The sequence below is a fragment of the Sinohyriopsis cumingii genome, chromosome 10, assembly GCF_028554795.1.
Source record: "Sinohyriopsis cumingii isolate HCF-2022 chromosome 10, ASM2855479v2, whole genome shotgun sequence".
Lineage (NCBI taxonomy): Eukaryota > Metazoa > Mollusca > Bivalvia > Unionida > Unionidae > Sinohyriopsis > Sinohyriopsis cumingii.
Genome location: NC_142970.1, coordinates 24,889,677 through 24,961,765, shown reverse-complemented (window position 1 = coordinate 24,961,765; position 72,089 = coordinate 24,889,677). Strand labels below are relative to the sequence as shown.

Genomic DNA, 72,089 nt, shown 5'->3' with positions numbered 1-72,089 from the left:
AACACCTTGTACCATTTGCCGTGTGGCCCCGAGTGGCCGAGTGGTCTAAAGCGCTCTCCGTTACGGATCACTACCATCTCACCTCTGTCGGAGTGGATTCGAGTCTCTGATTCGGGCAAATGTGGGTATGTGAGAAAGCATGCCAGTTAGCTTCTCGTGGGTCGGTGGTTCTTATCGGGGTTTTCCCGGTTTCTTCATCCACCATTAATACTGGCCACCATGTATGGCCTATCGTGTGCTGAAAAGTGGCGTTAAACTCCACAAAAACGATTCCGATCAAGATCGGTGCAGCTGTATCGAAAATGGACTCTTCCATAACTAGTACGGTGTATTACTGGTCTATTATAAATTGACTAGTCATGTCCGTAAAATATAAAGTTAAATGGGCACATGGATTATATTCTAGTGAAAAGTGTTTGATCTTCGCTGAACACTACAGCAGCACAGAATCCTAGATACTACAGAAAAAAAACTGTTCATGGCCTAAGTGTGAAGTTTGTGATAAATCATTTAATTGGAGAGGAAGTTTAAAGCGGCAGGTGAAGAAGAATGGAAGAAAAACCATATAAGCAAGAACTGTTTGATGGAATGTTTAATCAGAATGGAGATTTGAAACTGAGGATACAGCCAGGAGAACACTATTTAAGTTTGTAATGTGTGACTTGGAACAGAAGTGAGATTTGAAGCTGCAGATGAAAACACATGATGGTGAAAGACAGTTTAAGTTTGGTGTCGTATGTGATGAAAGGTTTAGTCAGAGTGGAGATTTAAAGGTGGTGCATATTGGAGGAAAGCCATATAAATGTGAAATAGAATGTTTGATCAGAGTGGAGATTTGAAACTGCAACTGAAGATGCATATTGAATAAAAACCATATAAATGCTAAATGTGTGATAAAATGTATAGTTATAATGGAGTTTTAGAACAGTACATGAGGAGCCAAACTGGAGAAAAACCATTCAAGTGTAAAGTGTGCGATAAAATGTTTAAGCGGAGTGGACATTTAAAGCAGCACATGAGGATACATACTGGAGAAAAACCATTCAAGTGTGAAATGTGTGATCAAATGTTTAATCAGAGTGGACCTTTAAAATAGCACATGATGATCCATACCGGAGAAAAACCATTCAAGTGTGAAGTGTGTGATAAAAACTTTAATCGGAATGGACATCTAAAGCTGCACATGAGGATTCACACTGGTGAAAAACCATATAAGTGTGAAACGTGTGATAAAATGTTTATTCAGAGTCGAGATTTAAAACTTCACATGAGAATTCATACTGGAGAAAAACCATTTAAGTGTGAAGTATGTGATAAAATGTTTAATCAGAGTGGACATTTAAACCTGCACATGAGGATTCATACTGGAGAGAAACCATTCAAGTGTGAAGTATGTGATAAAATGTTTAGTTAGAGTGGAGATTTAAAACTTCACATGAGGATTCATACTGGAGAAAAACCATTTAAGTGTGAAATGTGTGATAAAATGTTCAGTCGGTTTGGTCATTTAAAACTGCACATGAGGATTCATACTGGAGGAAAACCATTGAAGTGTGAAGTGTGTGATAAAATGTTTAATCAGAGTGGACCTTTAAAACAGCACATGAGGATTCATACTGGTGACAAACCATTTAAGTGTGAAATGTGTGATAAAATGTTTATTCATAGTGAAGATTTAAAACTTCACATGAGGATTCATACTGGAGAAAAACCATTTAAGTAAAATGGTTGTCACAATATGCTTGGTAACTCAATGAGAAAAACATAAATATGGTATTTTATACATGTTTTAATCAACTTAATTTAAAATAAAAGTGATCATTTCAAACTGATTTGGTCTGACTTTTATTCATCAGTATCATTACAATGTAAATACATTGTAGTCTTTTCTCTGTTGACTTCACATGGCTCTGTCAGACTTTGTGTGACTTCATCAGACTTTGTGTGGCTTTGTAAGGCCTAGTAGTGTGTATTGGAACTTTAGATAAAGCACATGGAGAACCAATGCCTTTTGTGAAATTGCCTAATGGAGAACTTACCTCAACACATCTTGAGTAGTTGTCCCAGGGTGGATGAATAATTATGTATATATATATATATATATATATATATATATATATATATATATATATATATATATATATCATCATCATCAGTCCTGTAGTCTGGAAGGCTCTTGGGGCACCGCGCAATACCTAACAACCAGCTTCCTCCATTCCTCTCGATTTTCCATCTTTCTCATTGAGTTGCTCAGTGTCAAGTCAAGTCGGTCCACTCTCGAATGTTATCTTCCCACCTCTTTCGTTGCTTGCCTCTGTTTCTTCTTCCTTGTACAGTGCATTTTAGGATTGTCTTGGCAAGTCCTGACGATCATGAAACATGCCCATGCCACTGCAGTTTTCCTTTTTTCACTGTGATCAGGAGGTCATCGTGTGGCCCAATGGCTTATCTTATCCGTTGCCATATTTCTTCATTGGAAATATGGTCTGTTTGTGATGCAGAGGATCTTTTTGAAAAATCTCATCTCTGTTGCCTGTATCCTTTTCTCCAAGTCCGCTGTTTAGGTCCATGATTTGCAGGCATAGAGGAATATGGAGATCACCAGTGAGTGCATCAGTCTGACTTTTAAGCTGAGTGCAAGGTTCTTGTCCTTCCAGATGGGCTTTATTTTTGTCTGTGCAATCCTCGAGAATATTTCAGGCTTCGATCCTTCATCTGTTATGGTTCTCCCCAAACGCTTGAAGCTGTGGACTGTTTCTAGCTTTGTACCTTGGACCCTGATGTCAGTGCTGATGCCCTTGATGTTGTTGGTCATCATTTTGGTCTTCTCTGCACTAATTTCCATGTCATAGGCTGGAGAGGTTTTGTCTAGGCTCTCTTCTAAGCTAGCTAATTCTTGCTCATTTCCTGCTAGTCCATCAATGTCATCAGCAAAATGTAACCTGGTTATTATTCCGCCTACAATGCTGACTGTCCCTTATCAAGCACATCTGCCATGATTCTCTCCAGAAGGATGTTGAATAGTGAGGGAGAGAGCAGGTAGCTTTGTCTGACTCTGACTGTCAATCTTAACCAGTCCTCCAGTCGTTGCTGTATTGAAAGTGGTGATCAACGTGTCCATGTCAGTATTGTCAGCATTGACGATAGTGAGCAGTGCAAATTTCCCAACAATCATTGCCTGGAAGGCTTTTTCTACTTCTGTATCCTTCAGCTTTTCGAGATCAAATTTGATTCTGGTGGGGCTATCTTTTTTGACCTTCTTTAGATATAGCTTGAAGGTCATCATCACCAGATCATGATCACTTTATGTCCGCCCTGGGAAAGTTTGTAGTCTTGGCCATGTTTATACTTGACTGTAGGCGCCTCTTCACCATGATGTAGTCAATCTGGCTGTGATGGTCTCCACTTGGTCTGTGCCATGTCCATCTTCTGGATACTTTGGCCGAAGGTGTTTGCCAGCATAAGGTCGTTGTAACTAGCGAATTCCAGGAGCCCCAGTCCTCTCTCGTTTGTCTATGCATTGCAGCAGAGCCCACATATTCCTTTCCAGTTCATGCAAGCGTCCTTACCTATCTTGGCATTCCAATCATCTTGCACAACCAGAATGTCCTTTTTAGATGTTTTATTCACAATTTCTTGTAGCTGGTCATAGAAGTCTTCCACATCCGCGTCATCATAGTCAGATGTTGGGGCATATGCCTGTATTATGCAAAATTCAATGGCTTGCCAGTCGTGCTTGAGCCACATGATGTGTAGGAAAGTGTTGATCAGTTAGCTGTGCTGATATTTACAATGACATAATTTAGTGGCTGAAAGCTCTCCCCCCCCCCCCCCCCGTCCATGTCGACATTACAACAGTACGTCAAAAGAACATGTTGCACTAGCTGGATGGCATGATCAAAGGCTTTGACTGACAGCTGGGTGGGAAAATATACTGATAGTTACAGTGCTTGAATTCAAAGGCATAAAGACCCGGAGATGTATATTTGGTCGTTGATAACGGTACATCAAATAAACAAATTCAGTTTTCATTATTGTGCTCATTTATGAGTGTAGCAGAAGAAGCAGTGCAAGTGACCTCGGAATCAAGACATGTTGAGACTTAGACTTGAATGAGTATTTTGGTGTTCAGTGGCAAACTCACAAAGATTGTAATGAAATTCAAGTTGTTGGTACTGATAGTTTGGATGGGGCAGTGGCCAAGTGTAAGAAGTGTTTGATGCCTAGCTTACTGCTTTGAATAAGGCCTTCCTTGGATTGACAAAATTCAGAAATACTCTGATGGACAAACAAGAGCCATGTCAGTGTTTTTTTCCAAAATTAGGAGTACTGGATTCCTAGTTTTAAAATCTTAGCAAGACCGCTGACTACAGATACATATAAACTCTTAATAATATTTAACTTTCAAAACAATATATATTTTATGATTAGTAGTAAACAGAAAGATTGCAAAAATGTTTCAGGTGCTTAGACATAGAGTTAAATTGTTTTTAAAACAAGTTACAATATTTTTTAAAAATTGCATTTTGTAAAACTTCATTGAAAATTCAGTCTTCACACATATATTAAATATATAAATTTGTATAAATAATGTATCCGTGATGCTTAACTTGCATATTACCAATCAAGATACAAGAGTGTGACTTTTTCCTTTATATAATACAGGTATTTCCTTTGAATTTGGCATTCCATTCCTTGGATTAATGCATATTATTCAATCACTTGGGTCCTTAAAGAGGCATGAATGACATAAGCAGTTAACTACCTTTTTGTTTCTTACACCTTACTTGTATTCTATATCTAGTATATCTTTTCTGTAGAGTTATATTTATTTGATAGAAAGTGTAACAATCCATTTGGTATTAAAACTACTGTGTATTTTTCTTCTTTTAATTATATATCAGAAACGAACTTACTTCTTTAACCATTAACATTGTTGATCATTAACATTGTTGATGTAAGCTTCAGTTAAAATCCTCATGATACATGTAGTAAGGTATGATTCTTTTGTTTGTAAAATCTGAATGGCTGACACAATGGTCTTCGTTGTATTTGACTGATCCTGTTTATATAGAAAAAAAACGGTCACTAGCTGTGTTGCATTATTATATCATCACAAAAATAAGCACAAAATTAAGCTGGGGTGGAATTGTCTTGGGCTTGAATTGTCTTTGTGGTTGAAATGTCTTGGGGGCAATATTGCATGGGGTTGAAATGTCAGAGAGCCTCGAGAAATGCGGTCCTACTAATTGCCGCAAAGTTAGACAAGGTCATGCGAAGTTATACAAAGTTAGACAAGTTAATGCAAATTCAAACAATGTCTTTATTTTTGCTTGATTTCTATATATTAGTGTGCATCGTACTATATTAAACTTTATTTTGACAAAATTCTTATTCAAATATGCTTGCTTTAATGCCTGAATGTAAAATTGGTACATATGCGCCCTTTTTTTGTGTCCCTTTATTACACACGTGCCAAAAGTTACTAATAAAAGTTCATTATAGTTATTTAACAAAATAACTACATTATTAAAATACATCAGTTCAGTTCAATTTTGCCTGTCACCCCTGTTGGGGTTTAGGCCGCCGACAAAAGATTGCCAGAGGCTTCTGTTCTGTGTCATCCCCTCGAGCTGACTCCAGGTGTGACCCATCATAGCGATGTCTGCCTCAAGGTCGCGTCACCAGGTGTTTCTCGGTCATCCCCTTCTCCTCTTGCCTTGAGGGTTCCACCTCAGTGTCTGTCTGATAATGTTGGTTGGCGGCTTACATAGGGTGTGTTCTATTCAACTCCACCTTCTTGATCTCGTCCTCTTCCGGAAGCTGGGAGGTTCTCTACCACAGGTTGGTGTTGCTGATGGTGTCTGACCAGCGGATCTGGAGATTTATTCGTAGGCAGATGTTTATGAAGGTCTTAACTCTATTTACGGTTGACTTGGTGGTTCTACAGGTCTCTGCTCCATACAGTAGGATTGACTGCACGTTGGAGTTGAACAGTCAGGAAGAGAAATGCCGACAGCAAGCAGACTTGCCTACGTTAATGATTATGCATGACATTCCGTTGTAAGTATTCTAGATCAGGTTCACCAGCTTGGTTGGGATGTCATGTAGCGAAGAAGTTTCCAGAGTGTCTTTCGGTCCACACTATCGAATTCCTTCTCATAATCGACAAAGTTGATGTAGAGCGAAGAATTCCTCTCTAACGATTGCTCGAGTATTATGCGAAGAGTAGCTATTTGGTCCGTAAAAGATCTGTTCTGCCAGAAGTCCGCTTGCTCATCTCGTAACTGGAGGTGGACGGCCTCCATCATCCTCTCCAAGAGGACCCCGTTGAAGACTTTCCCTGGTCTTATGCTACTTGTTTTGGATTGAATACACAGTAGGACAAGAAAGAGTGAAAACATCAAGCTTTGAAAAGTAAAATAATTTATTTCCTGTAAAAATTCTGTAAAAATGAAAATATATTAACTTACGGTTTTTACAGAATCAGATCCAAAAATAATCCAAGAATAATCCACGAATAACATCTTTGAAGTCCTAATAACAAAATGTTATACCGATTTCAAATCCAGACGAAGAATCCAAGATGGAAGACGGTGACGTATGGTGAAATCTATAGTGTTGAATTATAAAATTCCTTGTAGAAACAAGAATTATCACTCCGGTTTCTTATAGCTGAATATTTTATTTTTTTTAAAATAGCTCCCTGCTCGACGATTTTACATGAGCACACGTATTTTCCTGAAATATAACAGAATTAATCATTTTGAATCCAAGTAATTTGAAATAATTCTAATCCAAGTAGTTTGAAATAACTCCAAGCAACAAAACATACAACTTTCAGTATAATAATTCAGCTTCTACTGAGAATAATTTTCCAAAACATAGGTTATCTCGTCTTCTAAACGTAAACAAGGAGTCACGTCATTATGTTCCAGAGGCTTATTGAAATTACGTACTTGTTAAAGATCAAGTCCACCCAGTGTGGCCCTGACGAAACCCAATCATTTTACTCTAAGAAATAAAAATTCATAAAAATGGTTTACATTTTAATCATGTCCAATCATGACCTCGACAACAACCAATCTTTTTAAAATTAAACACCTGGTGTTTATAAAACGAACATTCAAGGTCAAATTATTTTCTGAAAAGGTATCTCTAGTGAATAAATGTACATTACAATATCATGTAATAAAAAATAATAAATAAATCTGATAAACAATTAAATTGAAATAAATATATATTAAATCAGATATAATCAAATACACATAACATTGGTACTGACGAGTAGTTGGATCAGTTGCTGAGGTCAGCAGTCAGTCGGTATTCCAGATCTTCTTAAAGAGGGGGTGTATCATTTCCACTGAAGTCACTTAGTCTGGCTGATGGCTTCTTCTGGAACGTCATCAGGTCCAGATGGCTTCCCGTTCTTCAGCTGGGTGACGGCTTTCTTGATCTCGTCTCTGGTAAGATTGTCACAGCTTATGGGAAGACTTGCCTTGGCTGGTTGGATTTCTGGGGGATTTCGTGATGCTGTCCTGTTCAACAGTTCTTAAAAATGTTCTGCCCATCTATTCATTTAGTGTTCAGAATTTTAAAACTCCACATGAGTATGCATACTGGAAAAAACGTCAAAGTGTGAAATTACGATAAAATAAAAATGTTCAGTAAACGGTAACAGGAGATCTCAACCCATAACGGAGTCGTTCCGTTACGATATATATATATATATATATATATATATATATATATATATATATATATATATATATATATATATATATATATATATACACGTTTTAGGTGCGTTGTGGGCAGTCATCCCGAAAGTGGGTTTACGGGAAGGACATGATATAGTTTACATTTCAAATCAAAATACATATACATAGGTTGTATTTCTTACATAGTAATTATGTATATGTTGAAAATAAGTATATACACTTATGTTATAGTCCTATTCATGTTTTCGGTTCGTGGGCAGATATATAAATTTCATGGGCAGTTTTGACCTTTAGGTTAAAGATGACAAAGTAACTGCCCAAAAATACGTTCACGAAGAACAAACATATAGCATTCTGCCCGTGAATACGGCCACGGGAACAATATATAGCGTACTGCCCACGAATACGTTCACAAGTAACAAATATATAGCATGACTTTCCGGTGTGCGCGCACAAAATGGTTGTCAAGACACGACGATAAACAATAATCTATTAAAGCATCCTTTGCAATGGCCAGCGTACATATAGCGGACGTGAGGTTCGTTTTTCACAGCTTGTTTGAAATAAATGGATGATTATATATCCAGTGTAACAACTTGTCTTGACAGCTTATGGATGCTAATGTTTGACATTTATTGTGAAGATAATTGTTCACTGCTTGTTGATGAATTCGTAGCTTCTGTTAATCGATGCTATAGCTCAATTTAACTGTCATACACTGATATGTTTAAGTCTGCTTGCACAGTTAACTATGCAGAGTTATGGAAATATAACAAATTGGTTTTAATAACTTTCAGAGTTTGTTTTACTATTACTCAATATTTGTTTCAAGTACTATAAAGGCTGTGATAGGTTGGGTGGCTTAGATTACAAATCAGGCCCTTCTCACTTGGGGGGTGGGGGGTGGGTACTGCCCATTATGAATATTACTGGTCCTAGATGTCCAACCTGATATTTATGACATATAGGTTCAACATCTTACTGCCAGCAGAAATGGTGTTCTGTAGTATTTTTCCCAGTCAATAGTTTACGGATACATTATGTCATGTACTATGCTTGTTTAATTCTCTCATCTCAGTTCTGACGTTACCATTGAATGCTATAATGTTCCCAGACATCCGGTATTCTTGGTTATTAAAATTATATATATACACAGATAACTGAAGGTGAGTTCTCATTATTCCCTAACAATTGTAATTAGTGGGGCTGTAGCAATTGATGGTCTAAGAATTCAAGTTAACTGGTTCAAAACTTGGGTAAACAACAAACTGTTTTCTTCCTTTGACAGGCATCATAAAGTTTTGCATCTTTGTCTCTCTGATGACTGTGGTACACAAGTTACAGACTTTGCCTTAGAATGAGCCTGATTTTTGATACTTGTTACTGAATGGGGTGGGGTAGGGAAGTAACAAAATTATTAAAGGTGGAATGTATGCAAACCATGCTGGAAATAGATATGTGCCAGCAACTGCAACATGTAAGCTTCAATCAATTTGGAAACTATAAGCTTTATCCTGTAAATATTAACAGTTCACACCCTGTATAAAAGATGATTTTGTGTTTGATTAACTGGAACTGTTAATTTATTATGTTAAGGAATTTATTGTTTTAACCCTAGTAAATGTAATATAATTATGTCAAAAGTTCCAGTTTGTTTATTGTTTCCAGAGTTGATTATTGTAACTGGAAGAACCTGTTTCTAAGTGTTAAATGAAACGAAAGAGATATTGTTTACTCAAGTGATATAAAATAAAAGTTTAAAATGAACTGAAAGAAATATTGTTTATTCAAGTGATACAAAATAAATGCAAAAGTGTATATTCATTAAGAAGTGTATTGTCAATTGCAAATAAATGAAGATTTATCTTATTTTGTTCTTTACTTGTGTACAAAATTATACCTGGATTGGGCAATAATTACTTGGACTCCATTTGGAAAAGAAAAATCTATATGTCCTAAATACCTAATGTTCATATCATAATGCTCTTTTAATGGATGATTATGCTTTTCAGCTGACATTACCATATTGCCAAGTGAACTAATAGTATGGCCTTCGGTGTGGCCCACTAATCACATTTGTAAATGAATTATGCATACAATAGAGAAATAGCTCTTAAAATATCTTATGAGTTGAACAATGTGTGTACACAAATAAACATGAAGCAAATCTTTGAACTTGTATGCCACACATGCAAGTGAATTGGTGGTTTTCATATGTAACTTGTGTACTCTTATGGCTTTTGTCTATATTACTTTTAGCCATTTCTATTCACACACCAGAACACAACCTTTTTTGTCTGATTCAGGTACTAATGCAAAACTTATTTCAGCTGTAACTGAAGTATACAGAATTTTTCCTGACGTTGAGGCCTACTGTGTAGACAGTATAGCTGTAAGTCATCAAATCAAATGGAAGACAACAGTGTACAGTTGAAGAAAATGATATATACCCAGTACCATTTAGAGTTATCTTAAAACCCAGTACCATTTAGAGTTATCTTAAAGAAAAGTCACAATGCACACTGATACAAGTAGTTTTAGAAAATGCATTTGTTCCACATACATTTTAACTTAACCCAAAAGTTCAGTCTCTTGCCTAAAATTCAATCAGATGTATGCATTTATTCCATAAAACACAAAGATATAATGAACCAAATCATTTTCATTATTGAGTTAGGTAGTAGGCTATGTTAAAGAGTGCAATCACTTTATCGATTTTTTTTTCCATTACATTTTTATTTATTATAAAATGACATTTCTTAGTGGAGTGCTAGCAACTGTAACTTGAGGAATATTTTGTACATGCTGGCCTAAGTGTCATGAATATACTGTGCTACATTTTGCTTTATTAGGTATAATACTATCATGAGACTTGCTTGATTAAATCCTGAATTTGTCAGTTACACTTACAAGTCCACTGGTAGAATTTAAAATCTGTGACAGTTTGGGAACTTTTTTTGCAGTAACTGCAAATCACTTTGCCTTCACAGTCAATGAATTCAAGCCATTGATAATTGTCAAACCATTGTGACTGAAAATGTGATTGTCTCTTAGTTGTGTCCTATTTGATAATTTTGCTGCCACAGAGTCTGGATTGTGTCTCTGAAGAAATAGTTCATCTAGACTCTGTTGCAGTATTACATTTTATATGTTCAATTTAATGAATTTTCTTTCTTTGAATCATTCTTATGTCATAACTTGCGAAAATAGTTTAGTTAACAATATTTATTCAAACAGAAAAGATAACCTCACTTGACAAATCATCCTACTAAAGTGATCATGGCATACACTTTTTTCTTTGAAATTCAAATATTGCCCACTCGTTAATTAACATAACTAATATTGCACATTGAAGGTGATCATATGTATCATCAGTTTAAAAAAAATAAAGACATAATACTATCATTTAATCACTGCATACAGGAAACAGACACTTGTGTCTGTAAAATGCCTTTCATTGGATTAATTTGGTTTATTAAAACCAAACAGCGATCCACTCAGGATTTTCTAGGGTAGATACAGAGAATATATTATGGTCATTCAGAACGCTTTCAATACATCAGACCAGATTGTTTTTATTATTATTTAGGCAAAATAACTTAGTAAGTCAGATGGCAAACATGAGGATGGTGATAGGTTATGTGGAATTTGCATTGAATCATCTGATCCCAGAAGATTTGATACAATGTCACTGGCTGTGGTAATCATCAAGTGCAGTTGCACGGCACCATAAGACTTATCAAGATACCATAAGCTAGAAAGATGAAGAAAAAGAAAAACGATGACCCAAAGACAAATCCTGCAAACTGTGTGCAAAAACGATTCCACAGATTATAGATGAAAACTTTACTATATTTAGCTTCAAGATATTAATAAATTCGGATTACTTCCTCCAGTCTGCTACAGTAATTCATGCCCCTTGCACTCATAAACTGATTATAGTCCTTGCAGTATTTTGTGTGGGCCACAATATTTTAATTGATGCAGCTGATGCTCCATTCTTCAGTTCAGTGTTGATTCAAACATAGCAATGTCCCTTTGGGATGTGTGCATAAATAAAGAATGCCTGTCCCTTCATTACCACACTTGTTGAATTTATCGTGTCTCTCTGAAAACTGTACCATGTGAGAAAGAATTTTATAAACAAACTGGACATAAGTATTGCTAGACATATACTCAGACCTGAGACTTCATAAAAGACTGCTTACTTGTGAGGCATTATTAGTGCTAGGGCTTGAGGTAATAACTTGCTATATGTTTGGTAAGGCAAAATAAGGGGCCTTATGACTTAAATTGAAACTGTGAAAAAACAAAAGGTTCAAATGCAATAAACATTTGTTTTTCCTCATTTGTTATATTACAGTGCCATGAAAGGTCATTTCTTTTATCTTTTTAATCCCTTGCCAATTTTAAGTCATCATCACTAACCAAGTCTCTAAATCAATTCTTGGCATATTTAGCTAAAATGGTGTCTACTGTTCCATTATATCATTGATTGTTTAGCTTGCTTGTATGGAGCTTAACACCATTTTTCAGGACATCATAGACTTTACATGGCAGCCAACATATTTATTGGAAGAAATCAACACACATAACGCTACTGGCAAGCTTTCTCATATACACACATTGGTTGGACTAGAGAGAGTTGATTAGTGATGTGTATGCCTAGACTATTCTATAATCCAGGGCCCCATGATTGAATACAGCTTAAAGAAATTAACCCTAATTCAATTTCCTTGTTGCATTTAAATCATAACACCCACCATGCAAAGTGACACATATCTCAAGATTTTCAAATTTGTATATGTTTTGCAACTTTTAGTTCTGAGTTGATGCATGTGGATGTGGAAATTCAGTTACTGAATACTTAGCTACTTATATAAGGAGCTCTCACACTGGTAAAAGCATGCAATTGGGATTGTATTTGCAAGAGGGCAATTAATTGTTCAAAATACTGTTTTAGCTAACTACATATGCGAAGGGTTGATGTATAAAAAAGAGGATCAAGAAATTCTAGCTGGTAAAGATAATTGTATCCAACTAAATAGAAAGTGAGAAGGCCTTTTAATTTTGTACAGCAGTTTCATTAAGGAACCAACTATAATACCATTAGAAGTTTATGAGCAGCAAAAACCACATTTAGGACCAACTAGACATCAAAACCATATGCATAGTTCCATTTACGGCCAACCAGACATCAAATAGGTCATCTAGTGAAAGCACAATGTCAAAATGACCAGCCATCTAGGAGAAGTAGCAAGGAAGGGGTTTTCCAGATGCCCATTAAAACAGCCATATTGGAGGTTAGATTGGCACTATTTTCATTTACGTCCAACTAGACATAAGAAGTCTTTCACTGATATGACGATTCATTCAGGAGAAGTAGTTATACCAAGATTTTCAGGATGGCCACATTGGTGGCCTTATAGGATGTCTGTACAGCACCATAATTCTCATTCAGGACCTGCTAGACATCAACATAAGTATTTTGTACACATGTTGACACGCTGACACAATTATCCATTCAGAAGTAGCGATAAAAAGTTTCTTAATATGGCTACTGTGGCAACCACATTGTATGTGTGAGTGGCACCATCTTGTTTTTTCTTCCAGATATTTTCACACAAATATCATATTTAAAGATAACATGAATTCATACAAGATCTTGTCGGTTTATTTCATAACAGATTTTTCCCTCATATTAATATAATTTTTTGAAAACATTTATACATTATAGTTCTGGAAATTTTTCATGCTCTCAGAAACTATTAAAATCACAGCAGAAAGTGTTATGTTATATCTTTATTCAGCACTGAAAAATATTTATGAACTCTTAAAGTTTTTTCCCCTATATTAACTTAATTTAATGAAGATTTTCAGACTATAACCTTTCCATTGGATTTATTTTTTCAAACATGGCGTAAAAAGTATGTTATAGTAACCAATTTTTACATTGCCTTCACCATTGCAGAAATCTCTATAATCAATTTCCTAGTAAAGAAAAGCCAAGAAAATAAATGGACAGTTAATATTCACTTCAGGATCACAGACCTGAGGCAAATATGTCATTGTTAAATCAAACATTTTTATTGTGTTTCCTTAGACCTAAATATATATATATACTTGCTGTTACTCTAAACGAAGGCTGGTGATCCAGTTGATAACCTTTTGGGGGTTTTAAGGATGTCTTTAAAATTAAGGCCTTAAAAATGTTGAGATCTTATATTAAAAATGACAATTTGAGCCTTGCAGATTCATGTCCACAGGTGCCCAAATAAAAAAAAAAGGGGGGGGGGGGTGCAAGGGGCAAGCTTGTTGGTGTGTTATAAGATAACTGACTTATCATCGGTGTGCTGACAGGTGATGTGTAATTAAATCACTGTTGTAATATTAATAATGAGTGAGTCTGCACAAAGGAATTTCATACAGCTAAACTAGCTCAACAACTAGAGGCAATTAAGAAATATATCCACATTCGTGATTCTGTCAAATGGCAGATACAACAGCATCAGGAAGCTCAAGTGGCATTTACAGAAGGTAAAGAGCCGCTATACTTGTTATCTTTTTAGGGATGTGCTTGGATTTTGCCCTCCAGCTGGAGCAGTCATAGGATATATAATAAATCGCCACGGTCGGAATTTATCCCCAAGCTGGGGTAATCGATGGGTAAAGTCTTATCCACAGTTGGGGTTTTATTCAAGCTTCAGGTGCAAGTTTTTGTGCATCTCCATGCCCTTGCATAAAACACAGTTACACGTTTTTTTATATAGATATTTTTCAGTTGTAGACAGGAATAATAAGTATTTGCGAGTGTTTGAAATGAATGGGTTCATTATGAATTGAGTGGCACTACATTTCAAAAGCAAAATTGGATTGAAATGCAAGAACTGTAGTACGGAATTAGTGTTGGTTCTGGATCGTAGAATGGAATTGTGTGTGTTTGATTGGATTTTTAACGTAGCTTGAATAATTTTTCAGTCATATTGCTACAATGTCTGCAGTGTGGCAGTTTATAGTGATGTATAGCACTGGGGCATCATGCTGCAAACATGTAGTATGATGTTGCACCCAGTCACATTATCCTGACACCAGGCCGATCAGTCCTAACACTAACCTCTTAATGCTGAGCGTCTAGCGAGGTAGCTATTAATACCATTTTTGTAAGTCTTTGGTATGACTTGGCTGGGGTTTGAACCCATGACCTCCCGCTTCTGAGGCGGACGCTCTAACCACTAGGACACCGGAGTGGTCAGAATGGAATTGTAACAATTACAATGGAAGCAATTTGTATTATGCTTGTTGGGGCATTCCTCACTGATGGCTGTCAGTGACATCATCATGGGAATGTGTAACAGCCACATTTTGTAAGAACAAGGTGTAGTTGGTGAATAATACAGACACTTTTCTGCCATTTCCACTGGCATCATCTCATATGATGTTATTTAAGAAAACTTCCTACAACATACTCACAACATATAAAACCTATATGCAAATCTGATGAAAGCTGCTTGTGTTTCTGAAACACATATTCCATACTGGTGGCAAGAATGTCCAAATCTACATTACAAAAATGAAAACATGACCATCCATCTAGGAGTTGCAAATGTATGAAATCCTCTTGTTGGGTAGTTTTACTAACAGGCTTTACAGCAGGGCCTTCCATTAGATTTAAATGTGGCAGGTAAGTTGATAAAGTAGGGTGGGGGGTTGGGGGGACCTACCCCAATGGGGATAATTCATTTTTTTTTTTAAAGTAGCATGGTGTAAAGTAAAAGTAGATGGGCTGATAAGGAATCCACTGAATTTAAAGACTAAAGGTTCAGACATTTGTTTTTAAGAGAAAAATGAAAGAAGGAAACAATACAACAGATATTTCAATATGACTTTAATGTTTATTTTCTAGATTTAATTAAGATTATGAATCAGAATCAGTCTCCAACTCCACTGTAAAGTTTATCTATTACTTCTTCTGCTCAGGCACCTGCAAATTAAAACAAAATTGTAATGCTTAAATAAAGTCATATCATCTCAGCACTAGTTACATATGCAGAAGTCATGTTAATCAGCATTATAAAAATGTATGAAATTTTCTTCACTGCACTTGTGCTTCCCTTACTATCGTTAAGCCATGATACAAGATAACTTTGCACTTACTTGTCATTTCTGGCAAGTGGATGGTGCAATCAATTTGCACAAAGATGAATTTATTTCATCCAAATATTTCATGTGAATAAAAATTCCAAATGGAGGCACTTGTCCGATCAGACAAGATATATGCATATTGTAGTTAGCTGGACTCTAGCTCTGATAGTCCTGGGCAATAGGATAAGCTGATTTTGTTATCAGTTTAGAAATGCATCCGCTTTGCAAATACTATGCTTTAAAAGACGAAACTGAATCCAATATTGATGAAATAAGAGTCATTTGGATTACCTTGTTTTTTATCATTCTGCGTTGGTTGGGTGCATATTTGAGGGTCTCTGATATGGTCTCTTCCATTCCATTTGCCTTTGCTTTGCCATTAGTTTTCAAGCAGGCTTCTGCAAGAGTAATACAATGTTTTAAAATAAGTTTCACAACAAAGGATGCATTGCATTTTTATAAATGCCAGCAATAATCAATGGAATATTTTTAAAACATGTACTTTGAAATGTGGTCTCAAGTTACTTTATCAATTCATTTAAAAATCTCTGGCAAGTCACATGAAAAACACAATTTAAATCAAGCCATACTTACTTATCAAAACCTGACATATCACAATCTCTTGAAATGCTTTTTTCCCTTTACGTCCCTTTGGTCTATACTCTGGCCAGTCTTTTTGTTTTAAGCTTTTTCATCATCCTGCAGACACTATCCCCAGTTGTAAACCTGCCAAGGGAGCTCAAGTAGCATATCTGAAAATAATAATAATAATATTATTATTTTTTGATTTTGATATTATTAAAAGTAATAGTATTTCATGATCGATGTGACAAAATATGCTTGTATATAGTTATTTTTTGCCATGGTTTTGCAAGCAAATTTAATTTCTCTAACTTGAAAAAAATTTGATAACATTAACTATGCAACACAATGTACTAATAGCAATTATAAACCAAATTAACCACCGTGAATCTATTAACTTCATAAATGACATTCACTCAAGGATTGAATTTAAAATAGCCACATAATATGTAATAGTGTATATGTAGTAAAATACCTGTTACATGTTCATCTCTAAACATGTTTTGGCCTACATCCGTAAGACAAAACAGCCGACCACTACATGTTCACCCCACCACCAAAAATAATTATACAGGCACTGCAGAACTTGCATAATGCATATTGAGGTTCACAACAGCAAATAAAGGTTATAACAGTTTTTTTAAATAGAAAATAAAGCCCCAATTTACCATCTTCTTGGAGAGTTTGGGATTCTGCTCCAACCTCTGGCAAAGGCCCTCTAGTTCCTCCACTGAATCACATGGCATTGCAAGAATTTCTTCTCTATATTCTGTGTCTGGGCCTTGTGTATGAACTTGGAGGGCCAGCTGCTCCAACAAATTCTCAATATTTGTGTCCAGTTTCATAAGTACATTGAACTGGAAATCTGTAACAGATTTGTGATGAAATTAGTTTTGAAAGATCAAGATCATTATTATAAACTCCTTAAAAAGATCTGTACAGTGAACATGGGTTTAACAATGAAATATATTTATGGAATGAAATACATGGTTTTTGTACAGTTTATATGAAAACTTTTCCCTATAATCCTTTATTTTTTTATTCCCTGGATATGTTGTTTCACTGCTGGTGTCTGTAAAGTCTGCATTCAATGTAGATGGTTTAGGCGTCTGACTTACACAAGACAATGGTATACATCAGAAAGAAAAATAAAAAAACCAATGGAATGATGAACAGTCGACACATCAATGAAAAACAATTCACTGTTTATTTGCACAAATAAGTCTTGAACAGTATGTTTTATGACCTATAATTTAATTAATTAACATCTCACAATGTTCTGAAATAACAGTATCTAAGCTACAAGAGCTTGTGCTTTCATGTCATAATCTTCCATTTTGCAAACAAATTTTGATGTTGAATCAATGTATATGACCTTAGCATTGAACACTAACATTCAAAATGTCTACAAGATGACAAGACTATTATCAACTGAAGTGACAACAAACCAATGAGTTTTACGTGCACTGAACATAAGCATTTTTAAATGCTACAAAATGTGTTTTTAGTGTATGGCCACAAATTACCCAACATTTTGTCAAACATAAAACAGTTCTACTACCTTAGATGAGAATGAAATTCATAAATACAGTGTATAATTGACCTACTCGTATTTAGAGAGCTGTAAATGAAATAAGAGATTATATAAAAGTCAACACCTGTAGTATTTGTTTCATTATTCTATAATGTACATTTTTTTTCCATCCTCAATACTTGCTACTTGCAGAGGAACTGGCAGAGAGAAATCTTTATATTCTCCACTCCAGAGTGGATGGGGATGGTGATGGTGTTGTCCTTCTGGATGCAGCTAAGAGTATAAAGATTATCACTACTCCTTAATTGCAGTAAAAAAGAAACAAAGAAATCAGACTGGATTTTTTGGCATGTAAACAAAATGCATACTGGTTGCAATGACCACTGTATATAAAACAGTGATACAATATATCACAAAATGCATTCTTTTTTAACAAAACATCTAATCTCATATATACAGCATCATGAGTAAGTAAGTACTCTTAAACACATCTTATTAAACAGCCAGAAAAATGATGAAATTTATACATACTTTTGATAAAGAATTTCCAATTGTGGCATGGTATAAAAGCAATTGATAAAAAATAAAAAGAGACCAGATAAACTAAATAGAACATACCAGCAGGATAAGAGGAAATCTTGGAGTCTGCAAAATACTCTCCATTTCAGGAGGTTTTGGATGAGATGGCTGACCAGAAAGGTTTCCACTTGAGATTTTCATCTTTAAATAATCATCCTAGAGTGCACCAAAGTCATGTGAACTTGATCCAATTCCAACATTACTGCTGCTTGAGTGCTTAGATCCAGTATTGCCTTCACTAACTGATGTTATTAATACCTCTCTCTCATCAGCATAATTTCCATCATTTTTCAAAACTCCCATTGTAAAACCTCTGCTGAAGAAACTAACACTACACCATAAGGATTTAAAGAACTACTGCCCGGTTTCTAATCTCCAATTCATATAAAAAATCTTACAAAAGGTTGTTCAATCCCAGCTTGCATCTTGTCTGAATTCAAACAGTCTTTTTAGCAATGTACAATCTGCATATCGCCCTTGCCACAGGACACAAATTGTGTCTGCAAATAGATTACACTCCAGCCCAGTTGATCTATGTTGTGGTGTTGCACAGGGGTCTGTTCTTGGACCTGTTCTCTACACTCTATACACTCAGCTGCTCTCAAGTGTCATAGATCATCATCCAGTGTCTCACCAATTGTACACTGATGACACCCAAATATACAAATCTAGCCACCCAACTGAAGTTGATGCTACCATCCAAGGTGTAGAGATGTGCATTTCTGATGTGAAATCATGGATGACTTGTAACAAGCTGCAGATGAATGATGATAAAACTGAGGCCATTCTGATTACAACACAAAGACTTTCTCATTCACATCCTTTACCTCACACAATAAATATCAGCAACACCAACATTAAATTCACACAATCAGTACAAAACCTAGGTGTTACTCTGGACAGTACTCTCGCATTGCACCAACATGTCATGAACATATGCAAGGCTGCATATCTTGAGCTGAGACGCATCAGCTCCATTCTCAGATATCTTTCAGTTGATGCCACTAAAACACTTGTGTGTTCATTACTACTTTCAAGACTGGACTATGGTAACTCAATTCTGTCTGGTTCATCTTAATATCTACTGCAGAGACTTCAAAAAGTTCAAAACATAGCTGCTTGGATCATACTTAGAGTACCACAATCAGTGCACACCTCCCCGCTGCTCTGTACCCAACACTGGCTATCCATTCGATCCAGAATCAAACACAACATTAGTTCTCTGTGCTACGTTTCATTGACAGACTCTAGTCCAACATACCTATCCGACCTCACCTATGTGTACACACAAGCAGGATACTTACACTCCTCTTCCGACAATCATATACTCATTATTCTCACTATGAAAACAAAGTCACATGGACAGCATTCTTTTGCATACCAGGGCCCAGCAACATGGAATGAATTGCCCACTGAACTTAGACACAAAGACGCAGTGATCCCATTCAAGAGTGCTCTCAAAACTACTTATTCTGACTACAAAAACAAACTTAATGACTTAATAATGTTAACTACCTTAAATATTCTCAGCATGTTTTTTATGTTTTCTAATTTCATGGTGTTTGTTTTTGTAATCATATCATTGTGTATGTTTTTATGTTGTCTAATGTTGCAAAGCGCTTAGAGCTTCTAAAGATTAGGCGCTATACAAAGTCCTCATTATTATTATTATTATATTTAGCTTGGATGAATATTTTTTAAATCAGTGGCCATAACTAAAAAATGGGATTTTGTTTTATGATCATAAAAGTATGTTGGACACCATCCATGATGTACAATGCTGTCTGACATTTCTATGCACCTAAGGTTTCCATCTCAAATATTAAAGCAAAATGCATACCGAATTTGACAGATTGACGAAAATAAAAAAAAGCAATGCTTACCATTTGAAAAGAGGCAATTGTCACTAGAATATTCTATTCAAAATGATATTAATTTTGGACACAGGGGATACCACCCCCATGTTTTCCTGACTCGTGATATGTCGACCTATTCTGTGCACAGCTTTAAAAGATGTAATGTTTATCCATCGAGCTATAGAAATGAAATACATTTACTGTAGACTGTTTCTGTCAGCAGTTAAGTTGAGTAATTAGGTCAGGTTTATAGCTAGTTTACAAAATTCAATGTAGAATGCCAATAAATGACAAGATATATTTTTGCAAACTAAAGTGATCTTGAAAAAAGATTAGTAAAGTTTAACATTTTATAAAAAATAAGCTATTATGTGGAAAAGAAACAACAATGAAATAGGATGCAATGTGTTTACGTCTAGTTTTGGAAGGTACCGTCTCTAAGGTACCGTCATAATTGTACCGTAGTTTAATGGGTGGAAAGGCCATTGAAAGGTAAGGGCAGTGCGGAGACCATCGAGTATGTTCCAGAATAGCTGAATCTTTGTAGATACATAGATCCATTCGTAACTTCAGTCCGCAAGCGAAACACTGTACTTCGTATCCCAATCCTGACTCAGGTCCGAAGTAGACAAATCCTGTTCTAGATAAAACATACGAAGAAGGTAATCCTTCCCTATCCGTAGGCCATTTTTGAAACGTGTCCAATCGACGGGCACAATCACAATAGTCAGGTAAGAAGACTGGAAAATGGTAGGGTTTGAACTTGGAGTTCTCACTGGATTTCTCACTCGATTCTTGCTGTGGCGAAGTCATCCTTCTGGTGGGTGGCTATCCTCTTACAACCAATGTTTTATACCGATATGTCCATACGGCAAAGTAAAGTGGGTGGGAAGCCGCACTCGCTTCTGCTACACGATTTGATAGACTTTTTCCAAGGGTCGACTGACGATGTGGTGTGTGGGTAAACGTACAATCTTGTTGGGTTGATAGGTGGTCACTTTCTCTAGACTGCAAGGCTTCTTTCAATACGCCAAAGTTGACCACTCGACTGGTATGATAATTCAGAGTAAGTCCTTTCACTTTACACTTCGTGTGCACTTCTCCTTGTTTGTCCCAGTATTCGTAGCCGTAATTTTTGGGACCGCCACTGACGAAACCTAGAATCTTGTCATCGGGGTGCTCGTCTGTCCAGGCTCCTAAACGGTCTCCTTCGATGTCAGGGTGCTGTTGACTCGGGTGATCGATATAAATGCAACTGTCCATGTCAAAGTACAAGACACGTTCCCCTAACAGTTCTAAAGCTTCGTACAATTTTAAGCGAGCATGAGCTGTCATGTAAGCTGCAATGATGACATTTCCAAAGGGGTCATCTTCTACAAAGTTCAGATCTTCTTCGTAATTCACCAAGATCAAATCCTCACGAACGACGTCCACGTGTTTCATGAATTTGGCTTTGTCGTGAATAATCTGAAAGTAGCGGGAAGGTTCGGTCAAATACTCCGTCTTGGGTAAACACGGTCATTGTGCCATTTTACCCCACAAGCAATTTAACATCACTTTGGCAAACGATCGCCTGCCTTCGTTTTTCTCAATGTGATCTAAAGTAATGCCTTCTTGTGCCCAGAATTTCTCTCTGAATGTCTTTTGGTCTTCGGGAGTGTGACACCAGGACAGATAGCCACTGGCTTCTTGCTCAGTTTCAAAAAGGCATCCACGTAGTCTGCGAAAATGCCTTTCTGTGTGGGGTCACCCTTGTGGAATTATTGTGTCTTGGGAAAGTGGCAAATTTCGTACACTTCTAACAGTTGGCATCCCATGTCCAGAGCTTTGAACAATTCTACGCTGACCCATGTCCCCGTCAAGTCCCGTTCTTCCTGGGCGTGATGATAAGGTTGATCTTGGTTGCACGTTTCAGCACAAGTACGGCACAAAGGAAACATAAGTTTGCCTTGGCAATGGCGAGGTAAGACGGGATGGTATAGGTTCGTGGGAGGCAAAACTTTGCACTTGATCAAGCCTTCGTATTGTCGAATGTTTTTTAGGTCGATGTGTTCGGTGAACAATTGTGGATGCCCTGCAGGAAAGCAACAATATTTGCACACGTAGGGATACAGTGAACACACGTCCAAGTATTTGATTTCTTCTCCTTTCTCTTCGTCAGCTTGGTACAGCAAACAGGTGGAATTGGTCCTTCCTCCGTACAAAATATCACTTGGGTTCAGGGGGTCCATGAACTGGTAACCTTCCATGAGGCGTTTAAACTCGGGATCGGTGTTCAAACGGTGATTGTATTTGTGTTCCCACATTTCCACCACTTGGTATCCTTCCTGTTCTAACTTTAGGCGTCGCTGACAAATGGCCTGGTACAAGTCTTCCATGGTTCGTTGTAAGAACTGATTTTTAGTGCCGCGGTCAGGGTAACAGACGGGACATCCGTGAAATAAGCAACCGTTAAACTCGTACATGATCTTGGGGTTTTCTAAGTTCCAGCCATCGACCGAATGCATTCCGATGATCTTTTCGCCCTGTCCGTTGCGGGCATGCTGAATCCATTTGTCTTCCTTGTCGCACAAGTAATGCAACCAGCATGGGGCTCTGACCGAGTATTGACGTTTGACATAGTTGGTCGTTTGAGGACTGATGACAGCCACAGTGTTTTCAAGCATGAATCGTTGTCGGTAGACTAAGGAACACGCTTTGGCAATGGTGCAAGCCTCTTTTAAATGATCAACCCCTCCGTGTTCCATGAACAGTTCTCGAAATTTTCCACAGCATCGCCGTAAAATGTCCACGTCGGAACGACGATACTTTAGCATTTCTTCCTGAAAGTCGAATGGGTCGGAGGCGTGAGCCTGGTACCAAGCGTAGAAAGTTTCTCGTTCGGTACGCATGTTGTCAGGGTCGTAATAGTGAGCCTCAGGCAAATGGGGAAGAACGGCGTGTTGATTGGCTTCTGTATTGAAAAAGTGTGGAAAGTACCCTTTAGCCATTTCTGTCATTCCAAACATTTTAGGCATTCGACTCAAAGGCATGGCTAAGTAGCTCATCGAATCTTTAAACTGCACTTGTCCCACTTGCATGAAAATGATTTTGGCTCCGTTCAAAGTGATTTTAGGACACTCGATGCCACGTTCCGTATAGCATCTCAAAAGAAACTGTCCATCGTATCCGGAGAAATTGTGAGCCATCACCGTGGCATGGTGATGACATTCTCCATAATAATGTTCGATGTCCTCTTGGCTCCACGTCTTGTCGATGGGGTCTAAGACCCATTGTGTGAAATCGGCTAGTGTGTTCGGTCCTTGAAAGATTTTTTCACGCCCTCCAGGAATCTTACTGCAGTGAGGGCAATAACTCAAGATAGGTTCTTGAATCACTTCTCGCACGCTCGATGAGCCACGCAGAAATTAGGAATGTGAATACCGGTCTCTTGCATGCATTCGAAATCGAAAAAGATGAAATTGCCTTTCTTCTTCTTGTGACCATCCTCTTTCTCTGGTTGGGATTGGTATTTTTGCATGTAGCATTGGTGTTCCAAGTCCACGATGCAGTGACAAATGTGACATTTTTTCTTTCCTGAACATACGTGTGCCTTGGTACTGTTGATACATAGACCTTGTCCACACATTGGGCACAATCTCAGGAGTTGACAAGCACATTTCTTCTGTGAACCTTGCATCTTCAGATGTTGTTGGTAACAGGCAGGGCTGACAAATGTGCGCAGACAAGCAGGACAATGCACTGGTTCTTGCCCTTCGCTCAGACAGGGTTGAGAGGCCAAACATCCTGAGCATTTCGATCCACAATGTTTGTGTTGCTCTCGATTATTATAACCATCATAAGTCACATTTCTCACAGTAATGTTTGTATCCCAGGAATCCAGTGATAGTGGTAATGGTATCGAAATGGTCATCGTGATGATAGAGGTGAATGTATTTTCCATCCTTAAAGTCTTTCCCTCGAAACAACAGAGACCCGCGCACTTCTTGAGGGTGCACTTTCAAGGTGTATCGTGGAGCTAAGGCATCTTGCAATTTTTGCATCTCAGGAATGCCACAGGATGTGTCTTTGGACAGGCATGCTTGTTGTAACAGAAGTTCTGCTTCATTTCGTTGTTTGGCTCAGTTCGATTTTCGAATGTTCTCCCAGGCTTTTTTCCATTCTACCGTGTCGTTCTTGTCGGCATAGGTTCATCCCACCACGATGGCTCGGGCTAAACACATGTGGTCTTGAAAATTGTTAATTTGGACAAGACTTGTTTTGGTAATGCGAAGGTTGTTGACCAATAAGGTCTTTCTGCATTGTCCGGTCCCTTGAGGAGGAGAGACGTGGGTCATGTCCAGTGTGGCTTTTCCATCGGTGATGTCAAACTGGTCATTAGATTGTTGCACGTGTTGAATCTTGTCCATGACTTTGGAAGTGGTCAATTCTGCAGGGCTGCTAAACTCGATCCAAACAGGGGATTTCAAGCCGTCATGTTGTATGGAAAGTCTCAAGTGATCATCTTCTTTGGGTTGACATTGTCGCTTGAGTGTGGTGAGCAAAGAATCCCACATGTCGGTGATGAACCCTTCTGCTTTCTCTAACAGTACTTCAGACTTGAAATCTTTAAACTTCACTGTGTATTTGTAAGCCGTAGTTCTAAATTTTCTAGAGGAACGCTTTTCCGTCTCTCGAATGTCATAGTACTTTTCAGGGTTGACTAAGGGTGGTAAACTTTGTTTAGAGGGTTTGGATTCTGGTTCACTCATGTCCTCTTCAAAATCACTGGCATGAATCTGTGCCAAGACTTCAGCCCTGGTACGAGGCGATAGATCACGTTTCTGCCTCTTACTTTCTTCTTCTTTCTTCTCAAATGAATTGGATCATTTCATCTCGATAGCAAAAAGTCAAATGACTAAAGTTTAAACACCATGGACTAATTTATAGTCATAGCAGACCAGCGTATATAAAGGGTATGTGTCTTGTCCTTTCACTATTCATTTCACTCTCAAACTGAGCACAACGATGGAAGAGACTACCAAGATCGAACGTTTCATCAGAGCTTTGCGAGGGGTCATTAGAAAATTCTCTTCAGACCAGCCGACGGACTACTCTCCTTCCTTTCAAGATAAAAGTCAAGATACTTGCTATATCTGTCAGAAGAAAGGGCATTGGTCTTCAGAGTGTCCAGACCGTCAAAAAAGAAAAAAAAGGGGTTAGAAGAGACAAAAGTCAAGATACCTGTTATTATTGTCAAGAAAAAGGACATTGGTCACCAGACTGCCCAAAAAAGAAACAAGAGGAGTCAGAAGAAGAGAGGGATTCTTCAGAGGAAGAGGAAGAAGAAGAGGAAGAAAACAGACAGGTGAAGAAAAAGAAACAGGAGAAGAAAAGAAGGGAAGAAAGTGAGGAGGAAGAGGAGGAAAAGACTATGACGGTGAAGAAATTAAAAAAACAGAGAGTGAACAATGAGACAGAATAAGTCTATGAACTTTTTAAAGTGCTCTGTTGTGAATTGTGAATTGTAAATATTTATAAAAGAATAAATTAATTATAAAAGGTAAGTGTCTGGGTTTTGATTTTAAAATAAGAACCTACACTCACGCACTCATACGCAGACAGGTACTATTGGGTAAAATGGTTTTTTTTAGTTATTGGCAATTGAAAGTCTATCTCTTTTCGAGAGACGTGGATGGCCCTGAAAAGGGCCTTTTTTGGTGTAAGGGGTGAGTTTAAACAATCAACTTTAACTGTCTTAAGCCTTTGCCATGGCCAAGGCCTACTTCTGGACTGCGTACTGTTGATGATGATTTCGTTGAAATCACTAAGGGTGGTGCAGTAGGCGTAGTCAATGGGTTGGAGTGTTTAGCTTGGGAAGGTCGTATTCTCTTCGGCCGTAATAAATAAGTCTGATACATTTGTTTCAGACTTCTTAACTCCGCTAAAATGTCTAACAGTACCGTGACCGTTTGATTTTGACACCCTTGTTTCTTTGCTGCTGCTTCTTCTTGTTGTTGTTTTTTTCTTACCTCTTCTTCTTGCTGCTGTTGCTGTAGGAGAAAAGCTTGTTCCGCTTCCTTTTGGTGTTGTATAAATTTCTCCAATTCTTCTTTCTGTCTCTGTCTAAAATTTTCCATGTACGGTAATGAAGGAGAAGGTGACGAAGGTTCAGGAACAAATTCTTGCAAGGTAAAAAAATCCACAAAATCCCAATTCACCTCTTCTGAAAGTAAGTCTGGGTTCCTTTGGGTAGTCTCCACCATCAGTGCACCCCAACTGATCGTTTTCTGAGTTTCCGTCATGTTGAAAAACTGTCGCTTAGATTGACTGCGCACAGGCGCTAGCGAATCTATATAGACTATGTGACGTCACAGACTGCTCTCTTCGGATTGGACGTGGGCTGACTGAATTTTGTAACGCGTGTTTGGATTGGTCAGCAAACTCAATCCGTTTCAATCCTTCCTCTCCCTATAAATAAGTACAGTTCACTGCATTCCTTCACCTGTTACTCAGCACCCCAACATGTGGACCGACGTACAATCTTCAACGCTTGTGTCTTCAATGATGTTCCGGACTGACATATCAATGTATGTCCGATCCAACTGGACAGTTATCCACAGGACAGACACCAGCCTGTGGATGCGAAGAATCTTATGTGGAGCATCAAGGATGCCTCAAAAGAGTCTTAATCTATGGTCCTGCAGTCAGGCGCAGCCTAAGGTCAAGAAGAAGATGTCACAGATGCCCTTTATGTTAAGGGTATATTAACATAAAACCAAAGGCCCTTTTCAGGGCCATTCCTATCTCTCGAAAAGATCTTGACTTTCAATTGCCTACCCCTTTTTTTATTTTTTTGTTTAAAAAAATAATAAAAAAATAGAGACCCCTCCCTGTTTCAATTTTCGCCTGTTCCATTTTCATAGACCCATCAGGTCGGGACCTTATTAAAATAGGGTCCCGACCCTGTTCCATTTCCCCTAGTCCCAAGACAGTCCCACGATTTATTCCCCATGTTCAATTTCCCTTGTCCCTAGAGTGAATAGTTTTTTTCTTTCTCCCATGTTAAATTCCCCTTGTCCCTAGAATGGATATTTTTTTTTCTCCCATGTTAAATTACATAGTCCCCAGAGTGGATATACCCTTTTTAACATGGAAGTTCCCTAGTCCCTAGACCGTCCCTATTCACTACTACCATTGTCATTACCAGCCTGAAACCCAATTTAATGCCATTTGTATAAATTCATTTCAAATAAATATTATGATATAGTTGAAGTGTAAAGTCAAGCAAGTATTCTGTTTGCAGATTTTACATTTTAGATATTATAGTAAAGTCATATTTTCTCTTGTTTAGTAAACTTTATTGCAACTGGTTCCAAAATAGTAAATCTTATTTAATGTTCATTCACCAGAATAGGTATTAATACAATCCCGAATTAACTGTATGGTACTAAAATATACCCTGATCTTGTGTGAGATTGTAATATACAGAACTATACCTCAAGACAACAATAATATATTGAATTTATATTGTATCAAGACTGTCATGGTTATGAACTCCAACTTTATTCAGGTTTTTTCATAATAAATGATCATCTTGTGCTATGGTTGAAAAGAAATCAAAGTTCAGTTTAACTCCATTCTCTCCACATTTGTCAGTTGTTAAGAGGCATACTCATCCTCAGTGTTATAGTAAAATGTAATCTTATTTGGATCAATCTTGGTGGTGTAATATATTAATGGAGAAAGAATATTATCATCCAGATTAAAATATGTTTTATTCAGACTCTACTAAAATTTTTAGTTGGATATGGGTTACGACGCCTGATGTGTACGAACAAAGCAATGTGTACCATGACCTTTTTAATTTAACATTTTAAACTCCTGCAGAAGAAAGAGATTTTTTAGATCCATTAAACTGTATTAACAAAAACATTTCTTCAGTATGATTTTCATTTACTTAGTATTGACAAAACTCATATTTTAAAGTTGTTGTTTTTTTGTGTTTGGTTTGGCCTTTTATGGTAAACCAACACAAGTAAGTTATTTAGTGCCAAGGCACTTTAAGTATAGTGCCTTGCCCAAGGACACACCATGGTAGCTAACCCAGGTTGGTCTGATGGTAGAATTTGAACCTACCTTATTTCACAGGTCCAGAAAGCTAACCACTGAGCCACTACAGCTCCCCATCTTATAGTGGAATGCTGGTATACTTTATGATCAAGAAGGATGGGTTGGGGTATACATGTTGCATCTGAAAAAAGTGATGGAATTTTTGTTTACATAATATTTTAGTCATACAATATGAATCATTTTCTATAGATTTAAGATGTATCAGATCAAGTTAAGAAAAATCATATATTCTGTTTCCTGGAAATGTACTAAAATTCACTGTTATTGTTTGATTTTTTGGTAGTAAGCTTACTTGGTATATTTTTTCTTTTTAACTTGAATACCTAATTTGTTAACATCCTATTCTAAATCTTCATAGTTCTGTCTATTAAGTGACAACTGTTGATACATGTAGGGAAGTTTTTGTTTATATCTTTTGATTTTTGTGATTCTGGAAGTTGCAGTATTTGTTGTTGTATTATTAACCATTTCAGTAATTTAATGAATGCAGAGTATACTGCTCTATAAATGAAATTTAAGGGAAAATAATGTAAAAGTATGTTTCACTGCAAATATAAATTGTTTAAAATAATATATAATTTATCATATGACTATTCAATTGTGGTAACTAGTATTCCATCCAATATCTATATATTAAAATATGTCTTTTCATACAGCTGGTGATCATTTAGATACAAGTCCAATTGAACATAATCAAATTATCAATGCAGGTATTTTTATTAGTAGTAGTATTGCAAGTATAAGTGTTAGTATTAAGATTTCATATACAGGTATGATAAGTGTATCATAATGTTTAAATGATGCTCCTTGTTACAACATAAAATATGTTCATTGAAACAAATGGTTCACTGGTAAATTGGCAGCAAAGGTCTTCACTGAATTATGTTGCATAAACTATTTTACAATAAAACATATATGATGCATCTCAATTATGATGAATGTGAGGAGGAGGATTAATAATAATGCAATTTAAGTTATCTTCATAACATAAGTTCTAGCAGATGTGTAATTTTTATGTGGTTCATCATCAGTTTGAAACTGGTCTATGATTTCTGGATCTGGACATATCTGGTCCCCTGCTGTTGTGCTGCTATGGTCTTTACAGTTCATTAGGATATCAGTTACACTTGGTTTACATTTAGAACCCCATGGGATGGAATGCCCAGTTTGAAACTGAGAGAATGGTTAATTATCCATAATATAACTCCTGCAGTTATTATTAGGTTTGATATCAAGGTCTTTCTTTAAAAGCTTTTCAACTCAGGTTCTGTTCTACCATACAGATAAATAAAGTCAAATTCAAGGCTTTCAGATCTGTCCAGTTTGTTTCATGTGTTGCGGCAGACAGACTGTATATTGCCACTGTACCATATAAATATCAGTGCTTAGTCTGCTCTCAGTTGCTGTGGTTTGATTTGTTACAAGTGTCATCACATGTGACTAATTATTGACCAATGTAACGAAACTTGTATAATTAGAAGGCTGTATTTAAAAACTCTAAAGATCTTAAATGTGTGCTAGAGGGTAGGGTTAGCAGTTATACTCCCAATTATGTTTGTGATGAGCAAAAGCAGCTGCACAAATTTGAGCTTTTAGTTTGGTTCTGGTAGGGTCAAAGGATGCAGGTACATTTTACATTCATTTCTTGCTAGAAATAGCTATTTTCAATATTTTTCTGTGACAAGGCAACTAAAAGAATCAGTATGTGCCTTATGCATGAATAAAGTTCACTAGTACTATAACAAATTAGCATACTTTTCATCACCCCTCTACCATCAAGATTTTTTTATATTTACCTCTGTAGCAGACACAAATAAAAGTCGGCAGCTCATTTGCAGACTAAGTTACGCATATGATCTCCAATGCTCATCTAACTGTGACAGGCAGTCACCAACAAGCCAACCTATTTCCATGCCTAACTCAAAGCAAATCTGAACCACATTATAGATTTAGCTTATGTGTAAATTTATAAATGCTAGGCTTGTGATAATTAGGTTCATGCCTTCTACCTTAAAAATTAGAGGGATGTCAAAATACGAAACTATCCAGTGAGACCTATGATGTTAATTTTAATCCCTATGGGATTTGTGACATAAAAAACCCAAATGCTTTATGTATTAAAAGGTAACTAATGGGGGCAGGATCTGCAGTGAATCAATGGTTAGTATGCTAGACTCCTGATAAAAATGTTTGTGTTAAAATCATGTTATCAAGTCAACCAGGTTACCTACTGCAATGTACCCTTGCCTTACTCCAATTCCCTCAGTACTCAGTAAACAACTAGTGTTGCTGTACATAACAAAACCAGTCCATATTGATTTTACATATTTTACTAAATCCTGACAAAAATAATTCTCTAAATAAAGAATGATTAATATGTGATGGTCTCGCATGTAATCAAACTCTTCCAAGCTTTTAATGATATGAACCGATTTATCAATGTTTATCAAATTTGCATGAAAAACTATTTCTTATTTGTCATCAAATATGTTCAATGTTTTGATCATATAAGCATTTCTGCTACATTAGATCAAAATAATCTTTTTGTCAGAAATAGAGCCCTTATAGTATTTGCAAGGTCAACCAATCAGATGCAGAATTTGAGTTTAATATGAATGAATATTTTTTTTACAAAATTGCTCTTTTGCTATATCTTGATGAGATAAATCTATTCACCAAGTCTGATAAAATTAATGAGAAATAGTTTTAAGAGCAGTAGCAAGAATGGCTAGTGAGATGTAGAACCACCACATTATATGCATAGATTTTGCTTATAGCCTCAGACATACAAGCAAATAATTAAACAAGTCAGATCTAAATTGGATCATAAACACTGTTGTGCAAATCATAAGAAACTCTGCCAATCAGATGCAAGGTCACTTCACTACCATACCTTTATCACACTCATAATAAGCATCATTGTGAAACTTGACTATATAAGCCCAATGGCCAAGCATGATCAAACTTGAATCAGCAGTAGTGGTTATAACCTCATGTATTTGTATGCATCTTCACTTCTTCAATCTAGATCTCATTTATATAAGCATGTATTCTAAGTTTAGTAAAAACTGCACTACATGTATAAATATTGCATGCGGTGGTAACATACTCAGATGAAAGATCACCTTATTATTATTAATGGTTAACACTCATCAAACTTCAAGGACAACTTAATGATTTTAGCCTATATTGTGGAAGTATGGCTTTTAGGCTGGTTAAAAAACTCAACTAATCTTATACATGATCACATGTATATACTTGGATTTTGCTCATTATTAGATTTATCCAAGATGTTGATTTAAGCCCAAAACCAAGTTTTATATAAACAAATTGATCAGAACTATGGACTCCAAAGTAGCTAATTTCTTACTGTTGAAAGACAGAAGGGGATGTGAAATAAATAACACACTCTGGACCATTACATAGACCCACTTAGCCTTTTGACCAGTTGAGATAAAATATCAACAATAATGTTAAATAAGATTGATAAATTATGTTTTCTCACATTACCTCTAGCCCTTTTCAACATGGATGGTATTTTTCTTCCACATATGTCAGCTCTTAATTAGTGGCCCTTTCCCATCATGAATGTTGTAGGTGAAACTCTCAGAATTAGGCTTTTTAATTTATATCTGTAGAAGAAAAAAAAACTATTGGTCTGCATATATCAATGTCACCATTTCTGTATTAGATTAAAATACCATATGTGTGTGTGTGTGTGTGTGTGTGTGTGTGTGTGTGTGTTAATTTTAGAATTTAAGCAAACTTGTCTCCATGTGTTTATTTTAAAACTGATGATGATAACACATAACAGGTTCAATGGATAAAATGTTATTTCTTACTTCTTACAACTGCTCATTATATCTGAATTTACATTCAATGTTTGTTTTAATTAACTTATTTGGGATAATGGGCAAATTATTTATTTTGTAGTTTATCATTATATCATTTACCAGTCTTTTATCATTCAAATATGTAAAATATAGTACCATTATACTGACTTCATATTCTATATGATATCCCAGCAATACATATTAAGCAGATAAGTGCAAATAAAAATGTTCAGAATGTAAAATTTACTCCAAGCTCAAAGAAGATCAGCAAAAGATAATATCCAACAAATTACCAAACAAAAAGCGAAGTTAACGCAGTTACCTTTATTATGATGTCTCCAACACCAACGGTACTGTACAGCTACGTCTTCTGAGTTTTACCGTCATCTTGTCTTTCAAACCAGAATTAATTTCTTGAGCTCTTACAAAATGAAGAAACTTTTAAATACTATAATTTAAGCAGCTTCTTTACATGCCATCAGATAAATTATGGCACAGTGTTATGTCTGTCAGCAAAACGCAACTTCACATTTGGACGGCGCGCTGTGTGAGCATCGCCGACACAGCAACTGACATGAATTCTCTATTAGCAGACAATGATTCGGAATAAATCCTTCGCAAATCTAACATTCTCGATTTTTCATAGTTCCACTTTTCATTGTTACATCTGTTTGATTGTACAATTGCTAATGATGTTCAATGAATCAACTTCAATTCATCTGCTGTCTGAAATCCCGGTTCAGTTGGTATTTTCTTCCGCGCATGATGCCGTGTAAATAAAAGATACGGTCGATATTCAAAGTGGTTTAGGTTAATTTATTATTTTTCTTTATTAAGGTCATTTGCAGAAAGTGTTTCGCTAGGGTGAGAAAAAAAAAATATAACAAAAAGAAAACTTTCTTTTCCAACGCTAATACTGTATATATTTCAATTTGTGATTGATGCTATAAATAAAAAAAAATAATAATAAAGCATTTTAGCCCGTGGCTTCGGCACGGCACTCGTTTTTGTGGGTTTTTTAAAATGTTGTTAGTGTTGTTTTGGGGTTGTTTTTTGTGTGTGTACTACACTAAAAAACATACCAGGTATTAGGCCTAACGTAGGAAAAGAAATTATCCTCTATTTATTACTATTCTTACTGTCAAATGACGCAAAAGTGATCAAATTGCTATTAAGATTTTGTTTTGTATAACACTTACCGCTCGTTTTCCTCGAGATAAAGTAGCCACTTCAAAATGATTATAAAATCTGTGACAGATGAAAAACGTGGTTTAAATAATTCGTAATCGCCTGCCTTAAAATACTGTAGGAATTTGCTAATGTATTTCATGGCCCTCGTTTGAATAGATACCAACGATCATGTATATCGACCAAAATTTGTATATTCCTGCCCACAATCATGTATTTTGTATTAAACCGTATATTACACGAGCGCTCTGTGGCAAACTCGGGGGGGGGGGGGTCTCTATTATACCCAGAGGCGTAACTATGATATTTTGCGCCCGGGGACGAACTATAAAATTGGCGCCCCAGCCCCCTCCCCGTTTAATCACATTTTTGAATATTACCCTTGTTTACTTATTATAATGTAACGTTGTAAGCCTCATTTTGGCGCCCCTGTACCTTGGCGCCCGGGGACATATGTACTCCCCTTCCCCCCCCCCCCCCCCCAGCTACGCCTCTGATTATACCTGCTGTATCAGTTGAGAAATATATTGAACAGATCAGGCCCCAATACTCTCGCTCTGAAAAACATTAAAATAATTATATGCAGAATATCGGTAGGTCTCCCTCTTGCCGAAAATGTCAGCACCATATATATTTTGCAAGTAATGTAATGGGTATAATAACACACACACACACACACTTTTTTGGGAGTGGGGTGGGGGCACCGGACAGATGCCCCCATTTCCAAAAAAAAATAAAAAGTATTTTATATTTGTGTATTTCCCCCTCAGATGTGTTCTACGTTTTATTAAAACAAAATTTTATATAAAAAATTTAGTTTTTAGAATTTTTGATGGGGTATTTATGTTTCCATAGTGTTATCTAAAGGGTTGTTCGTCCGAGTCTGGTTTCCCTCACCTTGCTCGAAGTTCCTTCCCTTGAAATGTTTTGTAACCTTTGCTATATGTCGCCTAGGTCTCAGTGTTTGCTATATGTAATGGTGTTATATTGTGTGTATGCTATATTTTCTTTATGTTTGAGACAGCAAGTATAGATCAAATATCTTTCCCAGTTGTATTTCTTCCTTTATGATGTTATATTGTATCTTTTAATTTGTTTTATGGTTTTCTAATTTTGACGATGGAATGGTGTACTATTTAGATTTTGTTTAAAAAAAATAATTTCCTATTTTATTATTCGAGTGATAATATGTGTCGTTCCTCATAATAGTCTTTAAAGATGTTGATAGGTAGGTTACGCTCGATCCAAGGTTCACGCTTCTTTATTCTCTATGTGTTTTTCCTGGGTCGCGTTAGGCCTCCTTTATTTAGTTTATCTGATTATGCTTTATTGAAAGATCCAAACGTATTTATGAGACCACATTATTCTATAGTGGTCAACCATGCAGTGCGGGAGAAGTTAGTAGGGTTTTAAACTAAGTGTTATACAGTATTTATTTGTGTCTTTATTTTGTCTGTTTATGTTCTACATTGGGTGTTTTCAAAGACTCATGATGGGCCTGTGCACTTCACTGAGCCCTGTGACTTAGCCCCATGATGTCATCGCCATTTACTTCCCCCTTATATTTTCCCTGTATCCCTTCCTATATATGTCTTTAGAATTTTCTTTCAGAGAAAGAAGAAAAAAAATTAAATTACAACATTCTTTTATTTTTTCTTTCTTCCTTTCTTCCATTTTCTCTTTTAAAAAAAAAAGTTATATGGGTTTCTTTGAAATATTTGAAATAGAATTTGAAATTTTCTTTGAAATATGGCTGTTGTGGGGTGCGAGGAGGGGGTATGGGTATGGCATCAGCTCGCAATTGCGCTACGCGACCCTTCGGTCTGTAATACCTATTCCTCCCTCCCCCTCTCTCCCCCAATTCCAACATCAATTGCGTTATATCAACCTGACGGTAAGTATCTATTCGTCGTAAGATGTATTGAGTTCTTGTTGTGGTTAATATTCTTATTTTTACCACGTATCTTATTTAAAAATCTTTATCACCTGTCCACAGGATATCATCGTAGTTACTATATAGTCTATACATTTTAGAACGATTTTGTTTTCGTAGTCTAAATCTATGAATAAAATGTTATTTTTGTTATACTTATATTTTTTGAAAATTTTCATTATTAACTTTATCCTATTATGTTTAGTTTTATCACATTGGACAATCGTATGTAGTTTGGTGAAGTTCGCTGTTTTACATAAAGGGCATTTCGGCATTATCCTCAGCATACGATGTTTGATTGTTTCTTCGCCTGTTAGCCAGGTGTTGTGCAGGTATTTAAAAATTATACTTTGTGTTTTGACAGATCTTATTTTCCCCAATTTTTCCAACTTTTTGTCCAATTTACCCCCTCAGTTGTCCTGCTCTACTCTACATTTTATATTTTTGGTTACCTCCTCCCTAATCCAAGCGTGACTTTTACTTATTAAAGTTTGCATAAATCTGTTTTGTCTCTATATTTTAAAATTAGTTCTCATATGTTTGCGTGGCACTTCGATTTTTTTATATTAATTTGTTATTTTTGTATATCTCTGGTCGGTTTCTCAAGGTGAAGCCGAACCAGTAGATGTACGGTGCTTCTCACGCTGTATTCCCTTTCCCTTTGTATATAACTGTGATAACTCCCTCCCTCATAGATTTAGTCATTTTATTTTTACTTAAAACTATATTATTATACAAAGCGTTTAAGATCGGCGTCAGTTCACCGTGGAACTTTTGGTAGAATTCCACGATGAGTCCATCTTTCCCTGGTGACTTTTGTGAGTGTTGATATACTTTTTGTGATTTCTTCATCTGAGATGACATCATCACATTGGTCTCTATGTACTGCTGATGTCATCTCACAGTCGACATTTTTTAAGTAGCTGTCGATTGTGCTGAAGTATATGTTCTGTGTGGTGTGTGGTGTATAGTTCTTTATAATATTTGGAAATATTATTTAGGATATCTTCTTTTACAGTATGGGTTACATTGTTTATTTTGATATTGTTTAAAATTGTATCACCCCCTTTTCTAAATTCTTCTCGCTTATATACGTTTTTTGCCTCGTTGTAGATTTCTGTAAATTTTCCCGCCCTTATTATTCTCCCCTGATTTTCGTCTTCTTCAACGATTTTAATTTTGTCTGTCAATCGTTTTTTTTTTCTTTCTCCATCGTCGTTTGTTGTTTTGCTTAGTTCTAATTTGAGTTCGTGTTTGTCTTTTTTCCTGGGGTTTTTCCGCCCTCTATTTGAGTACTGAATATTTATTCCTTTTATTTTGTTTTTTAAAACATCCCAATCAATTATTATATTAATATTTTCTTCATTTTTGACGGTTTCAATTTCTTTTTTTAATTATTATTTCGACATATTCTTTGTCATTTAAAATCTTATTATTTAGTTTCCATAGTCCTGGCCCACATTTTTCTATTTTTTTCATTTTTAGGTCAATAGTGAGCATGAAATGGTCTGATAGCTTTTGGTTGGTTATTGCAGTATTAATATATATTAATGGATCATAAAAATTTCCGTAAAATTTATCAATCCTGCTAGACTGGTTTAATTTATAGTTACCCAGTTGAAATCTCCCCCTATGATTAGATTTTCCATCGAATATTGTTGTAGGTAGGTATATAAGTTTTCTTTAAAATTAGTTTCTTATTTCTATTAGCTGGCATGTACACATTTATAATATGCCAATTAAACATTTTAACACGTAGCAACCGTCCCTTAAAAAATTCCCCCCTCCTCAAACCTTTCCCAGCTTTTTAAAAATATTATTGTTGCAACCAACTCTAATATCATTATTTGCAAAATTGTTGCATATCTTTATTGCGTTAAGTTTGTCTTCTACTAAAATTTTGAACTCTGGCTTAATTCCATAGTGTGTTTCTTGTATCATTATTACATCAAAGTTTGTTTCTTTGGCTATTTTGTCTGCTTTCGCTTTGTCTATCTTTGTTGATAGTAGCGATCCGGAAATTTGTTTCTTCCATTTTTGCTTTACTCCCAGGTGCCGCATCACTTTTATATAGAATTTAATTGTATATATTTCAGTTAAAGTTATTATATTCCATTTTTTTTTTTTTTGTACACACACACCAGCACGCTCGACAAAAAGCGCTTGAGTAATATACAGTTTGATACATCCTACATGGTAGTGGGCAGGAATACATATATAGGTCGTTATCCTTCTCGACCGAAGTAGTAACATTGTTCCAATGCTAACACTCGACGTCCTCGATTTGTGCTTCATCGTATTTGCAGTCTATACACTTAAAGTTACAATGGAAAAGTGTACATGAACATATTTATACCATAGACAGAGCCTTGAAGTACTACTTTTTTCGGTCTAAAACTGTCCAAAAAAAAAAAGAAAAAAAAAACCAGCATGTAATAGTTCATTTCGATACAGTTGCACAGAGCATTTGACGTTCATTTTGATGTCAATATATATTGATATCGATTAAGTGCGATTTGTTTTCAAAGCTGCTTTATTGCTGGTAGTGCTTCTGTTTTCAAGTTCGATATATAATATACCCATGGAGCAGTAGTAATACAGTAATCAGAACAACAACCATCATCATTATCATCGGGAGTATTATTATCGTATATGTTGGTCACATCGATGATCATTAATAAAAAGCGGTTGAAATATGAACAATATTCCATCTCTTCAAATAGCAAATAATCAAGCAAAGTGTGTGTGTGTGTGTGTGTGTGTGTGTGTGTGTAATTTTTAACGTAGCTTTAAAAAACAATGCAATCATATCGCTACCATGTTTGCATTGTGACAGTTTATAATGATGTCTAGCAATGTGGCATCATGCCACAAACATACAGCATTTTGTCCCACCCAATCACATTATCCTCACACCAATATCTTAATGATGGGCGCCAAAAGAGGCAGCTGCTAGTACCATTTTTATGTCTTTAGTATGATTCGGCAGGGGTTTGAATCCACGACCTCTCGCATCCAAGGCGGACGCTCTGTACAGACACTGCACCACCTGAGCGATCGCTTAGCAAAGAATGTACGATACTGTTTCCTGTTGTTCATAACAACTCGACCTGGAGACCTACCTGACGGAAAATGAAAGCGCATTATAACGTTATAATATACGAATCCGGAATTTTTTTGATTATTATAGTTTTCAAGAAAGTTAGTGCCTTTTAGCATTTGACAAAGTGTGTTTGCAGTTGCATACTAAGGGGAGGGGGAGTTTACAACATACTTCGATGCTGACTACTGATTTGAAGCATAAAATTAAAACTAAACAACAGCATAACATGTTTATATATCTTATTAAATACGTCTTCATTTGTCTTTCCGTGCGCCAAAATGCCTTCCTACACGAACATGTTCCATATAGGTAAATAAGTTGTACCAATCGTAAACAACCACCGATTTCGACATATATGATATCAATTTATAGGTTTCTCATCAGTTTAAATCGATCTGTGCAAAAAAAAAAAAAAAAAAATAATTAAAAAAAATGTGTGAAAATGAATAATAAAAAAGTTGCTATTTGTGACTCATTGTCGCTTGCGACTTTACCGATCTTCGTATCTTTGATGCTTCCATCCTTCCCGTTTAGGGATGGTAGCACCTACTTGGATGCTAATACTATAGATTTGAAGCATATAATTAAAGCTGTACAACAGTAAATAATATGTTTATGTATCTTCTTATTAAGTACGTCTTCATAATGTATGTTCGTGCGCCCAATGCCTTCCTCTACGAACGGTTTCGATATACACGAATAAGTCATACCAATAGTAAATAAACACCGATTTTGACAAATTTCATATTAATATATAGGTTTCTCATCTGTCTAACTCGATCTGTGCCAACAGACATGTGTGAACATGCAGAATACAAAAAAGTGTACTTTTTACTGAATATTGGGTTCGACTTTACTGATCTTCATATCCTTGCTACGTTCATATACCGTTCCCGTTCTGCGATGGTAGCACATACTTCCATGCTAATACTATAGATCTGAAGCATAGAATTAAAGCTGTACATAATTATAAAATATGTGTATATATCTTATTAAGCACGTCTTTATCTGTCTTTCCGTGTGCCTACATCTGACCTATACGAAAGTTTTCCATATGGGCGAATAAGTCATACCAATCGCAAAGAACGATTTTGACACGTTTGATATCAGTTGATAAATTTTTATCAGTCTAAATAGATCTGTGCCAATATAAATGGGTGAAAATGCAAAATAGAAAAGTTGGTATTTTTCACTCAGTATCGCTTGCAACGTTACCGATCATCGTATCCTTGCTACGTCCATCTGCCATTCCCGTTTTGCGATCGTATCACATTTTTTCGATGCTAATTCTATAAACCTGACACATATAATAAAAGCTGTTCAACGGTAAATAATGTGTATGCGTCTTATGAAGTACGTCTTCATTTGTACGTCCTTGCGTTTAGTGCCTTCCTAACCGAATATTTTCCATATAGGCGAATAAGTCATACCAATCGCAAACAACCAACGATGTTGACAAGTTTGATATCAATTGATATGTTTCTCATGATTCTAAGTCGATCTCTGCCAATAGACATGTGTGAAAATGCAAAATAAAAAAGATTGTTCTTTTTACTGAATATCGGGTGCGACATTATCGATTTTCATATCCTTGGTACGTGAAACTACCATTGCCGTTTTGCGATTGTACCACATATTTCGATGCTAATACTATAAATTTGAAGAATATAATTAAAGCTGTACAACAGCAAATAATATGTGTGTGTATCTTATTAAGTACGTCTTCATTTGTCTGTCTTTTCTCCTAATGTCTTCTATACGATCGTTTAACAAACAGGTGAATAAGTCATTACAATAGTAATAAACACCGATTTAGCAAAATTTGATATCAATTGTTAGGTTTCTCGTCAGTCTAAATCGATCTGTGCCAACAGAAATGTGTGAAAATGAAAATAAAATAGTTTGTATTTTTGACTCGATATCGGTTGCGACTTTAACGATCTTCATATCCTTGATACGTGCCTCTACCATTGCAGTTTGCCACGGTACCACATATTTCAATTTTAATATTATAGATCTCAAACATATAAGGAAAGCTATACAACAATATATAATATGTGTATGCATCTTATAAAGTACATCTTTGTGTGTCTGTATGTCCGCTCAATGTCTTCCTCAATGAGCGTTTTCCATATAGGCAAATAAGTTATAACATTAGTAATTTTTTAAAAACGCGATTTAGACGAATTTGATATCAATTGATAGGTTTCTCATCAGTCTAAATTGATCTGTGAAATATATAAATGTGTGAAAATGCAAGTAAAAAAGTTGATATTTTTTACTTGGTGTCGCTTGCGATATTACGGATCATCAACGGATCATCATATTCTATATTCTACCTACGTGCCTCTACCCTTGCCGCTTTGAGATGGTACCATATAATTCGATGATAATCATTTGAATGTTAGTGCTCCTAGATCTTTACAACACGAACGTTTATCTTAGAGTCGAATAAGTCATACCAATCGTAAGCACACACAGATTTTGACAAATCTGGTATTATTTGGTAGGTTTCTCATCAGTCTAAATTGATCTATGCCTACAGAAATGTGTGAAAATGCAACCTAGAAAAGTTTATATATTTTACCCAGTATCCTTTGCGACTTTACCATTACCAATCTTCATATCCTTGTTACGTGCCTCTAGTATTGCTGTTTTGCGATGGTATCACATACCTCGATGCTGATACTAGTGATATGAAGCATATACTTAAGCAATAAAACAGTAAAAATTATGTGTATGTATCTTATTAAGTACATCTTCATTTCTCTGTCCGTGCGCCTATATCCTTGCAATATGATCGTTTTCTATAAGGCTAAATATGTCATGTTAATCGTAAAAAAAGCTACAAAGATTTGGACCTATTTGATATCCAGTTATTGGTTTCTCATTAGTCTAAAACGACCCGTGTCAATATAAATGTGTGAAAATGCTACCTTGAAAGTTGCCTTTTTTGTCTCGGTATTGCTTGCGACTTACCGATCTTCATATCTTTGCTACCCGCTTCTACCCTTGCCGTTTTTTGATGGTTTGTATATAACCAAATAAGTCATGCCAATTGTAAAGAACCACCGATGTTAACACATTTGATATCAGTTTATAGGTTTCTCATCCTCCAAATCTTTCTGTTTTTAAGAAATGTTTTTCTAATTCAACTAACGGGTCATCACGCTAAAATTACGCTACTGACAAATGTCACCTTAATATCCTACATACTAAACTTAGACAAGCAGGTAGTCTCCTGAAATCCGACCTTTACATGGTGAATTTAGTTAACTCTTTCACGTGTGCATGTGCTTATGATAATGAAGAAGTTGAACACTTTGTCTATTGCCCCTTACCTAATGCCAAAGATCCCAGCTCTTTCGCTCTACCTTTCAATACACTTCTTGGTTAAGTCTAGATTTATCATTGAAAAGTGACGTGACTACTCACCTACAATAAGATGTCTTTCTGCTTGTGTGATGACACGTTAGTTAAATTAGAGAAACGTATTCTTAAAAATAGAAAGATTTGGAGGATTTCGGATATCATCAGGCAGAGAGTTCTAAAGACGAATCGTATATGGTAAAAGGTCGTGTGAAAATATAAAGTTTGGTTGAGATTGGTGTGATACTTTGAGAGTAACGTAGACGATAATTAGATGCCTCATATCTCCTTTGTGGAAGAAGTTCGTTTAAATAGTTAGGTACTTGAGTATTTATAATCGAATACATAATGCATAATCTCTTCCTTTTCCTTCGTTGTGCAAACCAAGCAGTTTCCGCATAAAGAGACTATCTAGAAGAATTAATGGGTATAGATCTGGAACAATCCGTGCATCTTCCATCTGATTTTCCCCCCTTTATTCTGATCTTTCCGAATCTTCAATAGAACAATTATCCCAGACTCCAGAAGTATATTCTAAGGTTGGACTTATGAATAGTGTATATAATTTAGCTGAAGTCAACAATTAGTCTGCATTTAGACGGTAGTGTTTTATCTCCTTTCTTATACATCGGTATGTCATACGCTAGTTTGCACTGTGTTAGGAACACGCTGGCTGGGTGTGATTTATTTAAATGTATTTGCAATGGAACATACATTTCTTCAACTATACTTGTACAAGTTTATTACTTATTGGATTGGTTCCAGCGGTTTTGTTTAGGTCAAGACTAGTTACTACATCTATAATTTCTTGTTTATATATAATGATGGCAGAAATAAAAGTTTCATTTCTAACTTCAAAATGTGGTAACTGTTTATCATAATTTTTTAAACGTGTAACATATCAAACTTCCGAGTTCAACATGTCGCACTTCTCCTGATCACTTGTTGCAAATTTAGATGATCATTTTTTACGTTTTAGTGGAGGTAATAGGTTCCATGTCTTTGTAGAATGTACTTGTTATCTCATTATTTTCCAATAAGGTCGAGGATTTGATCCGATGGCAGGGGTTGAACCTGCATCCTTTCGGTCGCAGGTCTGAGACGCTAACCACTGAGCCAATGTTGCTCCTCTTAAGATTAATATACCCATATGATATTTTCCAGTATCATACGTAACTATATGATACGTTTAATAACACCCAATAACTCAGCAAATGCCGGCATGACGACATATGAATTGAAGGTGTAATGACGAATGTAATTTAAAGTCAATTATGTAACCTATTTTTATGCTTTTTTATTGAATATCATTTCTGTCATGTGATACACATAACATAATCTTACATTTAAGATTATTTAAAATGAAATTTATGAAATTCGTTAAATAGTTTCAATCTTTTGCGACTCTCGTGAAAAGATCCTTCATTGCTGTTCATGTAATTTTACATGTCATTATATTTCTTTATTGATTTGCACTTTGGTTACAAAAGAGACAACTTTTGCAATTTAACACTTATTTCATCTATACTACACTAGTATAGCTCATGAAATGAAGGCAGTTTACTTGGCCTCTAATTCATCTATAGGGAATGATACCTGCGGGAGACTGCTCTATCTGACCAGTGTGTAACTATGGAAACGGTAATTTAGTGACCTCTTCTCCAGCATCGAGCTTTAGGTTAAGACTGAAATTCGCTGTCTTATGTAATGTTCTGTATCTGTAGTTTAAAGCTGGGAGAATTATACAAAGAGAATAGCAAGTAAACCCTTCTGTAAATGGAGCAAACTCGCACTTTTACATTGTAAAACTAATTTATCTTACAATCATTTATGAATAATTAAAAATTACTGAGTAGTAACTAAGAATATATAAATTCTTTAGATGGAGACCCAAATTTCATTTTTTAAATTATCGTATTTTTTATGTTTACTTTCCAGATACATTTTTAAAAAAATTCTCAAGAAAATATGAAATCTAACAAAAGATGAACGAAAGTCTTATTATTTTGATTTTTTGTAAAGAGCAAAGAAAGAAAACTGTTAATGACATAAGCTTTCATCATGACATATACACACTAGCCTCCACAGAATTACCTTTATGACAGTACGGTTAAAATAGAAATAAGTATGCATATACAGTTGTAAACTTTCCCGATTTATGACTAAACATTTATACTGTGATAGGGTATTCTTAGTAAGTAAAATGTGTATTATACAATGAATGAATAGGAGGTATTCGATGAATGGACTGCACGCATTTCAGGTGCAGTGGCTACTCAAGATTATTTACTGATGCACAAACTAGTTATAGTTGTCATACTGGTTGTCATTCCAGGGATACTGACAGTCAGTGATTTCCACCTTGTAAAATCTTTCCTCTAGGGCGGACAATAATAATAGTTTCTGAAGCTGATTTTATTAGCAATGGTTTGCAAAATAACAACAAATATCCTTGTGTTTTATCAACTCATTATGGTTCCGCTGCTTTGGTAGAACAAAAAGGAATGTTCTTTATTGTTTTATGAATTTTATGCCTGTGACAATGTAGGTCACCATCACTTTGGCATAAACTTATTTTATGCATGGCAGTTGGAAACTACGAAAATCTTCTTAGAGGCGAGCTGTATAATCGGCAGTTACATTGTTATTCTGAAAGAGTTCTGATAACTAAATAAATAAGTAAATAAATAAAAACACCATCTTTTATCATTAAAAGTTGCCAAGTGTTGTTTATACATTGTACGTGGCGTAATTCGTAAGTTTACTCGGCATATTTTCAACTCGGTAACGCCTGGTAACGGTCATACTTTTACCTAAATATGTGGGTCCTTTGAGAGCATCGTAAATGTATGGAGGAAAAAAAATAATTGTATTTTATGCTCATCTCAAAAGATTTGTTTGTATTTCTGCGAAATAGTCATGCCTAACCAGATAATAGCACAGACTCCCCCCCCCCCCATTGTAACTACAAAGCCTTGAGCAAGTGCGAAGTTACCAGTTAATTTTATTGTTTGTTTCTATTTTTCAAGTTGTCTTCGTGTGTGCGCGCGTAAATTGAAAGCTTGTTATTACTAGTCAATATCGTCAATCATATTTGCTCCATTATTCCATGCAGATAAGAAAGGAACTAATTTTGTGTTGAATTTGTGCCCCCCCCCCCCCCCCCCCCCATCCCACCCCGCCCCGGCACGGTACAATAAACAAACACTTGATTGAAAATAAAATAAAAGAAACTAACCTTGCATTGTTATAATGTATTCCTTCTTTTTTCATCATGCGAAATTTACAGAACAAAATATATCAACGAACTCCGTAAATGTAGCGGATGCCGGCATGCGTATGCATCCTTACTGTGTGTGTATCGCTAATGTCAGATAAAAAAAATATCGCAAAAGAGACGAAAATATCACCAGATTGCTTGAAGGCGCCTGCCATTCACGCATGATAAGTTTCAAGGTGCAAACGGACCAAGATTATATTGTATCCAGGTTAACTATACGACGATATCTCGCAAATAATAAAAAAAATCATTATTTTAAAGAACATACAATGTGAGTGCAAATGATAATCTTTCGCTAGTATGAGTTACGAAAGTATCATGGGGGGGGGGGGCACCAGACAGATGACCCCCCCCCCACAAAAAATAAAGTGTTTTCATGTACTCTTGTATACCCCAAGATGTGTGTGCTTGTTTAAAGTTTAAAAAAGGAATTTTGATCAAACTTTTAGTTTATAATTAGTTCTAGTGTTTTCTAAAGGGTAGTAGTCTGAAACATGGGTCTTATTCCCATTTTCAGATTTCATATCCTTGATTTTTAGTGATCTTTGTCAAGAATTTTCTATCTTCCGTGTATGCTATGTGTATCAATGCTATGGTGTGTGTATGCTATATAGTCTGTGTGTAGGGACAGCAATACTATGTCAAATTTGTCTCTGTTGTCTTAATATATATTTTTCTATGGACTTTTCAAATTTATTTGTTTGTCCTGGTATAAATTTAGTTGTTTTTGAATTAATTTGCAATTTAGAATTCCGGCGAGATGAACGGTATACTACCATTTGAAATTAAAATAAAACCTTTTGTTTTATGTGATTGACTATGGTGTGGCGTTTCTCACATTAAAGTCTATTTTCAAAATGAGGTAGGCTGTATTCGAGTCAGGGTCCGCACTTTCTTTCTTTATTTATTTGTGTTTCTCCCGATTCGAGTTAGGCCTCCTCTCTAGTATTTAATTTATAATGTAAAAGAAGTAAATATCCAACCCAAAACCCCTTAGGAAGCTTTATACATTTACTGGTTTGGTTTTAGCATGAAAAACATAAGTGACATCTACAAAAATAATAAACTGGTAAAAAGACTAGAAACAACAAGGACCTTTAGAAGTATAAAGGAACTTTTATGTAAATATAGGGAAAATGAGGAACTTTGGGGAATTGAAACTAAGGAAACATATAATTGGATAAGGGAAAATTTAACCTCTAAAATTAAAAATAAAGTAGAGGAGGAAATATCTCGGTTAATTGGGACAGACCTTGGAGGTACTGGACCAACATCGGCTCTCCAAAAATACAAAGCTTGATATTCAAATATCTACACGACATATGCATACATGTAAAATATCTCATGTGCAAATGTGCGAACTTCACAAAATATCATGCGATGGCACAGTGCGAGTTTAGGAAACAAGACAGGATACAATTAATTATGGAGATATCCAAGAAATAAAAATACAGAAAAAACCAAGTTTTATATCAAGACGGCAACTTTAACAAAACTTTAATAGGAAAAATAACAGATAACATAACTAAAACCATGATGGCGTGTGACCAAGTCATAAACATAAAAAAATGAATAGGCAAATTTTTTTGTAATCCTTTCAAATTAATTAGAAAAAAGAACTTCTAGGAAGATTTGTGAATGGGAGGGACGGGGCTGCAAAGGGTGAAAAGAAGGGGAGGGAGATGGGGCAATGGATAATCTCCCTTTAAAGGGGACCATCACAAAGTGAACCCTTGCCCTCATACCCCCACCCCGGATTGGAATCTGCTGTAGCCGCCACCCTTTTAATTTCTTATAAATTTTCCTAAACAGCTTCAGTTTCTTTTTATTATCCATTACAATTAAAATTAAATAATTAAATAGACTTTAATTATATTACGTAAACTATCACAAATCCTAATTATCGGGACAGAGAAACTATACGGGAAAAGTACGAGATAATGACGTCATGGGGCTATGAAAGAGTCGGGAAAAACACCTCATATAGGAAACTTTACATACATACACGAAAACAAAGGATCTAATAAGTCTCTCTTCTAATTCTATTTGCTCAAAATGTGCAGCTCTCGCACTGCACGGTAAATCCCCACTGTGTGTGTGTATGTGTGTGTGTGTGTGTGTGTGTGTAGAACAACCATTTTTAGAGATTTTGGCAGAAATCCAATAAATAATTTGAGACGGCCTAACTCTAGGTGGGAGAAATACAAGCAAATAAAAAAGTGTATGGACTCCAACTCGAGTACAGCGGATTTCAATTTACAAATCCAATATGTGAATAATGACACAATATATTTGCACACAAAACACATTAAGTTTTCTTTTTCTTAATTAAATTATAATACACCGTTACTTAGCCAAAATTCAAAAATATATTAAATAAATAAAAATAAACCTTTTCTTGATCCGATTATAAGGTCCTAAGATTACTGGGGAGATTTGGGAAAAAATAAAGGCTATCCCAACATGGAAGCAAAATATAGCATACACAAACTATAGCATATATATATATATAGCACACACGGGATATAGGCGACCTCTAGCCAAGGTCAACCAAGAGTATAGGGAAGGGATTTCAAGTCAGGTGATGGAAAGATGGAAACCTATTCGGAAAAACAGCCCTATAGATAAAACTAGGTTTTAAAAGAAATACCCCGTTAAAAAGGAGAATTAAATTTTTTTGACCTAAATTCTTTTGCATAATATAAAACATACAACACATGGGGGGGATAAATACACATAAAACACTATAATTTTTGGGAAAAGTGGGGTGGGGGGTCTGTCTGGTGCCGGCCCCCCCCCCCCCCAGTGCTTCGTCTTGTAGGGATAAATGTACGTCATTTCCTGCTGGCGTCCTCTATAGGTGGAAAATCGTATCTAAGTAACAGTGATGTATACTTTTATTTCGAGAAATTAAATTATTTTTTCTGTACACTTTATAGGGTTTTTTTTGGTTCATTTTGTTCAAGTATAACTACTTTTAATCATGTTATGCAAATCTGATGTATAAAGAAAAATGTTGGTGCATGGCCGGTAACTTTTATACGTCATGGCAACGGAAAATAAATTCCGCGCATGCGCATTTTGTGTGGGAGCACACAAAAGAAAACCCACACAAAAACAAGCAATCTACTAAAACAAGCCATTACGTGAGAACTTGGCCTGAAAAGAGCAAATATAAGTACTATAAAATATTGCTAGTCTCGGATTTGACAATCCTTAGTTTTTTATGCTGATGAAACATTTTTCAGTAGAATTTTTGTTCCTACAGTTTAAATGCCTAATTTTACTGTTTATAATCATACATGTTCAAATGTACTGGTCACATATAACAATATCGTCGAAATATTAACTGATACCATGCTGGATTTATATAGAATGTCTAAATAATCATAAAACTAAAGGTGTAATTGATTATAACCAACATATATTTTTTGCAATAACAAGATAATGAGATCCGAACATTGACCAAACAGTACTTAGAGAAATTCAATATCGATTAGTTCATCCTCAACCTCCAACTGATATACTTTATTGCAAGGGGTAAATGGTACCGTATTGAAAGACGTGTTAGGATTAAAGATACCGTTGTTAAAGAATATCCTGACCGACTGAGATCTTAACATCGTACATCATAGCTGAAAACAGTGCAAGCCAGTATACATATTTGCATTATGCTCACGCAAGAAATATTGTATCAACCAAATGGGTTTCTTGACCGAGCGATGTCAAGCCCTTGCGCGAATCCCGCTACGAGTCATAGGTTTCCCCGATTCAAAGGAATCCTGTACAACTACTTCTGCAAACTGGAAAGTCCAACGCGTCCAATCTATCAGTAATGTTACTCTAATTAATACATGACCACAAATCCCAACTTCCCAATTGTATGTCAATGTCACAACTGCAAAGCTTCTCTTCGTTAACTTTCCGTAACTTACCGCCAGTATTTCACGCCGTGAAACTATACAACTCAACAACCTAATACAGGGAACCGTTTTTACTACGCCACCTTAGGCCTTTTAAATCATGATTTTTAGCTTCATTTCGCCTGTAACTTTGTAACATATTTACCACCACAGCAATAATAAATGGCGCCCGCCGACGGCGGAACAGTCCTTTTCTGTTGATTCCATTGTATAATTTACCAATCTCCAGTCATAAATACTGCACCTGGAGTCACACGATCAATTCACGCAATTAGATTTGAATAGGGACTACTGAGTGACAGGGATACTCATGCGGCTCTTACCTGAATTCACCAAAAGTAAACCATGTCATCTTGAAACTCACTTACACTTCACTCCGTAACGTTTGCCCCTAGTAATTGGCTAATTATTTTGGTCTAAAGACTATAATCCCAGCACCGACTTCCCATATTCAAGCAAGTATATAAGGAATCCTTAAAATGGAGAGCGGTAAACAAATGCGCATACTCCAAAATATATTACAATATTATACATACCTTGGAATTTTATTAACTATTTTTGTTTACATATTTTCATTGTACTCGTGGATGGATAATGTGATTTTGCGTTCTGCCTTGCTTATAAAATGTATTGTCTTTGGTCAACAAAAGTTGATTTAGAGAGGATAAGAAAAGAAGTTTTGTTAAACGATGATGGAATTAAATAAACACTGGGGACAATATCGTACGTTGCACATAAATCGCAGAGATTAATTGAGATTTTGCTTAACGGTCAATCAGTCCGCACTCGAAGTAGGGAAATAAGCGAATAGTGCAAAAGCCGACCATTGTCTGATAATCGACGTACATCTGCCACAGCCATATATTGTAAAAATCCCATTACTATAGGTAAAAATGAATTAACTACAACTGCTTCTTTGCGGCGTCATGTGTGACCAGTGTATATTAGTACTGTGTTAGAAAAATATTGCGACAAACCAAAGTAAAGAAAACAGTCACTTTTATCAATCAGTCCATATCGTTTTACAAATTATACTGAATAACTGACTTCAGTAGAACTCAGAAGAATGTATTCCTGTAAGCACATCACGATTGCGGTGTTTGTACATTTATATAAAGTGGGATCATTTTACAAGCAAAGTATACATTTAAAAATTAACACTACAAATGAGACAACGCTTAAGTACAAACGGATTATAATCGTGAGATGGCAAAGAATGGTTCATATGTTGAGAGGTAACCAATACACCAACAAAATAAGAGTTTGTAAGAACATCTTATTTCCTTCTTAGATATACTTAGCCATAATGCAAATTGTTTCCTAATATGAAACATGTAAACATATTCCGACCATGCTGGAAACAAAAATAGTAAATTTAATTTAGTTCAGCGTAAACTGTAAGTTAGTTCTTTCCTTTTGGCATGGTGTCTGAATAAAAAAGTATATTTCTCAAATTTGCTAACCACTACACTGTCATTATGTAATTAGATACCTAATTGATGTACCATGGTTGTATACATATATCTATAAATATATATAGTTTTGTGGACATGTACGGTTTAATAATACCATCCCGTGTTTGTGTAGGGAAATGCGTACATCACAATCGCACTCGTAAATTTGAATCAATACCATCTCATGAATGGTTAGGGGCCGTCCATTTAGTATGTACGCATAGAGGGGTGGGGGGGGTAACCCAAATGCATAGGCTTGAACATGGAGGTATACTGATAATATATGTACACATTTGGGGGGGGGAGCGCTGAAACCTCGAAAATAAGTTGTATAATACGTAACCTGTTCGACTTGGTTCAGTAGGCTTTTGCATTTTAGCGGACATAAGACAAACTTGTCCCACCCAGTCACACTATCCTGACACCAGGCCGACTAATCCGAACACTAACCTCTTAATGATCGGCACCAAAAGAGGCAGCTGCTAGTACCATTTTTATGTCTTTAGTATGATGCGGCCGGGATTTGAATACGCGACCCCCCGCATCCGAGGCGGACGCTCTATAGACACATTGCACCATCGGAGAAGTCGCTTAGTAAAGAATGTACGATACTGGTTCCTGTTTTTCATGACAACTCGACCTGGAGACCTACCTGATGGAAAATGAAGGCGCATTATAAGGTTATAATACACGAGTCCATAAATACATAAATATTTTTTTAAATTATAATTTTCGAGCAATTAGTGTCTCTTAGCATCTGACAAAGTCTGCTTGCAGTAGCCTACTAAGGGGAGGGGGGTTACAACATACTTCGATGCTAATACTACTGATTTCAAGCATAAAATTAAAGCTAAACAACAGCATATAACATGTTTACATATATTATTAAGTACGTCTTCATTTGTCTTTCCGTGCGCCAAATACCTTCCAACACAAAGATTTTCCATATAGGTAAATTAGTTGTACCAATCTTAAACAACCATATATTTCGACATATATAATATCAATGTATAGGTTTCTCATCAGTTTAAATCGATCTGTGCCAAAAAAAGTCGAGAAAATTAATAATAAAAATGTTGGTATTTATGACTCATTATTGCTTGCGACTTTACCGATCTTCATATCCTTGATATGTGCATCTACCCTTCCCGTTTTGCGATAGTAGCACATACTTGGATGCTAATACTATAGATTTGAAGCATATAATTTAAGATGTACAACATTAAATAATATGTGTATGTATCTTATTAAGTACGGTTTCATATGTCTGTTTGTGCACCCGATGCCTTCCTATCCGAACGGTTTCCGTATAGGTGAATAATTTATACCAATAGTAAACAAACACAGCTTTTGACAAATTTCATATTAATATATAGGTTCTCATCTGCCTAAATCGATTTGTGCCAATAGACGTGTGTGAAAATACAAAATAAAAAAGTTCCACTTTTTACGGAATATCGGGTGCGACTTTACCGATCTTCATATGCTTGCTACTTTAATACACCCTTCCCGTTTTGTGATTGTAGCACATACTTCGATGCTAATATTAGAGATCTGAAGTATATAATTAAAACTATACAATATTATAAAATGTGTGTATATATCTTAATAAGCACGTCTTTATTTGTCTGTCCGTGCGCCTAGATCCGACCTATACGAAAGTTTTTCATATGGGCGAATAAGTCATAACAATCGCAAAAACAACGGTTTTGACACATTTTATATCAGATGACAAATTTGATTTTAATTGATATGTTTCTAATCATACTAAATCGATCTGTGCCAATAGACATGTGTGAAAATGCAAAATAGAAGGTTTTGTTCTTTTTACTGAATATCGGGTGCGACTTTACCGATCTTCATATCCTTGCTACGTGAATCTACCATTGCCGTTTTGCGATCGTACTACATATTTCGATGCTATTGCTATATATCTAAAGCATATAATTAAAGCCGTACAACTGTAAATAGTATGTGTATGTATCTTATTAAGTATATCTTCCTTTGTCCGTCATTTCGCCTAATGTCTTCCTATACGATCGTTTTCCATACAGGTGAATAACTCATAACATAAATAAATAAACCCCGATTTTGACAAATTTGATATAAATTGATAGGTTTCGCATCAGTCTAAATCGATCTGTGATAGTAGAAATGTAAGAAAATGCAATATGAAAGTTTTGGTATATTTGACTCTGTATCGCTTGTGAATTTAACAATCTTCATAACCTTGATACGTGCATCTTCCATTGCCGTTTGTCTCGGTATCACAAACTTCAATGTTTATAGTATAAATCTGAAGCATACAAGGAGAGCTATACAACAGTATATAATATGTGTATGAATCTTATTAAATACATCTTGATGTGTCTGTATGTCCGCCCAATGTCTTCCACAGCGAGCGTTTTCCATATTGTGTATTGTTCCACTTCCTATTTTTACACTACTTAATTTTGACCTAGTTTAATAAACACCCATTTCTACAGAGGACACATCTGTCGCAGCCTCGACATTTTTTTACACTTATCAGCATTGAGTCACTCGGACAAAAAGATTTGTCAAAAGTCATATCATTATTATTAATGAAGTGAAACAAGGACACATACGATGAAAAAAATAATACATTTCTCCAATTCACTTTTTTCCAACCAGGAAGTCCTCTTAAAATCTTTACCAACTATTCTGACAAGGCAAATACAATTCGTTCCATACCAATCATCCAGTCTGCTACTCAACATGTGTTAGCTATGTGACTCACAGCTGATAACTGCATCTCCATCACTTTTTTAGAATTGTGTTTTGTGTTTTACGTGAATATGTCATTACTGATTTTCTGAGGTGGTTCTTGGGTATTTTACTTTGGAGTAATGAACATGAAACACACGTTTATGGTATATTTCATAAATAAATCAGCATCCTCTACATTACTGCCAATTTAAATAAAATTACGTGTATTACTATTAGGATTTTTCTCTCAAAAATAGGCAATTTTACTTTAATAGCAAATTTTCAAACGTCCATTAAACTAATCTTGATATTTAACTTATTTTGACAAATTAATTCTTTCTAAATGTCTTCTGTCTCCTATTATTTGCACTATTAGAGAAATAAGTTATGAAGTATGCAAAACAGTTTTGTACCTTAAACAGTACATGTACATTAAAGAATTGGGGTTCTGCATATTCACAATGCCATTTAATTATTGCAAGGATGTTGTACACTAAATCTAGTATTCTTTTATTATAAGTAAACAATTGTATTATTATACCATCATGATTTTCCCCCAATTTTATTCTTTCAGCTTTTCCAACAAAATATCTGTTCCAAAACAAATTTTTTGATAAATATAGGAACAAATTCTGAGTAAACACCATTTTTCTTTTGTTGTCGTTGTTAATGGTAGACTGAGAGAAGAAAATGCAGCAGCATATAATATGAACTTAAGTGAAGTTATGAACTTACTAAGCCTGGATTTAAATAAATGGTATCACTTGTATTTCTAATGACAGCCACAATCCTCTTAGTTTGGGCTCAAGACCAGCAATAGTGAATAGAGGTATTTCGAAAGACATATAACAGCTCACTCATTATAATGTTACTAATTAGCATTATTGAAAACTTCTTAGATATCAAAATAAATAGTATATATGTATGGTGCTTGTTGGCGACATTGGCAGATTATTCACTCCACATCCTGGTTCCCGGGCAGTTTTGATCTCTCACAATAATAATCACGGGCACAGTGGCTCGTTACAAAGAAAATCAACAGATTTGGGTTCTAACCTGTAACACTATTAACATATTATATTGTTACAGGTTAGAACCCCATCCCTTGATTTTCTTTGTAACGACCCCCTGTCATCATGGGCAGTAAATTTGAAACATACTACTTCCGGGTCAATCTATTTTTAAGGTGCAATATATACTAGTACATAATGGGAGGTAACTCAAGTTGTGCTATTCAATTCAATTCATTAATGAAAAAATGGAAATAAATAGGTAAAAAGGCAATTATTTATTTTGCAGATGAATATTTATCGAATATTTAACATTCATCAGCGTAAATATGCATTTATTTTATTGATATTTGTGGCAAGAGTGCAGAAAAGGACGACGTGCTTCGTGGGCAGATGGAAATCTGCCCACGAACTTTTATCTGCCCACGAAACCGTCTGAGGACGACAAAACTGCCCACGACCCACCTTAAATAATAGTATATATATATATATATGTGTGTGTGTGTGTGTGTGTGTGTGTGTGTGTGTGTGTTAACGTTTCAAGCAAAGAATACGCCTAAGTGGTTGATGTTTGGTTCTGCAATTCCTTGTGTGAATGAATTATGTGGACATAACATGCAAAGCGTGCAACGTGATAGTCTAGGACCAAAACTGTTTACAATGTGTTAGAAAAGGAATGCAGCTGTTGTGTTGAATGCGATGGTGAAAAACACAGAGGTCTGAAACGATATTACGTTTAAAAAATGACGCCAATATAGCTGGTAATGAATCTCCCATAAAAACGTCTTAAACTATCTCGTCTGATTTTAACGCCAACAATAAAATAATTATTTACACAAACTCGATTACTATATAAATGGAGCGAAATGAATTTGTGAAGCATCCCATCATCAAGAATTATGAGGTATCTCGTGTTGGTGTAATTAGGACCGGTCGACTAAAAATATCCAGTTGGTTGTTTTTAATACTGTGGTTATCTCATGTTCAATATTAGAGGGATAAAACACTATTCCTGACAGAAATTTATCTTTGAATGTTTCCACGGACTAATCGAAGATTATTTTGTTATCAACCATCTTGATTCAAATCCGAAAAGAAATTCTTTAATTTACGAGCTATAACACAGAGTCAGAGTTGCAAATTTGGTGATGCTGGAAAATATAATTTTTCTCCGAGCACGTTTAAATATGTGAACGTGGAGACAGGCAAGGAAAAATAATTTCAGTCGATAAGTGCATCTGCCAAATATTTATGTGTTTTCCCACCTTCAGTACAACGTCTGGAGGAGGCTATACTTAATTCTACATTTTCAAAGAAAAATAATCAGCGAATAACATTCAATATCGCCCGATTGTGTTGGGGGCAGACACAACCACTCCAGAATATACTTTCACTCAATTTTGAACTTTGTTGTAGTTGCCTTTCAATTACACGCAAAAACACTGCAGACCAATGGAACTAACTCTGTCAAGCAAGGCTTTCTCCAGTACAGTGATTATACAGTAGCCTCGCATATAGCTCTTTAATATTATATGATGACCACGGATTATTTTTTGTGTGGCTAACACGCTGTATTTCTTGTCCCGATTGAATCCGTTAAGGACTCTGTCAGGGTATGTTTACACTAAGACTCTCCCTCTCTCTTTTATTTTACACCCCTTATAATCGTCTTGGACTATTTCCCTGATAATTTAGGAAAGCAAGAGGAAACATATAACGGCACGACCCAGGCAAATTTGGAAAAGCCGTCGATGACTAAACCAAATATCTGTTGCCACGATTGTATGTGACCATATGAGAGAAATCGACTAAGTCGGCTTGCCATTGATGATCGATGCCCTCCACTCGGGTGCGACGTCTGGAAAATTTTCGTAGAATGGGCTTGTGTAAAGGTAAGTTGCTTGTTCTTGCAACCATTGTTGCAGTTGAGGTAAACGGAGACTTTTCAGTCGAGTTTTGGCAGCACGATACAATTTCTCAGCTCTTCCGGAACCTGCAGGATCGGATGCATCGTTGTAAATGTTGGCCAACACCTCCATTTTTTAATAAGTCATCAACTCTTCGCTGATGCTAATTTGGACGGGGCAAAAGGGTGGTTTGGAAACGGATATGTATCCGATGTGCCACGGGAGTACAAGACGAAGCTAGTGGTGGTGGGTTTATTTATATTGTATTTACATTGTAAATTACGTCTGATGAATAAACGCTAAACAAATCAAATTTAAAATGTGTTAATTTGGTTAAATGTGAAAAGATAATTAATTACAAGACACGTGTTGACGAACACTTCACTTAAATGGTTCTTCCCCAGTATGAATTATATGTCGCTTTAAATGTCCACACTGATTCAACATTTTCGCACATACTTCATACTTAAATTGTTTTTCTCCAGTATCAATCATGATGTGTAGTTTTAAATTTCCACTCTGGTTAAACATTTTATCTTACAATTCACACGTATATGTTTTTTCTCCTGTATGACAATCCTCATATGCAGTTCGAATATGTGCCATTTTTAAACATTTGATCACACATTTCATACTTAAACGGCCTTTCTCTGGATGCATCTTCATGTGGAGTTTCAAATATTGATTAAGCATTTTATCACATACTTCACACTTATATAACTTTCTCCAGGATGAATCCTAATATGCGTATCATATTTCAACTTTTACTAAATGTTTTATAACACAAGTTTGCACTTAAATGTTTTTTCTCCTTTATGCTTCCTTATATGGATTTTTAAATGTCCACTATGATTAAACATTTTAGCTCATATTTCACACTTAAATGGTTTTATTCCAGTATCTAGCATTCTGTACTTCTGTAGCATTCCATAACCAGAGGCTCGTATCATTACTTACTCCTGAAATACACTTACTGTAGTTATTATCTAGTACATGTATTTTAGGTGTAAGCAACGATAAGAACACCTGTAATTCCACGTACAACAGGCACGTTTCTCTAGTATATGTCCCCATCCGCTCTTTCCGATTTTACTTTTAGTAAAAGGACATATCTGTGTATAGGACGAATCGGTTACAACTTGGAACAGACCAGACAAAGGATCCTACAAAGTCAGATAAAATCTGTTTATTTTCCTTTTGTATTGTACATATTTACTGTATAATGATAATATTGTACCTAAAAGTTTTTAAAAGCATGTTTTCATGTTGGTGGAGAGTACAACTGACACATACGAGACCTTAGTTGTTTCCCATTATTTCTCGTGTTGACATATACCGACAATTGTTAATAAACGTGCATTAACTGGTTGTTGAAAAATAATTATATTATTGACATATACACAGTAATATTATAACAGCATTATTCATCATAAGTATCATATAAATATTTTTTTTTAAAAAATGGCATATATAGTATGGCAGTCATCTAACCCGGCGTATGACAAAAAAAGACTCAATGTGACAAATCCAGATTTAATAATTTTATTAAATTAACACCTTGCTCAGAGATAAATAATATATATATATATATATATATATATATATATATATATATATATATATATATATATATATATATATATATATATGATTGATAGATAGATATATAGATAGACTGATAGATAGATATATAGATAGACAGATAGATAGATAGATATATAGATAGATAGATATAATCTTAATGATGTGGATAAAATAAACTAATACATTTTCATGTGGAATTGCATTCAGTATTTGTAGTGTATATACATCATTCCATGGTTGATCTTTCCTGATGAAAATACATCACAAATAAATGATTACGAATGTTAATAAATATTTATTCGAACCATATGGAAACACATGGAGAATAAAATGAAATTAAATATAATACTTGTTAAAATCTGCCGGTTGTGATAGTACTTATCTTTTAATAGCAAAGCAACAGCGCTTCTCACCTTGCCACAATGAATCTGTCTTTATCATACGATATCAAGTTTATTACATTATATTAAACGTATGTATCAATGAAGCTGGTGTGTGGCTCTGAAACCCATCATTTTCTTCGAAAACCTTCACTTGTATTTTTCCCAGGAATGTAGAACTTTCACTTATAAAATTGTACGTATCTGATAGATATGCGATAGCCCTTACCCTCAGTCTCATTTTCGATGCTATTTTTTTATACCTAAGGGAGTACTAGTCATAGTCTGGGCCATTCCATTAACGAAAAGTAACAAAGAAAATTCTTAAATAACTGCTATAATGATCAAAATGGTATTTTTAATAATGAGTCTCGCACATTTATTGTGCACATGGCTAATATCATGTTCTTTCATTTTCTTATTTTAACGTGCTTTTTTGTGAATCAGTAAACTCGTCCACATTGGTCACTTCATCATCTCTACTTTCAAATAGACGAAACTGATGTTCTATCTCATCCACGAACAAATTTATAATAACCTGAAACCTAAAGTCTGCTTCATTAGTGTTAATGGTTTGTTTACAAAATAGTTCGTAATTCACTATGCTATTTTTATTTCTCGATACGTGTTCGTGCGTGCAATATCATGGTGTTCAGCATCGTGGAATACTGAACGATTCTGAGAACATAAAGTTAACGAATAAAAAAGGAATATATAATAATATCGTACGTATCTCAATAATGTAATTAGTTTGTTAAATAACTAGTTTATGCGTTTATGAATAAATTTTGGCATGTGTGAAATAAAGGAACACAACTAAGGGTGCATTTGTACCAATGGTACATTCCAAAACATTAAAGCAAGCTTATTTTAACTACAATATTGTTAAAATAATGTCTATTATAGTACAAAGCACACAAATATATACAGATCAAGCAAGAGTAAACAGACTTTGTTTGAAGTTTTCTTACTTTGTGTTATTTTGAATTACTTTTTCTGACTTTGCGGTGTTTATAGTCGGACCACATTTCTCGAGGCTCTCGGACATTTCGACCCCAAGACATTTCAGCCACAAGGACAATTCAAACCCAAGACAAGTCGACCCCAGCTTAATTTATTTTGCTTATTGTTTTGTTTTTGGTCATATAATAATGCAACACGGTCAGTCACCGTTTATGTTCCATAAACAAGATTAGTCATATACAACGCAGACCAGTGGCAGTGGTTCAGACGTTCCAATTTTACACACAAATGCATACCTCGCTCATGCATATTGTGAGGATTTGAACTGGAGTTTAGATCAACAATATTAATGGTTTTAGAAGAAATAAGTTCGTTTATGATGTATATTTAAAGGAAGAATAATACGCTGCAGTTCTAGCACCGAAAGGATTACCACTCTTTCTAACAAATTGATATAACTCCTTAGTAAAGATGTTCTCGCTATAGTTTACAAGGTGCAAGAAACAGAAAGGTATTTACTCACTTGTGTTATTCGTGTCTCGTTAAGGACACAAGTGACTGAATACTGTGCATTAATCCACGGAACGGAATGCCAAAGTCAAAGTGAAAAACTGTAATATGTAAATGAATAAGTCATACTCTTTTATCTTTATTGGTAATATATATTTTAAGCGTCACGGATAAATGATTTATGAACGTTTATGTACGTAATATACGTGTGAAGATTTAATTTTCAATGAAGTTTTACAAAATGCAATTTTTTATTGTTGTAATTTAAATTTTATGATTATGATTGTTGCTTAAATACATCAATAGTCTAACATTGTATAAAAATAATGCAAAAATCCCTCCGGTGTTCCACGTTTGCTAATTCAGTAACATGATACAAAATATCATATCAAGCTGATTAAATAAATTAGGCTGTTGGCTCCGCCAGTCCGGTATACACTTATGTGTGAGCGAACTCGCATTCCTTGATGCCCGAGATCACAATATAAGTAAAGCCACCCAAATCATTGGTAATAGTTTGGTTCAAGGCTTCACATTGTTGGCCTTTCTATTCCTCTGGGTAAGAAAAAATGTACACTACATTTTAATGAGTTTCGTTTAAAGCCACAGTGGAATAATTTGAATGTTTTAAGAATTAGATCTGATTTATTTTATTAAACCTTTAATTCTATATCGAATCATTTGAAACATTTTTTGTATTTTTCTGTCATATACTACTAATCATAAAATATATAGTGTGTTTTGGAAAGTTAAATGTTATTAAAAATGTCTATGCATCTTTATTCGTAGTATTTATTTATTGTAAAGCAGATTTGGCTACTAACTTCGTGCTCAGTTGGTAAGCTTAAAGTAACATAATCATTTTATACATATTTTATATCTAAAATATATGAAAACACAAGCCACACCTATGATATTCACTAAGTACAATTCAGAATTTAGTAAATAAATAATAATTTTTTTTTTAAAAATATTCCAGAGAGGAAGAATGACAGACAGAATATAAGTATGAACCATTGCACATACCTGTATCGCAGATGAAATGCTGTCATTTCCCACGTATATTGCAAGACAAAGCAAGTTGGAGAGGCCAAACATGACTATCGCATTGTACTTAACTATAAAACACCGTTATCACAATTAACATAGTACAGTTAGTATTATAACAAAGTATATCCGATCAAAATGTCACAATAAATAGTTTATTTACCCTAAATTAATCCTTAATTTACACACAAGTATACCAAACACCTTTATTAAAGCTTAGAATAAAAACTGGAAGGCAATAAACATTTTCAGCATCTGGTGCATTTATTTTTCATAACTTTTTCTTTCCATTCAAATGAGCGTGCATTTATTAAATTAATAAAAGTAACATGAAATATAATGAACTGTTGATAACTTTTTGGCGATTTAGTGGTTTGTTCTGATTCTTTAAGTGCAAACAACAACGAATAACCGTGCGATTAGTGTGTTTGATTATTATTAGTGCTCTAATTATTGTTTTTAAAACATCGGATATTTATAATGCAAATTTACATTCTGTGGTAAATTTGATTTCTTTTTATTCAAATTAGCGTGCATTCATTAACTTAATAAAAGGGGCTTTAGTTATTATTAACTGTTGACATCTGATTTTGACGACTTAGCCATATGCTGGTATGATCTCTAATTGCAGACATCAATGAATAATCATGTCATTAGTGAGAATGACCATTAGCGATGTACTAATTATTGTTTTAAAAATACACGAATTGCTGTCGAATCGTCCAATGGCTGGGGTTGAATAACTTGTGGTCTAAATATCTTGGGAATATTATTGTGGTAGGAATGTCTCGCTCCCTTTATCAAGAAATTGCGCGTAAGAACATGGAATTTCAAATTGTTTTGCTCTTTCTCGAGAAATTGCAATGGTCATTGGCTCCAACTTGGAATAGACCATTTCTCTAACACTAAACACAACAAACTGGAATTTGAAATTCTCATAGGTATTTATCGCTGTCTGTTTATATGGTACTAATCGTTTTGTGTTTGTGTGTTCTGTACTTTGACATTACATTCAGTATAAGAATAAAGAGTCTGTGTAAGTACTATTCGCTTTCTAACTAGTTCATATTAGTATTCAAGGATATATGTGTATGTGTGTGTGTGTGTGTGTGTGTAATGTATATGGTGTGTATGTGGGATTTGGATTGTAACACAGATTGAAAAAATTCAGTCATATCGCTTTGATATGTGCAGTGTGGCAGTTTATAGTCATGTCTAGCACTGGGGCGTTATGCTGCCGACATGTACCCAGCTAACAATTCCACGTTGCTACAACGTTGCAGCAACGTTGTGGTAAGGTTGTGGCAACGTTGTCAAATAATGTTGTGGAAACGTGATTTGGTGAACAAGTGGGAACGTTGCTACAACGTTGTTGTCTAACGTTATTAAATAACCTTCCTACAACATTGAAATCCTATATGGAAATCTGATGAAACCAGCTTGTGTTTCTGAAACACATATTCCGCACTTTTGGCAAGAATGTCCAAACATCGACAACTATACAAAACTGTCAACATTACCATCCAGCTAGAAGTTGCAATAGTATGAATGTTAAGACTACCATTGTGACAGGATTGGGTGTCAGTTCTGCACCGTTTTCATTCATGTCAAACCAAACATCACCAGTCGTTTGACCATAATAATAATACTAATATAAATATCACTCTGCATTCATTGATGCGTGACAACTCTCACAAATCAGTTCAAAGTTGCACATATAATAATGCACTCTTTCACGATACGGAATGTTTATTTATCATTTCACACACTTAAAAAGAATCTTAGATAAAATAGTAATAATAAAAATTCATACGTCCATTCTGAAGTTTGCAATCAGTTTTAATGCAGGTGTTCTAACATGGTTTATATCCAAACACTGCTTTCTGTTCATTGTATGAAATCCTCTTGCTGGGTAGTCTTCCTAACAGACTTTACAGCAGGGCCTTCCATTACATTTAAATGGGACATGTGAGTTCACAAAGTAGGCAGGGGTTTGGGGAGATCTACTCCAATGGAGATAATTACTTTCTTTTAGGTAGCAGGGTGTAAAGTAAAAGTAGATGGTAAACCACACTGCATTTGCCTGATATGGAATCCCCTGAATTTGCAGACGGAAGGTTCAAACGTTTGTTTTTAAGAGACAAAAAGGAAAAAGGAAACAATACAACATATATTTTAATATCACTTTTTATTTATTTTCTAGATTCAATTAAGATTAGGACTCAGAATTAGTCTCCTCCTCCACTCTAAATAGTATCTCTTTCTTCTTCTGCTCAAGCACCTGCAAATTAAAAAATAACTTAAAAGTCACATATCATCTCAGCACCGCTTACATATGCAGAAGTCACATTGACTAGAATTATAAAACTTTATGAAACTTTCTTCACTGCACTTGTGCTTCCCTTAATATCGTTAAGCCAAGTTACAAGATAACTTTGTAATTATGTGTCATTTCAGGCAAGTGGATGGTAAAATCAATTTGCGCAAAGATGAATTTATTTTGTCCAAATATTGTATGTGAAAAATAATTCCAAGTGGAAGCACTTGTCCTATCAGACAAGATGGATGAAAATTGTAGTTAGCTTTACTCAAGCTGTAATTAGTCCTGGAAACTATGATAAGATGATTTTGTTTGCAATTTAGAAATGCATCCACAATGCTTTAAAAAACTGAATCCAATATTGATGAAATAAGAGCCAAATGGCTAACCTTGTATTTTATCCCTCCGCATTGGTTGGGTGCATATTTGAAGGTCTCTGATATGGCCTCTTCAATTACTATTTATTTCGCTTTTCCATTATTTTTCAAGCAAGCTTCTGCAAGAGTAACACAATATTTTAAAATAATTTTTACAACAAAGAATGCATTGCAGTTTTCTAAATGCCAGCAGTAATCAATGGAGCATTTATAAAATATGTACTTTGAAATGTGGTCGCAGGTTCTTTCATATAGATCTAATTGCAGTATGCGTGTAGAAACATGTAGTACCTTATCCATTCATGGAAAAATCTCTGGCGAGTCATTCTAAAAAAAAGACAATTGAAATCAAGTCATACTTACTTATCAAAACTCGGCATATCACAACTTCTTGAAATGCCTTTTTCCCTTTACGTCTCTTTAGACTATACTCTGACCAGAGTCTTTTTGTTCCTAGCCGTTTCATCATCCTGCGGACACTATCCCTCATATTACACCCGCCGAAGGAGTACAATTAGTATATCTGAAAATACTACTCTACTACTACTACTACTACTACTAGTAATGATAATAATAATAATGATAATGATAAAAATAATGTGACAAAATGTGCTTTAATATAGTTTTTTTTGCCAATATTTTGCATGTACATCTGTTTGCTCTAATTTGAAACAATTTGCCAACACCAAGTATGCAACACAATGTACTAACAGCAATTACAAAACAAATCAACCACCGTGACTCATTTACCATCATAAATGACATTCTCTCTAAGACTGAATTAAAATAGCCAAAAAATATATATGTAGTAAAATACCTGTAAATGTTCATCTCTATATATGTTTTGAACTACTTCCATAAAACTTAATAGCTGACCATTACATCTTATCCACCCCACCCCCACAAAAATAATTCTGCAGGCGCCCTAGCACTTGTACAATGCATATAGAGGTTCACAACAGCAGATAATGGATATAGACACGATAACAGTTTGATATGAGAAAATGAGGCCCCAAATTACCATCTTCTTGGAGAGTTCGGGATTCTCCTCCATCCTCTGGCAAAGACCCTCTAGTTCCTCCACTGAATCAGGTGGAGTTGCAATAATTTTGTCTATATATTCTGTGTCTGGGCCTTGTGTAGTAAATATAATTCTGCTAAGGAGGGCCAGCTGCTCCTGCTGATTTTAAATTATTGTATCCAATTTCATTAGAACGCTGAGCTGGAAATCTGTAAGAGATTTATGATACCATAAATTTCTGTTTTGAAAGATCAGACTTATTCCTATTAACTCATTGTAAATTCTGTAGAGTGAACATGGGTCTAACAATGAAAAAAGTTTTGAAATGAAACAGTTGCTCTTTGTACAATTTAATTGAAAAGAAATAAAACTTACTGTCACTGGAATCCTCTATTTTTTTTACTCCCTGGCCTCATTGTTTCAATACTGTTGTCTGTAAAGTCTGCATTCAATGTAGATGATTTAGGTGTCTGACTTACAGATGACAATGGTATACCTAAGAAAATAAAAAAATAACATGGAATGGTGAACAGAGTAGACATATCAATGAAAAACGAATCCATTATAAATATTGTTTATAGATACAACTAAGTGTGTGTGTGTGTGTGTGTGTGTGTGTGTGTGTGTGATTTGGATTTTTAACATTTCAAATATGTAATTCATGATTCAACTTCTACGGTCTTCTGTAATGTCTTTCAAATGACAATAGTAATCATCTCCAAAGTTCATCATCAGTCTTTAAGAAGCTTTGTCAGGTACAACTGAGTCCTAGACTCTATAAATGTATGATACTTGTGATTCCATGCATATTATAGTCATGCTCTGTAGCAAGGCAAATATTTAATTCTTATCAAAACATGCACATTATCCTTAAAATGTATGATCGTTTTCTCAAAATAGTCAAGTCATTTCTGCAGTATTTTATTGCCAGTGTGACATGAACTATACTCTTATTTCAAGCAAAATGAGTCAAAATAATTTTCCAAAAAATCAAAGTTAAGCACCTGATATGAGATCATAATTCCTGACAATATGACACATGTAAATTAAGTAATAGTACTTGTTGATTTGGTATTGTATGCATGATGTCGGATTAACTGACTTATGCTCAACCTCTAAATTCTTTTTCTTTATTTTCATACCTCATAATATTTTGATATTTGTAAACAAAATTAAAATGAGGTTGATTTTGAATCTACTTAAAATCTTTTGTTAAGCTTATGCTCTCCACAATTATTATTTTGCAGCATCAACTTTATTCAGCAATAATAAAGACCATGTACACAATTATCAATTTAGAATTTAGTAAAGAAATAAATATAAGCCTTTTAAAATGATTTGCAAACTTTTGGTTGAATATTCTGCATGATTCTTTACTTTTATCCCCAATCACAGAACTGATCATGCAGACGTCGTCCTACAATGTAAGACATAACACGTGTTTGTGTGCTTGACCCCCACAACATAAATAAGCATAGATGTCTTACAAGTACAACGAACCTAGACCCATCAACTTCAAATGTAAAGAAGTTCTTCCATCTTATTAATTAGTAAATATACTGCATTGCTGATGACAGATGTCTTTCATGTGCGCTGTGTTTATAACTCACAAAAAGATCATGTACATAATTTATCACTGAAAACATGCCTGTATTATAGATTATTTACAACCATGTCCGTAATTAGCAAAATTTAATCTTTAATATGCATTTTCTTTTCTTTTTTCACATCTATGTAAATCAGAATATGTATACATATGTCTAAAGATACATTCATTTGAATTTCACTTGTGATTGAAATCAATTTATATTACTTGGTATTTTTTTAAAAAATTTTTGGTCAAGAACGATAAATCTTACGCTCTTGAGCTAAGCGCGAGTAATTCGAAATGCTAGCCTAACGGAAGGCATTTCATCATTGTAACCTATCCTATCCTCGATATTTTTCGTTCCAAAAATGTACCAGTGTAACAATATAATTTACTTAATACGAATCAGATAAAAGTCACAGAAATATGCCAAGCAGTTAGGTCATTTTTACAAGTTGAACATGTTGGCCGAAATATCCCATTTTTTTTGTTTGAAAATGCGATTGACGCCATGGCAATGCCTCGCGCCTAGCTCGTAGCAGTTTACAAGTGCCTGATTGCATCAACAGACATCGACCAATAAAAAAATATTTTCTGTAACTAAATATGCGAATATACGTTAACTGTTTAACTATTTATTGTTCATGCCTTGGTGGTTCAAAATAGCGGCAAACAGGAGATACGTCTCTGTCTCAATTGCGATTCGGTCGGTACAGGATGAGCTAGCCTTTGGTTCGTAGATACGTCAAATATTGTTAAGGCAATGGCAGTACCTCATGTTTGTAATAAAAAAGCTGACGAGTAAAATGTTTTCCTACAAAAATTGCAACCTCCTTTTAGTTATTGGTTTTGAAAATAAAAATGGACGAACTACGAAACTATGAGTGTCCACCTTGATAATGTAAACTTAACCACAACATTGGTACAACGTTTTTAAAACGTTATATAATTTCTTTGGAATATTTATATTACTTCTTGTCCATAGCATTAGGATCAATGCATATACATACCATTTGTAATTTACTATATCTTTTAGATCAGAGGACTATTTAATTTCATTTTCATGTGTAACGTTTAAGCAACGTTGACAAAACGTTATTTTCCCACGTAACCAAAACACAACCATATAACAACGTTGTGAAAACGTTGTGTGTTAGCTGGGTAGCATCATGTTCCACCAGGTCACATTATCCTTCCTGACACCGGTCTTTGCTAGCCAAGATCCCGATAACCCTATCTACACCTTTGTGGATAGAACAGCCATATTGGCGACGTCTATTGGACTTCGTGTGTTGCCTCTCTTAGTATATAATGCCAACCAGCCAATAGCGTGGTGCATGGTACATCCGCCAAAAACGGTAGTCGCAATTGACCTAAAAGTGGATATTTTGTAAGTTTAAAATTGAACGTATGACTATGTAGCAGAGGGAGGCCATTAGAGATGTTTTTAAGTGTTCGGTATTTGTGCAAACACTGACCGATACTGGAAAATTGCTTATTTATCTGTCCGTTCATGTTGTTTGTTTCCCTTATCTCGGTCATGTAGTAACAGTGTTCAAATCTGAAAAATGAATTTTGATTGGATGCGGTGGCTGGGCACATAAACCAATAGAATTCACAGAGCCGAACCTCTGAAATATCTGTTCGTTATGCCAAGGTGTAGATAGAGTTAATGGAATCGTGGCTAGCAAAGATACCTGACACCTGGCCAACCAGTCCTAGCATTAACCTCTTAATGTTGAGCACCAAGCGAGCGAGTTTCTAATGACATTTTTATTAATCTGTGGTATGTCTCAATCGAGGTTCATACACGCAACCTCCAGCATCCGAGGTGGATGCTCTAACCATTTACGCCACCAGAGCCGTTATAATATTTGCACTTGAAATATTTGTTTTAAAAAATATGTAATAAAATATTTAAATTTTGATTTGTGTATTTCTTATTCTTTATTTAATTATTTATTATTTAAAGAATGATATTATTCATTTGTATTATATTTGTAACAAGTTTGATTATGATCTTCTGGAACAGAATGAATCAATACATTTTGCTTAAGAATGTTGTACGTAACTATTTGTAACAAATTATCACTGAGGAACATTTTCAAATTTTCAAAATAATGAAGGTTACACCTACCTGTTCACTGATAAATAAGGAAATGTTTATGTATTAGTCCTAAACGAATGGCTCGAATGTAGGAAAAATCCTCTATGAGCATTGAAAAACATACACAGGTATGAATCTTACTTTAAACTGTTGCCGATATCTTAAACAGTGTCATTTCCTGAAAAGTATATTTGAAATGTATTAAAGATATAAAGGGATTATTGCTATCCACCAAAGAGTTATATATCACAGTCGTGACGATCTTTCCACGTTGATACATGATACTTGCATGTCAGTTTTGGAAATTTACTCATGAAGGGATTTGTTAACAAAAAAGAATATTTAGAAGATGTAATAGATCAACATGGACTATTACCAAATGTAATTAGATATCACTATTATGGAGATTATTTCTAGTTGGTGCATTTTGCTTTCCTTTCATGTCCTCTTTGGAATTTAGTCCTGAAAAATATTTTAAATACAGGAAAGGTCGGGTGTCTTGTATTAAACAAATATTTTGCAGGTATTAAAGGTCTACGGGAATCTTCACTATTTCCCCCAAATCTTATATTTCAATTATAGGACTTGTTTAGCAATATATTCACACCATTGTTTGGACATATATCCATGTAAGGACCATAGCAAAGGTAGTTAAAGTCTTCAAGAGAGTGTATGCAGAAAAAGAATATTTAGAAGAAAGTATAGTTTCAAAGATCTTGTTACTATTGCCCAAAATAAATTATTGGGGTTATTTCAATTTACTGCAGGATGCTTGCATGTAATAATTTGTAATTCAGTCCTAGAATGTTTGATTTAAAGGCTGGAAAGGCTTGTTGGGAGATGTAGCACAAACAATGAATATTTTGGAACATATTGAAAATCTCCAAGGACTGCTACTATTGTCCTGTAGGCTTTTATATATATATATATATATATATATATATCAGCCTAAACTGTTTTTTCCAAAGTTGTTGCGTTATGCATGCATACCTTTCTGGGAAATTTAGTCCTAAAAAGACTATTTTAAAGGAGAGACATAGATCGGAAATGTTGCGTAACATGAATAGTAGGAAGGTGTTAAATGTCTGAAGTGAATTTTACTATTGTCCCATAGAATTGTGTTTCACAGTTATGGGGCTTATTCCAGTATACTGTGTGATGCGTACATGTTATTTCATTTTACAGTAGGTGAAAGATCTTCAAGTTGGGTCTTGCAGAAAAATAATAGTTTTAAAACATTGAAGGCCTTTATGTTTTGCTACTATTGCCCATAGAGTTTTATTTCACTATGGGGGTTATTCCATATTAAAGGTCTTAGAATATTTTACTATTGCCCTAAAGAGTTGTTTTTCACTAATGTGTTTATTCCATTTTAAAACTCTATAAGTAGTATTGCTATTGCCCCATAGACTTAGAGTTCACTCTGGAGTAGGTGTTGCTACTATTGCCCTAAATAGTTGTGTTTCACTCATGGGGTTATACCATTTTAAAACTCTTTAAGTGGTATTACTATTGTCCCATAGACTAAGAGTTCACTATAGAGCTTATTCCACCTTAAATGTCTGTAGGTGTCGTTCCTATTGCCCTAAAGAGTTGTGTTTCACTAATGTGGTAACACGGTATTCCATTTTAAAACTCTATAAGTGGTATTACTATTGCTCCATATTGTTAGAGTTCACTGTAGAGTTTATTTCACTTTAAAGGTCTGTACGTCCTGCAAATTTTGCCTCATATACATGTATTTCACTATGGTGGTTATTCCAAGTTGATGAATGTCATTTTATTTTGAATATTTGAAAGATATTAAAAATCTCAAGGGACTGTTGCTATTTCCCATTAGGGTTATATTACACTGCTATGTGAGTTATTCCAAGTTGCTACATAATGCTTGCATGCCATTTTTGGGAATTTAGCCTTAGAATCAGTATTCATGTAAACAACACGTAAATGCTGCTTGCAGGTGGCAACGAGGTTGCCAAGTTCCAGATAGTCAGACTAAAATGTTACTCAGAAGTTAAAATAAAAATATTTATTCCTTATTTGTCAGAACTGCTTTACACAGTAAATGATTTGATTATCACATATGCAATGTGAAATAGGATTGACCTTGCTGCATAAACGAATTTGCATGCTTTATATTGTTATGTATATTTGATTTAATTCTATCTGATTTAATAGATATTTATTTGAATTTAATTGTTTGCCATTTTTTTTTTCATTACATGACATTGTAATGTAAATGTATTCACTAGAGATAATGCTTTTACAGAAATTAGTTTGACCTTAACTGTTAGTTTATAAACACCAGGTGTTGATCTAAATCCTGACCTTGCTTCAAAATTTGTACCAACCGTCGTAAACAAATTCTAGTTTATTTTAAAATTATTGGTTTTCGTCAGGGTCAAACTAGGCGTACTTGACCTACAACATGTACTTGCTTTCTTTAAGCTTCCACAAGATGATCACGTGCCCCTTGTTTACGTTTAGAGTACGATTTAACCCATGTTTTGGAGAATTAATCTCAGTTGAAGCTGAGTTGTTAAACTATTAGTTGAATGTTCTGCTGTTTGGAGTTGTTTCAAATTACTTAGTTTGGAGTTATTTTAAATCACTTGGATTCAAAAGGAATAATTATTTGTCAGGAAAATATGTGTACTCATGTAATATTTTTGGAACAAGGACAGTTTTAAAAAATTTATTGATCTATCAGAAACCACTATAATTATTGTTTATACAAGGAATTGTAGGCTTCAACACTACATATTGTAACATACGTTATTGTCTTCCTTCTTGGAGTCTTCGTCGGATTCAAACGTGAAATCAGTAGAACATTTTATTATTAGGACTACTAAAACTTTATTCTTGGAATATTCTTGGATTATTTTTGGATTTGATCCTAAAAAACCGTTAAGTTCATATTTATTTATTTTTACAGACTTTTTCCAGGGAAATAAATTATTGTATATTTTTCAAAGCTTGCTGCTTTCACTCTTTCTTGTTTTGCTGCTTATTCGAGCCTAAAAAAGTGACATAAGATTTTTGAGAGCTCGTCTCGGATGATTTTGAATTTTGGATAGAATATTTCAGAAAACTTTTTGAAGTTTTAATTTTCCTAGTTTTTCGATTTTTTAGTGAAATCGGCAAGCATTTTCTAACATATCATCAAAGTAGAGAATTAATTTGCATTTTACTCAGAAGTGGTTGGAAATTTTGAAAATGGTAGTACAGCTAAAAACGTTGGAATTAAGAGATAACACAGTTACAGTTTCAGATTGAAACATTAAAAATCGAAAGAGAGATGGAAGCAAGACGAATGCAGGTTCAGAAAGAGGCGGAAGTAAGACGAATGGAGTTACAAAAGAAGAGCGAGGAGAGAGAAGAACAAATGCTGTTAATAGAAAAAAAATTCAATTATATACGGAAGCAAGAGAGAAAGAGAGGGCATTTCCAACTCGAATAAAATAATTAGATCTGGCAAAGGAAAAACAATCACCTACGTTTGATGACTTAAGAAATATCAAGTTAGTACCTACTTTTCTGGAAGAAGAAGAAGACTGATATTTTCTTCGTTTAGAAAACATTGCTGAAAATCAGAAGTGGCCAAGGGAGCATTTTACTATATTATTGCAATGTGTACTCACTACTACGGCTATTGATATCTCTTGACAGTTTACCAAAAGGGTAACTATGACGTGGTTAAAGATTGCATCCTAAGGAATTATGAGTTAGTCCCTAAAGCTTATCGGCAAAAAATCAGAAACTATAAAAAAGAAGCTGGACAAACTCATGTCGAATTTTCTAGAGAAAAAGAGCAATGATTTGATAGACGGTGCTTAGCCAAGAAAGTTGAACGAGATTATGAAAGTCTCAAACAACTTGTATTACTTGAAGATTTCAAAAACTGTGTCCATGGTGACATTAAGTCTTATTTTGACAATC

The 72,089-nt window shown here is 35.1% G+C and overlaps 1 long non-coding RNA gene and 1 pseudogene across 4 annotated transcripts; one reads left to right on the top strand and one right to left on the bottom strand.

Moving 5' to 3' along the window:
* Nucleotides 1-111: 111 nt before the first annotated feature.
* LOC149789752 (uncharacterized) lies at nucleotides 112-1,832 on the top strand (annotated as a pseudogene).
* Nucleotides 1,833-15,593: 13,761 nt separating this feature from the next.
* On the bottom strand, nucleotides 15,594-33,089 carry LOC149789751 (uncharacterized). Of its 4 annotated transcripts, none has more exons than XR_016423719.1 (5): nucleotides 32,682-33,089; nucleotides 32,037-32,158; nucleotides 28,533-28,647; nucleotides 16,155-16,261; nucleotides 15,594-15,702 (listed from the first exon to the last, which is right to left on the bottom strand). It is a non-coding gene; the product is annotated as an uncharacterized LOC149789751 (long non-coding RNA). The 4 variants fall into 4 exon arrangements; XR_016423716.1 differs by lacking the exons at nucleotides 28,533-28,647; nucleotides 32,037-32,158; nucleotides 32,682-33,089 and adding exons at nucleotides 16,458-16,615; nucleotides 17,114-17,310; nucleotides 18,598-21,830; XR_016423718.1 differs by lacking the exons at nucleotides 15,594-15,702; nucleotides 16,155-16,261 and adding an exon at nucleotides 17,319-18,252.
* Between the last annotated feature and the right edge of the window lie 39,000 nt (nucleotides 33,090-72,089).